General features: G+C 41.9%; 1 protein-coding gene across 2 annotated transcripts; it reads left to right on the plus strand.

The window, feature by feature from the left end:
- The first annotated feature begins 23450 nt into the window (after window positions 1-23450).
- On the plus strand, window positions 23451-42562 carry slc7a5 (solute carrier family 7 member 5). Of its 2 annotated transcripts, none has more exons than XM_048256917.1 (10): window positions 23451-23576; window positions 28872-28997; window positions 36209-36314; window positions 37102-37146; window positions 37400-37523; window positions 38223-38326; window positions 38450-38546; window positions 38984-39133; window positions 39862-40039; window positions 40193-42562. In XM_048256917.1, coding segments are annotated over exons 1-10 (987 nt in total). In that variant the 5' UTR covers window positions 23451-23575; the 3' UTR covers window positions 40249-42562. The 2 variants fall into 2 exon arrangements, with proteins under 2 accessions (XP_048112874.1, XP_048112873.1); XM_048256916.1 differs by lacking the exon at window positions 23451-23576 and adding an exon at window positions 23614-24519.
- The last annotated feature ends 16069 nt before the right edge of the window (window positions 42563-58631 follow it).

The following is a 58631-nucleotide window of genomic DNA, read 5'->3' on the forward strand; positions in this document are numbered from 1 at the left end:
CTCAGATGTGTGGACAGAGCTCACTCCCAATGTACAAGGCCTTGATACAATACTGGCTGGTGCGTCGCCTATCAAAGTTTGACAAAAGTTTAACAATTTTAAAGAAGTTACTAATAGAGATTATTAACAAATGAACATAGAGATCCTTGTTCTTGATGTGAATAATAAATATATATTTCTGCTCTTAGTTGTGTATCTCAGTGCCTCCTCTTTGTGTCTGTGTGTGTGGGGGTTGGCTACAGTAATTCAGCAGTCTCCTTTCCATGAAAAAATAATAACACTTTTATCTTTGTGCTGAGGAAACACTAAGTATAAGTATATATACTTTTTTGATCCTGTGAGGGAAATTTGGTCTCTGCATTTATCCCAATCCGTGAATTAGTGAAACACACTCAGCACGGCGCAGTGAGCTGCCTGCATCAACAGACGCACGTTTAGGGAGCAGTGAGGGGTTAGGTGCCTTGCTCAAGGGCACTTAACCCACCTACTGGTCGGGGTTCGAACCGGCAACCCTCCGGTCACAGGTCCGAAGTGCTAACCAGTAGGCCACGGCTGCACCTAGTCCAGACCTCTTCAAATAAAACTGATGTAAAATAGAAGCTGGACACATATGTTTCCTACTTCTGAAAAACTCTCACCAGACTAAAGCCTGAATGAAGTTGTGCGCTTTAGACCAAGCCAAGACACTGTATACATTCGGCATATGTCAACACGGGGCAAGGATGTTATAGGTAGTTATTTACTTCTATATGACTGAACTGCGTTTCAGGCTGTTAAAATGGATGACTAATTTCCAAACACGTTCCCATTTATTTTCATAGCAGGGAATTGAAGTGACAAAGTGACAAGCCACTGACTTCGATTAATGGAATGCATGGTTGCAGGTTGGCAGGTTGAGTGCTTCCCCATATAAATGCCACCCGATCAACCACAGGAAGTGTGTTGATCAGCTGAAACATTTGGTTGTTTGTCTTATGAGAAAGACTGGGCTCGGTTGGGGCAGTAGGCATAGACAGTATGAATAAGGTCCAAATGTGATGTAAAAGGGAAAAAGATCAATATCTCCATCTGCTCCCAAAGCCATGTTATGTGCAACATTTAGACTCAAAGTGAGGTGTTCAAAGTGTGTGGTTTAGTGACAAAAAAAAGTGAACTCCAAGTAGGTGGTAATAATCCTAAAAATAACCCTATGGGTTTGTTTTGGAAGTGGTTTACCAGTTAAAGCAGAAAGCCTGGTTTGACAAATAAACCACTAAATAAATCACCATCGTAGCACCAATTAATCTCAGATCGCTAGTTCAGGGTTTGTCCAGCCATCTTAAGCTACACTAGAAAGTCTAGGTACAGTATGTGCAACTTGCAGTATACATCACTGAGGTATAGGCTATTGGTACTTAAATGGTGGTCATCAACATTATTTGTTAAATCAGGCTTTCTGCTTCAGACTCAAATTAGCATGGTGATCTAACAAGGTTAAAATACATTTGTGTCATTGTAAGTATTGCATCACTAATCCATTAATTCTGCATTGGAAAACACCCCTGATCATGAAGACATGTTTGTGGACATGTACAGTAGTTTACCTATGCACAGCACCTAGTTTAACTTGTGTGTGTGCATGGGGTGTTGGACTAGGGGGAAGAGGGCCCTTGAAAAGTCTGGAATATATTTTATTTTTCCTGAATATTTTCATTTCTGAATTAAATGACATAATGAATGTAAGATGAAATGTAAAGTTAATTTGTAAAGTGTATTTGCTGAACAACTTGGTTGATTGACTGACTGAATTTTAAAAAATAGTGAAGACTGCAGTGTTTCCCACAGAATTTAATTTCATTTGTGGTGGTTGGTTTGCAGAATTAACTTGAATACAACAGTTTTTAACAATTAGCACAGTGTGATTATGATGCTAACCAGATTTAAGCACAATTTAGTACAACCTGGAAAATCATTGTGTGGTGGTCAATGTTGATATTGTGGTGGGCCGCCACAAATAAGTCAATGTATGGGAAACACTGGACTGTCTAAGGTCACACTCACTTCTTGCTAAAGCGCAAAATGGTTTAATCTGCCTGCAGGACAATAGGTCAAAGTCAAAGTCAAAGTCAGCTTTATTGTCAATTTCTTCCCATGTTCCAGACATACAAAGAGATCGAAATTACGTTTCTCACTATCCCACGGTGAAGACAAGACATATTTTACCAATTTAAGTCCACAGACAAACATAACATTCAAGTAAACAAAAAAGTAAGTAAATAAGTAAATAAGAGGGCACATATAATAATGAAAAAAACTTTGTGTTGTTGTCAAATTGTGGCTAAAGTGCCCTTGAGCAAGGCACCTAACCCCTCACTGCTCCTCGAGGGCAGCCGTTGAAGCAGGCAGCTCACTGCGCCGGGATTAGTGTGTGCTTCACCTCACTGTGTGTTCACTGTGTGCTGAGTGTGTTTCACTAATTCACCGATTGGGTTAAATGCAGAGACCAAATTTCCCTCACGGGATCAAAAAAGTATATATACTTATACTTAAATTGATGAAGATGCTTTATTAAGTTGCTTGTGTGTCTATTTGCAAGTGTTTTGTCGATTTGCATCGTCATAAATTAAAGGTTGTTTGCCCCTGCCGGCCACCGTACTGTACACTGAGTACTGCACACTACAGCGAGTTGCTTTTGATGAGAATGGCCCTTGCTTTGGATAAAAGCATCTGCTAAATGAAGTGATGTACATGTGGTGAGTATTATATATATACTGTACTCTGTACAGATTTTCTTAACAGTGTGAAAAGATTTCAGTGATTTCCACACAAATAGGAAGGCTGTGGTTCTACGATTATTTTCATTTCAATTTGTGCATGCGGTCATAGTCATAGACATAGTCTCTGCATGTAGTCACGTAGCCATAAGTTAGAGGAGTTAGAGGAATAGTCTCTTTCACACACACACATACACACAAAATGGAAGGCTGTGGTTCTATGACTGCTTTCATTTTGTGCATACTGTCACATAGTCTGTTCATAGTTACATAGCTCTGTCAGCTAGTTTCAGGTCCCCTTCCTGTCAAGGGTATGCTTTCTACCATCAGTAAATGTCTTGCTAAGGTAAGTTTTGGTGTCACCTTTACATTACTCAAAGCTGCTAGGCTATAGTTGCTCAGGAGCTACTCTATTGATGTTGTCTATGTGAAGAGATCGGTTACTCTTTACTTGAAGGTATTTGCACAAGAGTGACATGATACAGTCACGAACGTGTCATAAACATTATAAACAAGTCATAAATGTTTATTACATAACGCTTCTGTCATTAAGTGTTTTTTGTCATGATAAGTCAGGGTTAGGGTTACGGTTGGGTTAGGGTTAGGGTTTGTGTGTCATGACATTGTCATGTCAGTCTTATGTAGATACCTTCAAGTGTTACCAAGAGATCAAACTCCCAATAGACTTGCTTAAAATTGCGTTAGGGAAAAAAAACATTTAATACCAGTGTAGGTTTGTGTTGTATTGTAATATGCTATAATCAATTAATATAATATATTCATATATATTTGGGGGCCCTGAATTATTTTCTGTCATAGGGCCCACATTTTCTAACAGCTCCCCGGTGTGTGTGTGTGTGTGTGTGTGTGTGTGTGTTTATTGGTATCATACTTTAGTTTCTATGTATGTGCATGTGTTAACTGTTAAGTATGTGTATTGGTAAGTTTCCTCATTGAAGAAAAATCAACAAAATACAACAAAAATGTTAGCCTGGAAAAATCCAAACTCATTCACAAAGTGGCCAGGCTACAAAAATGTAATAAAATAATAATAATAATAAAAATAACCATAACATGTGAAATAAAAATGTAACACAAACATAACAGATTTATATGGAGAAGGGATGTAACAGAATACAACCTGCCTGGAGCTGAAGTCCAAGTCTAAGATTTAAAAAAAAAAAATCTAGAAGGAGAAATTATTTAGTAAGACTTCCGGATGCACCAAAGAATGATAGGAACACATACACATGTAAAGAACAAGAAAAAGCAGGGACATCTGAAAACAAGTTTTTTTTAATGAAACATGTGTCTAGTGTGTGTTCTTGCTTTGTCCAATGGTGTGTGTGTGTGTGTGGGAAACAGTGGTCAGGGCAACTCAGAATAAAGCGCAAAGGGACGAGGGACAATGCAAACCACAATAGGTCCTGTTTGCTGTTGAGAAGTGCACACACTATGGGAAACACACATTATATGGATCCACACACGTGTACACACACCCAGATGTGAAGCACCATGGGACTACAGTTCCCTTGTCCTCCAAAGGTTTATTTTCTCTTGGGCTTCAAAGAGCATCTTACACCCTACACACAATCATGGGAAATCACAGCATCTCAATACCCCGGTCTACACTCATTCACTGACACAGCCAACGACAACAAACAGGCAGCCAGAATGTGTTTGAAGCGGCCAGAGACAAAACTAAACCAGGCTTCCAAAACATTATAGCCGCCTACGCCCCAACCTCCTTCTCCTGTGTCCCGAAAGCAGAGGGGTGTGTTTGATGGACCTATTACAAACACACACACACACACACACAGTGGCTCCGATCTCTGATGAACAATGGAGAATAAACTTTTCATACACTTTGATTTAGGCCAGTGCTGGAGACACACCACCCTCTGTGATCTGTGTTTGAACACCCTCATCTCAAGGTCACCTTGTAGTGAGTGACACGGTGATCTGTCTTTGAACACCCTCATCTCAAGGTCACCTTGTAGTGAGTGACATGGTGAGTGCTTTTATAAATTAAACTAGAGAGAGAGAGAGAGAGAGAGAATAGCAGACCAATTTCAATTGATAATTATAATGACTGTGTTTAATTAATTCATCGGATAAGGCATGTTTCATATTAAATCTAGTCCTAAATCCAATCCTGTTTACTATAACATTGCTGTTCAACAATGTGCCGTTACATTCCAATTATGTTGATGTCCATGGTTCCTAGCAGATGCTTTTGGCCAGAGCGATTTACAATGACATCGAAAAACATGACTGTAACATTAAAATTAAAGTAAAGTCATGTAGTCTAAATAATAATAGTGATAATAGAAATACCAATATTAGTGATTAACAGAATAAACATATCAATTTACTTTGAGGAATGTGACCAGCTATAAACAGTGAGCTACATATGACAAACAAGCTTTTATGTTTTCCCATCAATGCACATGTTAAAATATTAAAATAAAATAAGCCTCATTTTGTACAAAAAAAATCCTTTCAGTGAATAAACACGTCTTCTATTATTACAATGCTCATGACGCTGATGTTTGGAGGGTTATATAATTTCTTGCAATTCTTTAGGCTATTGAGTAATCTGCCTCATGCCTTTCATGTGAGCAAGTATGAGTCAAGCACCTGTCTGTGCAGCTAGTCCAATTTGCATATTATTTCTGAAAGAGTGAGATGTTTCAGAAACTATTGTCACTGGATTTCATGGTATGCATAGCCAATGCGATGGCCGTCTTTGCCATCAATCCAAAACCTTTGCTGACAATGAGTTAATGATGACTGTTTTGTTTTGTGTGAAATTAGCAATTTTATAAGATCAGAGGAACATCACTGGAGGAACAGAGTTTTTGGATAGGAGAGCAGCACTAAATGTGAGAGACCATCTTGCATTGCACACAAAGCCATGAATTGAGGAATGAGAAAGACCGTACAAGTGCATACAAGCTAGCAAATATCAGGCCGACTCCCACTGCTTTCTCTTGTCTCAATAGCCCGGCCTGCTTGGCAGGTTGCTACACCGACACCAGTGATTGGGATCATGTGTTTTGGACGAGACGGTCGAATCCCTCCCTGCTGATCCCCTCACTCGGAGCTTGTTGTAGTAGTGATGGGAGACATTGTTGTTAGTGTGTTCTCCTGCGGGCTCCAGGCTTGTGAAATGTTTTACAAGTAACTTTTTGACCTGCTGTATCACTTACACATTCAAGGATAGTTGAACTGTATCACTTACACATTCAAGGATAGTTGAGGAGTCTACCATTGGTCCTTAGGCAGGTTCAGTGGAACACATTCATTTTATAGGGATAAAAGGGATAGATCAATTCTAATTGAATTCTGTTCTTCTCCCCATAAAAGGAGTTGCTGGTATGCAACTCAAAATAAGAAGAATGCCAAAAACCAGAATGATATTGTTCAGTTTCCTAGTAAAAAGAAAGAGATACAATTGTGTTTAATGCACTCACTCACACACACACACATGATATGACACATATATGCAGATAATTAAAGTATAAGTATAAGTAAGTATATATACTCTTTTGATCCCGTGAGGGAAATTTGGGCTCTGCATTTATCCCAATCCGTAAATTAGCGAAACACACACAGCACACAGTGAACACACAGTGAGGTGAAGCACACACTAATCCCGGCGCAGTGAGCTGCCTGCATCAACAGCGGTGCTCGGGGAGCAGTGAGGGGTTAGGTGCCTTGCTCAAGGGCACTTCAGCCGCGCCTACTGGTCAGGGTTCGAACCGGCAACCCTCCGGTTACAAGTCCAAAGTGCTAACCAGTAAGCCACGGCTGCCCCCAAATCTAAGTGCTCCGTGAACAGCAGCCGGTCACCGGCCAGTAGCTTTGGGATGAAAGTCTCCTCCCTGCTGCTCTGCTGCTCTTGAAGTTAAATTTAGAGCAGAAGAAAAGCCACTTCTACCAAAAGCCCCCCACCTCCCCCCAAACCATAAACAGGAAGCTGTGGTTTGGGGACATTGTCTGAACCTCCATCCAGATGCATCGAGCCCCTACCCCCACCCCCATCTACTCCATGAGATCGGTGCATACCGTTCCCTGTGTTCACAGCAGTCATCTGTTATATGACTACAGAATGAGGACACAGAGGACAGATACAGCAGCATAGGCACCTCTGTGGCGGAGTGGGGCACCTGAGTTTTCCCTCTGTACCTCATACAGGTTTTTCACTGTTTAAACCGTATCTAACCTAACCTTATATGAGACAGCCCCACCATGCTCCATGGTACTCGCTAGTCTCTCTCCGTCTCCAGCCTGTGTTATCCAACCTCACCATGCTCCATGGTACTCGCTAGTCTCTCTCCGTCTCCAGCCTGTGTTATCCAACCTCACCATGCTCCATGGTACTCGCTAGTCTCTCCCTGTCTCCAATGAGGCAGCCAGCGCCTGTCCCTAAAAACAAGCAGCTTTTCCATTAAAACTTGCAGGTGGACGTCTAGGGCCTTCCCTCAAGCCTGGAGGGGATTAGTGTGTGTGTGTGTGTGTCTGTGTGTGTGTGTGTGTGTGTGTGTGTGTGTGTGTGTGTGTGTGTGTGTGTATGGGCGTGAGGTGAGGGGGAGTGTTCTGCCTGCTTTGCGGAGGAGGGTGGTTCTGCCTGTTTCTCTCTCTGATCAAGTCCGTCTGGATTTCAGGACTTGAACACACGCACACAGACACACAGACACACACACGCACACACACAAACACCATTGTAAGAGGGGAATGTAGGTCAGGCGCACACACATTCACATAGTATCACACAGCTGGGGGCACATAAACATGAACAACACACACCACAGTGAGAGGGGAATGTACATACACACACACACACACACACACATGAACAACACACACCACAGTGAGAGGGGAATGTACATACAGACATACATTCCCTGCAGACAGTTTTATTTTCAATTTTATTATTATTATTACTATTGATATTTGATATTGTATTGATATTATTGTTACAATTACTATTTTGATTAATATTCTGGATCATATTGGCCTATGAGGGTTTATCGCAGTTTGGGAGGGACAGAAATACCATAACAGAGCAAGCAGGGCTCGTCTTCTGCCCACTCAGCTAGATGACATGAACATTGGCTACCTGCATATCATTTCACTGCTTAACAGTACCCTGCAGCAGGGCCGGCTCTAGGCAGGGGACAGGGTGGGCTAAGCCCACCCAAGCATTGTGCCTTGCCCACCCAAACAAAGTCAAGAAGTCAACGTTTTTTTTTTCAGTTGTGCATCTGCTCAGTGTGCAGTCTCAAACCCAGCTTGGATGTAGATGAGTTGGTGTTGAGTGCTTTGGTAGCTAGCTAGTAGCTGTGCAGTAGGCTTATGTATGTGTGTTAGGTAAACCCCCCTCCTGATGCCTTAAAGGAAATTTCACATAGTTCTCTGTTTCCCAAAGTCACTGAGTGCTGTCAGCAGGGATGGATTACTGCACGGGCCTATCGGGGCCAGGCCCAGGGGCCCAAGGGGTCAGGGGGCCCTGAAGCCCAAGCCTTTGCATGGAATCATTGCCTCAATATCAACAAATCAGGATGTAGGCTATGAATCTGATTGAATTTAGTATTGGCCATCCCCAAAATGCACCAGAATACAGGAAATCACATTAAACAAATTAAAAAATGTCTGGGGGAGGACCCCCAAACCCCCCCTCCCACATATACAACAATTAGTGGGGGGCCCTTAATACATCTGAAATACGAAAGTTCATAATCCGCATACGAAAGTTCATAATCCGCCCATGGCTGTCAGCCTGAAATGCCTTGATGTAAGATATGCGCTATATAAATAAAACTGCCTTGCCTTGTCGGTAAGAGAAAAAACCCAACAAATAATTAGTGCTACCTAGCTCGAGTTGCTGCAGCCAACAGAGTGTAGCACTGTAGCTGCCTGGCTAATCTAGCTGTTGACAGGCATTAAAATGTATTTTAAAATAAAATATCAAATACCCTAATTTTAAGTGTATCACAATAAACTACAATGTACATAGCCACACCATGTATCAAAAACAATTACTATATTTTTGTATTTTGAAAGTACAAAAAAAACTCTTTAAAAGGAGCATGATATCACTTTGCAAACCTTCCATATCTATCTATTTCATCTATTCCTTCATCAGTAGACTGAATCTGTTGATTAAGTGGACAGTGTTTGAGAGCAACAGCTTTTCTCTGCGTTTGAGGTATGCCATAACCTGCAAACAGTCAACAGATCAATATGCTGACCTGCCTGTTACATCTCATAGCCTAAATAAGTATCAGAGATGCAATGTTGCAGAGCAACCACATAATCGGTTACATGTGTTATGATTGGATGATTAAAGTTCTCAAGAAAGGTTGGTATGAGGGAATGTATTGTGTGTGTGAACCTACAAGTTATTCATCTTGCACTGGATAATCTTCCTGAATCATATTCTGATCACAACAACTCTGGGCAAATTACAAGTCAGCACCAGTCATTGGCTGCATTCGTGGTTTTGCACTTTTATGATGTCATCACATCACAAAAAGTAGGTTATTGGTTTAAATAAAAATAAATAAATTTAAAAATAAGTAAATTTACCAAAGATATTTGGCAGTATTTTTAAACTACAAAAATAGGCTACACACTTATGTATTTTTTGCACTTAAGCCATTTTCTTCCAACAAAATAAAAAAACAAATTACATAATACTAGCCTATTTTGTATTTGAAATGCTTATTTTAAATACATCTATCGGAAATACTGCCTATCCCTGGCTGTTGGCTGCAGCAACCCAAGCTAGGTAGTAGGCTACTGATTGTTTTGTGTTTGTTTTGTGTTTATGTCCATTTTGGATCCAATTTGACCGCTTTGCTATAGCCTACCCAAAATTTCTACCAGCCCACCCAAATGTAGAAGGCTTGAAACGGTCCTGTCCTGCATGGAGACATATTTCAGGATAATAATGGAGATGTTAGCAAAACTTCAGAGAGATGATACATATAATATCCCTCCTTCATTCATTTTTTTGCGCAACAGCCCACATTCTGCGTTCACTCCAGCGAGACGAGTGAAATAAATGTTTTTTAAAGCTGTCATCGCCATAGGCCATTTGCTACAATATTTACCTCTGTTAGGCCTACAAGAAGTTGCGAATTATGAAGTATTTCCTGATCGGGGAAACTTTTTGTTTCTTTTTCTTTCGTGGCTAATATCATTCAATTGTGCCGCAAATTAACAGACAGAAGCCGAGCGTAATTAAATTCATGGCTCCGTAGACCAGCAATCAGAGGAGGCTCATAGTTTCAGAAACGCTGCAGATCATAAACAGAGAAATCTCTGGGAACAGAATGCAGGCATGATTTTGTTGTCACAGGCGTTGTATTAGCGCTAGTAGGCCCAAAGATTGGTAGGCCTATGGAAAATAAATTAACTCTATAAAGACTGGCGCGGCCACACATAAGAAGTAAGAGATTTGATTTGGGCGATGCCAATGTCAGTATGGAAAATTAATCAGTGGGCTGCTATAGCCCTTTGAGGGCCGGCGCTGTCAAAAAAAAAAAAAAAAAAAATCTATATATATATAGCCTAAATTATAATTACATCAGCGATTCGGCCCAAAAGTGTGTCGGCCCACCGGGAAAATGCCTGGTAGGCCAGATGGCCAGTCCAGCCCTACCCCCTACTGAGGGGCACCTTGACAACCCAGCTTTGGGAAGACCATCACAGCCAGTGAGGCCCAGTACACCACCAGTGTTCAGTGGGATGGGAAGATGTTCCACCTGCAGGAGCAGCTGTCTGGTGTTTGGATCAGTAGGGTAAAACGGCGTCAGTCACCCCCACTGCAACCGCCATAGCCACCTGCCTCCAAAGCCCAAACTGGATACAGATAACAGGACAAACGCCGCTCTGCACTGTTGTGTTTTAATTTGCAGCCAATAAGTTACGGAGCTTCAGGGTCTCTCCCTCTCTTTCTACCCAGAAACAGGAAATGAAGGATGCTGTTTGGGGGGGACTATCATCCGCGCTCCCAGACAGAACGAGACTGCGGGGTCAGCCTGTCTGATGGAGGAGGCACACACTCACACACACACACCTTTTTTTACCTGTCTCCAGACACTCAGACACTCTCTGTCATTCTCTCTATCTCCCTCTCCATCTCTTGTTCCCTCTCTCCATCTCTCTCTCTCACAAACACGAATCACACTCAGCTTTCTCCTTTTTCCTCAGCGGTCACGTGTGAACAAATACACACAGACTACTCTCCTGTCCAAGTGGGGATTAATTCTTCTGAATGTCTCATAACTTTTGCAAACTCATTCACACACACACACACACACACACGCACACATGCATCCACACACACACACACACAATGTGCGGATGGACGGACAAACACACATATGTGCGTGCGCACATACACACACACCTGTTTGACCAGACACACATACACACGTCTGTCCTCAAAAAACCCTCTAAAATTGCAGATACACCATCACCCCACAAACGTGCGCCACATGCTGCTCGAAATTCATGTGTGTTCATCTTAAACACAACAGTTTCCTGTCCCTATTTATTATGAGCAAGTCATTCTCCTTGTAACAACTGAGCAATATTTATTTCCTCCACTTTTCAGGTCAAACTTTGTTCTGCCAATCTGTGAGGCATTACTTCCCTTATATCTTTGCATTGATATCAACGTCTACTTTGTAAAATATGACCATATCGCAGATGAAGGAGACTTTTCATTACAGTTGGGCCTTTTGATTGCTTAATGTGCTTTCATTTTTAAAGCTCCTCTCCAAAGCAACCCTGTGACTTTCCTTGATTGATAGAGGTGTGGATATTTGGACGCACTGTACCATCAGAGAAAAACACTAGTAATTACTGTATGTCATGTCATCTTTTCCTCCTGTGTGGAACTTAATTTCATATTTTATGACATTCATGACATTTTGGTTTAAAACAACACTTTGTAGCAAGTTTTGGGGTATGTTTATTTAAGGTATTACTTTCGGTAAGATAATTTTAAGATAAAAACAAACCACAATGAAATGTGGTCATAGTCTTGCTATCACCAGGCCAGCTCAATCTTTTAAGATTGAACATTGGTCTGGGGAGTCTGCTATGTATTTTCTACTGCACAAGAGGCGTGATCAACCGGCATAGTTCAAATGACTCTACGCAATTGGATAGTCATTCACCAATCTGACCAACCGGGTGACGTTTGCAGAGCAACGCAAAAACTCCAGGCGGGAAACTTGTTAACAAATGTGTTGGTTTGTATCGTAAAAGCACCAATTTCCACTCCTTTACTTCAAAAATTCCAAAACAAAGATAATTTTTCATACTTCAAAACAACATTTGATAAATTAACCTTACATTTTTCAGTAGCCATGTGTGTAGATTTGAACAAAATCTGGTTTGGTTCTTAAAGGGAGTATTTAGCCTACTGCCTTAAAAATCAGATTTTGTTTACCATGCTCGGAGTTTGGTGCTGGGCTGGTGGGTGCCCAAAATCAAAATTCCACTGGAGCTCCAAGTGGACACTGTTTACAGCTCTTCGAGTCGGTAAAATTTAATTTTTGATTTTTATAATTTAGATACACTTATGGGGTGGGGGCTTGCATTTCTTTAGAGATCATCTGCTGCCTTGGTTTGTATAGAAATGAATATTAAGTGACACATGGCCCTTTCCATTAGACTAGTAAATCATTGTACACCCACCCATACAACATGTACGGATGAGTTGCTAAAGGAATGCGAGGTAAAGGTAAAGGGGGCGTGCCTGCGTGAAATGCCGCAAGACAGCTGGGTAATTTACACTTTCAAACTCGGGCGATGGGTTTACGAGTCTAATAGAAAGGGCCAATACACGTAAAAGGGTGGAAATAGGTGACCTTCCATAGCATTTATCAGCGATCTGCAGAAGCAGCAATGGCATCGAGCAATTTTTGCACGTAGTGGAAAAAAAAAACATGAAAGTGAGTGGTATTTACACCCACTCGATTAATTTGTTTGCTAACCTAAAAAAGACATTGAGCATCGTCAAGAGGTTAATTGAATGACGGTCGTGAGAGAGACTTTGCCGTTGCTTCTCTATCGTCATTGTGTTAAACCTGCCAATAGCGCGCCAGGTGGATAAGCCACTTTGTGATTGGTCCTGGCAAAATTGTAACGGAAGCAGCACAGATGTACAGGTTTCCAGCCTGAGCTGCAGGGCGAAAAGAAATCGCCGGCAGATCAGACTGGGTTTACGCAGTCTAGTATTTTCCATCGCCGGCAGATCAGACTGGGTTTACGCAGTCTAATGTGGTCATGCACCATTAAAGCTCCAGTTCTGCTATGGTTTGGTCCAGAAAACCCAGGAGAGATGTAACAAATACTTCACAGTATATATCACCAACAGTTTTTGGCAAAACATGGCAGGTGGTTGTTTCTGTAAAGCTTTTGCAAGCTTTTGATTTTAGATTTAGAGCAGGTGCTGTTCTGTGTCTGAGCTTAAAAATGTTAACAAAATAAAAAAGAAAAGAACATCAAAGTGTTCACATAAATGTGATATAAGTGGCCTGCCACAACTCCTGAGCTCAGCATCAAATGGTCTGACTTCTGAGTGGCACGGATGGAGCTGTCACTAATGCACACACTTAGTAACTAAACTAACTACACTAGTATTAATACTTAGTATTAATATTTCAGGAAAACAATGGCAAAATGAATTATACACATATTTAAATAGTAGTTCTCCATAATAGAGGAAGAGTCCAGGTGCTACAATGGCCTGTCTGCAGTCCAGACCTGTTGCATCATGGAATGACAAACATGATTAAGAATAACCCATACTGTTGAGCAACTGAAATCCTATATTGGGCAGGAATGGGACAACATTTCATTCTCAAAACTCTAGCAAATTGTCTCCTCAGTTCCTAAACATTTACAGAATTTTGTTAAATGAACAGGTGGTAATATACCCCTGTCCCAACTTTTTATGAAACATGTTTTCATTTAATTTCATATTTATTATACAGGAAAGTATTAAAAGTAACAAAGTTACAGTTTAAAACGGGCCTGACTCAGTAACAAAAATGATTTCCAGCAGGTTCCTGTTCTGCAGCACATTGAACAAGTAACAGGGACAGGGCACATCACACATCATATTTACATACAACACAAAGCAAACATACTGTATAAACATCAGACTTGGCACAGACAGTGATAGATAGAGGTCAGTGTTTGCAAATGTATGTATTGAGGAGTAGCAGTTTATAGTTTTTTTTTTAATTGTGTGCTGGATTGTAATTCTCTGATGTGTTGAGGAATGCCATTCCAAACTCTGGTAGCCGTATGTATGAAGGACCTCTGGCCAAAGCCATTGTTGTATGAGGGCACTGGGTGGAGGGCCGTGGAGACTGACCTAGTGACACGCACTTGAGGCATGTTATGTGTTGATAAGAGAGAGATGAGTGTTCGTGAAGTGCTGTGTTGGAGTTGAAAATAAAAAGAATGACTGTAAATAAAATCTTGAAAAGACAGAGCATGTGATTGAGTGAGCGCAGTGCAGTGGTGTGTCCATTTGGGAAGATTACTGTGGATTTTCAAAGCTCGGTAATATAACCGTGCGATGGGTTCAGTAACTTCCTCTGTGGTGAGGGACCATATTGGTAGACAGTATGAGATGGTTGAGAATATGATTGCTTGGTTTTGGAGACAGGTTTTGGAGACAGTAGGTATGATCTGATCTTGTTGTATACATATAGTTTCTGATTTAACTTTTTAGTTAGCTTGGAAGCATGTTCACAGTATGTAAGGTGTGATTCAAGTAGTACTCCCAAATATTTATATGATTTGGCAATGACAAGAGTTTGATTTGAGAATATTACAGGAATAGTGATGGATAGATGCTTTCTGGGTGAGTGGAAATACATGCATTCAATTTTTTTAACATTGATGGTTAAGTGATTGTCATTCAACCACTTATGTAAAAATTGAAGGTCAGATGACAGTTTGGAGTTTATCGTATCAGAGTTGGGGTCAGATAGAAAGAGCACAGTGTCATCAGCATACATTAGGCATTTAGAGTATTTACACACAGCTGGAAGATCTTTTTTTTTATTTTTATTGCAAACACCATTGACATTACAGAAAATGCAACACTACAACGACATGCACAAGAATACTACATCAGACAAACAGATGTACATTACACAAACACATACTGTAACTTAACAAGACATCACATTGACATGGCTTATTAACACAACATAACATTAATAACAGAAAGGCTAAGGATGATTTGCGTCCAGGATGATTATTACAGACAGGCGCGCCTGCAGGTGTACGTCCGTACGCACTGTGCGTACCATCACTCAACAACGAGAGAAAATTTACCTTGTGTGTATATTCACACCATATTGGCCTACCATACCTTTCCAACTATGCACAGTATCCCATTAGTTGCATGCCATCAGGCTATTTACAATTTTCTATTAAGTAAAGTTAGTGAACACTTATCAAAATTAACGCGCACACATGTTTGAGCACGAGAGAATACGCACGCAGGCACTCGGCTTTCTATATGGTTATCAGCACACAATGTTGAGCTAATTCACTAACTCAATACTCATCATGGATATCACAAGTTTAAACAACGAAAACAGAAAGGATGGAGGCAACAAAGCTAGAGGAGCTATTCAAGATGGGCAAGGTTGGCTAAGCAATTGGTGTGCTTGTCAGAACGACTGCATTACAGCTGTTTAAAGCCAGACGTTACAGTAGCTATAACACAACTAAAGGTACCTTTAGCCTGTATAGGGATGTATAAAGTTGCCCAAATAAATAGGTAATTGTAGACGTTGTTGTTGCATTATTGCATGTGGATGTTGTTATGCTATGTATGCACGAACCTAAAGGAAAAATACTGTCCACGCATGAACTTTTTTTTTTTTTTTTGGGGTGATGGGTGTGCGTACCATAGCATTAATTCCTGCAGGCGCCCCTGATTACAGATATGATTATCAGGGATGAAATCGATGACCGGAATGACAAGATGGGGGGGTGCGGATGGTAGCTCTGAGAGTGTGAATGAGGTGGTGTTGGGATGGGGGGGTGGGTGGGGGGTAAGGGGTAGTGAGTGTGTGAGGATGTAAGTGTGTGAGTGTGTGTGTGTGTGCATGTGTAAGAGAGGAGTTATAATTATTCTGTTGTGTAATAATAAAAATAACTGATTGCCTGACTGATTGACAACCTGGGCACCCATTAATGGCCACAGTTCCACCCAGCCCCCGCAGCTATGGCAACGAGCTGAGGGGAGGACCTGCGTGCCACCCATCCCCCCAGGCCCCCAGCATATGCACCGTAAGATCATTACTATATAGAAGAAAGAGTAAAGGCCCCAGAATGCTTCCCTGTGGGACACCCATACCACATCCCAAGGGCTGAGATATTGCATGGTCAATTTTGACAACTTGTGATCTATCAGTTAAATAAGAAGAGATGATGTCTAATACTGAGGGCGATAGGTTAAAAGAGTGAAGTTTGGATAATAAAATCAAGTGGTCTACTGTGTCGAATGCTTTACGAAAATCGATAAAAATGTCTCCAGTAATGTGTCTTCTGTTGAGAGAGAACGAATTTCCTTGTTGCTGGCATCAAATAAAAAAATAAATAAACATATAGTTTCCAAGATATAGTCCAAATTGTAATTTTCAACATTTTATATGTTGTTTATGTCCTTTTTGCAGTTAAATATGGGTTTTCTATAAATGCATGTTTAAGGGTAGATGTGTCGGGCGGTTGTGAGGTAGATGGAACAGCACTCAAAGATTCAAGGTGGAAGATGGGATTTTATTAATTCCCCAAATAAGGCCAACATAAGGCAATGGTAACGTAAGTTAATGTGAATAAAGCACTAAGGAGAAATAAAACACTTCTCAATAAAGAAAGAAAAACAAAAGACTTGACAGTCAAAACAATACAATATACAATAATATTCTAGTAAAAAGATGAGCGCAATGGACTACACAGCTAGTCACTTGGGCTACACACATGAGACGAGCTCTTAAGACTTACGCCTATTCAAATTGCAGCTCTCACTCCCAAGCACCTTCAGCCATGGGTTTAAATAGGGCCTGATTGCACTCCTGTAATTGGATCAAACCAATGCATCATAGCAGCACAGGGGTGTTTCAGGATACCCACAGAAACAAGCGAATACAGCCAATAAATAAGTCTACGCATCTAGACAACATCTACTGAAGATTTAGCATATCTGCTGAACTTTGGCATAACCAAAAAGTATATGAACAGCCTAAATAATCATTAACACTCAGAAATCATAGCATGCACACATTTAAATGTCTCTCATTGTAGGCAGTGCCTCGCTGCCGTGACGGTGGCTACTAGCCCCGTCACAATGCAGATTTTTTGTTCACAATGCACTTTCTGTTTTTATTTGCATTTTACACAATGTCCCAACTTTTTCTGATTTGGGGTTGTAATTTCTGACACTATAGTAATAAAAAGTTGCTCCGTCATACATGTAGTTTCAGGGACATATTTATGACCTTATGTTTGCAGCAACACTATACAACAATTTTAAACTTTTTGAGGTGCATTTTTGTGAGCAACTATCTTTTTCAAATTACTTTTCATGAAATATGTAATGCAAAGCACATAAAAAAACATACTGTATGTGTATTTTCTACTAGATGTCCAAGAACAGAATGCACTGAAAGTAGCAGAAACATTTAAACTCTTGGCAGAGGAACATTGTGCATATTACTCTCATATGCAAGAAAGACTGAAAGTGCTACACACCCAAACACATATTAGCACTTAACTGGAAACAGGGCTAAGGGGCCGTTTATACGAGGACGATTGCGAAGGAAGACGACAAAATATTTTATCATAAGTGCCTTTCGTTTACACGGCGACCCCGCCATCGGGGCTTGAAGACGCAAAATTCTGAAGACTCCTTTCAGAGTGTGTAGAGTTTTGAAGACGACCCGGGTTGCGTCTCCGTCTAAACGGCTAAACCAAAGATCCTTGATTACCTCTCTGGCTAAACTGTCAAATTAGAATGTCTGCGCGTGACGTACCGGGGTTCTTTCACACCACCACCCAGCGGTCTGGAATGCATATCCAATCGAATATCACATACTCTTGCGTCTTCATATAAACAAAGATTTCCCCCTGGGAATGCTCGTCTAAACGCGAATAAAAAACGCCACTTCTGCGTCTTCTCTTTTCATCGTCACCATATAAACGTAGCCTAAAGCTGTCTAATTTGGCAAAATCATATAACATTCAGTTGCAGGGTTTTTCCCAAAGTTCACCTTACCAAGAGCCGTTTCCCACTCATCATTTCATTACGTTGTGAAAGTGTCACTTGTAGTGTTACTTTTTCACTACACAATTAGATCGTTTGATCATAATTGATAACAAACGCCAAAAAAGCGTCCTGAAATGCAAAGCAAACTAGGCTAATAGGTAGGGATGTGACGCTCGAAGCTGACGTTTCGAAACAGTGTCGAGCTTCCGAAACGCAAGTGTTTCGAAAAGTGTTTCGAAGTGTGGTTCAAAACGCCCATGTCACGTGACCATGGCTAAGTGAGGCTTCGTGGTGTTTCAATTTGGTTTGGACAGGTGGCACACTTACCGCGCGAGCCAATTACCCGAGTAAACACCTGTTTGATCTAAATTACAAAGTCCATTCTTGTGATTGATAAGTTAGTGATATAGATTAATTGACAGGCTAGAGATCGACAGTGAGCGATAGTTTAGATAGATAGTCTAGTGACCCTTTGAAATACTGGCAGGAGAGGAGAGTGGTTTATCCAAACCTAAGTGTGATGGCAAAAAAATATTTGTGCATGCCAGCAACAAGTGTGCCTTGTGAAATAATTTTTTCCAAGGCTGGGGAGGTTTATTCAAAAACAAGAAACAGATTAAATGCCAAGACAGCAGAACAACTGTTATTCCTAAATAAAAATGTATGCTGACATACAAAAAATGTATGTTTATTTTTCCCATGTTGAACCTGATTAGTCTAACCTGCTTCATTCATGTATCCTTTATTTCCCTACAACCAGTGTTAGGCAAGTTACTTTAAAATCGTAATGTATTACTTATTACTGTCATTTCAAAGTAATTTGTTACATTATAATATTACTGTCTCTGATGGATTTGGCATTCTAAATGCAGTTTATTACGCTCAATACAGCTTATTGCTCTTCCAATGGAGGGAGATGTGGTATAGCATAATGACTGAGCTAGGCTTAAGGCTAACAGTAGAATGCAATAGGAGCAGTGCTCATGATGAATACAAGGAACATAGTCAGAATTTTGTTAAAAACTGACAAAAGGTCAAAGTCTGGTAAATTGTGATAGAAATACTGTAACTTTAAAGGGAAACTTGGCAGGATCTCCCCCTCTGCTGGAGAAATTGTGCATTATGCTATTTCAAAACTGTGGGAAAAGGTAACGATAAAGCACATGGATTTGTTTACAAGCTAGCAAAACGGTTAGCATAAGTTCGGCAGACAATGTGGATGTTACAAGGTAAGAAACACGATTTAAAACGAAGTTTCTTGTTTCTCACTTCTCTTCCGGGACGGTAGTCTCAATGTTGCAAGGTTGGTTTTCCGCCTGGGGACGCTAGGGGCAGCGGGAAAAGTCACCATTTTCACCGGAACAGGTCATTTAACCATCCAAATGATTTCTCAACGGGTTTATTACGTTGAAATAGTTGCCAAGTTCCCCTTTAAGGCCTAGGCCTCCTCATTAAAATCAACAGAGCCTAAATCAAAGCTTACATAAAGAAATGTCAAGATGGTGGCCTGCTGGCCATTTCGGTGCCCTAAGTGAGTGGCTTTGAGTGAGTGACATTTAATGATAACTCAAACACCTAAAGTAAAATAAAAAGGCTTATAATTTAAGACCATTACTGTGTGTTTTTAAACATTAATTTCTGAAGAAATGCTGTTTTACTTATAAATGGTGCATTGTCACTTTAAGAACATTGATCTTTACGTTCTCATAATGCCCTTTTGCAAGCTCTTGTTTATTTGATAGCACAATATTAACAATAATATGCACAATGTTAAGTTGTTATAAGCAGCCTTCTTTGGAAATGGAAGTGTGCAATGACATGTTGCTTCACATTTCTTTTTGCAATTAAAAGTGAATTATGAGCCTGGTAGCCACCTAGCTATCTGAATGGAATGCGTTTCAGTCGACTCGGCATATTATGTGCTTCATGAAATGCTTGGAAAACGAATTATTGAAGACCCACCAATTCCATTCTAGTACTATGTGGTGGAGATTGAGAGAACCCAAAAAGTATCAAACTTGCATGTAACATGGTGTTAGTGCATTTTGACATTGTAAACGTTATTGAGTGAAACGCCGTTTGCAGTAAAACTACTTTTCATTGGCTATTTGGGTGACCCCTCTGTCCTTTGGTGCCCTACGCAAAGTGCATGATGCGCGTGGTGAGAGCGTGGCACTGCCAGGCTACAAACAACTTTTTTCTGCATTTCCATCCCTTTATTCTCTTTAATTCAAGTTCACAGCACAAAGCTGACATACACTACTAAGAGCATAGTTTGTGTTTTAACAAGAATCAAAAAGATTAGCATGGCTCCACCTTAGATGTTTCATTAAATTACTTGTGCTATTTCGCGAGGCATAGAGAGATCTTTCGGTTTTGCACACAAAGTGCACTTACTTAACTATTATGTTCTTCATATCCTTGTCTCTGACAAGCTGAAAATAATGAGCGTAGGCTTATGTCTATCCAGCAAATAGAATCCGACTTCGAGTCTGCTGCAGCCATCTTCAACTAGTATCAGGAGATAACTTTCTACTATTATGCGCGATTTTTTCTTCTCTGTTGTTCTCGCGGTGGTTTTTGCGAATATGTATCAAAACAAAACACCACTTAATTTCGGGTTAAAATGCATTGTAACGCGTGTTACTGAAGTTTGTGCCGAGTAAAATATTACCCAATTTTTTTTAGTAATGCCTTACAGTACCGCGTTACTGCAAACAGCAATATATTACAGTAATTACATTACTTTTGTAACGCATTACTCCCAACACTGCCTACTACATGTTTCCAAAAAACCCTGGGCCATAAGCATAGTCTACATTTTAAAACCATTGTAGCATTTTCCTCTCCAGTATATTCCAAAAGATAATGTACTATGAAACTGAAATAACAAAACATCTGTAACTGGCAGATATATACTGCCAGTTACTGAAGGCATATACTAGTCTGAACTTTTTAAGCACCAGCAGGGAGTCGAACACCGGCCGCTCCGGCCGAAAACCACTGAACCACGTGGCTGTTGACGTAATCTTGCGTTCCATGTTGGCTATTTATATTCTTCGTCTGAAGCAGTTGTGCTTCACGGTCAAAATGTGATGTTAGCAAAACTGGCCACAAGATGTCACTATGGAGTTACGTGTGTCGGATTGTTTCGAAGCCTCGACACAATTCCGGCGCAATTGCTTCGAACGTTCGTTGTTTCACAAAGCCTCGTTCTGCCCATCCCTACTAATAGGCTAACGCAGCGTTTCTCAAACTGTGGGTCACGACGACATGCCAGGTGGGGCGCGAACTGCCGTGAAAAACAGGAGTTAAAAGGCTGACCAAAAGGCTGTAGCCTACTGTTTCACAGCGAGGCAAGGTGGCTCTCCCGAGGTAAAGTGCTGTCGCGCGTGTTTGAGCTCCGAGTCGCCTCTTCTTGGAGGAAGAGCGCATGTTTGAATCTGCAAGCACGTTCACTAATGAACATTTCTTGACGAAGCTGGCCTATCTTAGCGATATATTTGATATATCTTAGCGATACATTTGAGTTAAATGTCCAGTTACAAGGCAAAGACAAGCACCTACCTCACCTAACAAATAAGAGTACTGCATTCACCAAAATAACTTGAGTATGGGACAGGCGCCTCGATCGCGACAGTATTATGCCTTTGAGATTTCTGAGCGAAATCGCTGAAACGTCTGATTGGGAGGCACTCTTGTGATCCCATGTATTAAACAGTAGGCCTACATCACATCCCTGCAAAGTTTATTTAAAAAATATTTCCCAACCAGCAGTGCTCAGTATGACTGGATTATGGATCCATTTAAAGCAGCATGTTGGTATTTAATTGAATATATTGTACAATGCTGTAAAATGGCCTATGCTTCCTAATATATTGCTGGAAAACAGAAATATGTGTGTTATGTATTTATTTATTATTATATCTGCAGCACCAGCTGATTTTAACTCTGTTGAAGAGGATATATTTAGAGCTTGTCATTATTTCAATAAATTTGACAATTTTAAGCTTGACCTACCACTTTCTTTGAGCGATGAGGAACAGGTGGGGCTCAAGAATGCCCCCTTGATCAAAGTGGGGAATGAAAGAAAAAGTTTGAGAACCACTGATCTAGTTTGTTAACTACCAGTCACGAGTTGGGTCGCGATAGTCTGTCATTTTTAAAAAGTGCGTCCCCAGAAAAAAGGTTTGAGAAACACTGGGCTAACGTTACCTGACTATATCTCTGATGGCTAAAAGAAATAGCAAGCCCAGTTTAAACATAATCAGAAATAGCATTGCTAGCTAGCAAGCTGAGGAAGGCTTGCTAGTCGTATCCACCAATTGCTAACGTTAACAGAAAACAGCAAAGTGTTGAATTGCATTCAATAATCCATATCCATATCCACAATGTAAAATAACTAGCTAGCCAGCATCAATCATGTGCAACGTAACACTTGAACATGAACATGGCTAGTAGGAGCTTATGTTACAAAGTTTATTGATGGTAGTAATTACCTGGCATAAGCACATGCATGCATACACGCAAGGGCTACAAAACGTTTTTTTTATTATGTAAAACATTGTCTTAACTGCAAGTGACGCGCGAGCATTATCCCGCTGTCTCTTCTTTTTCCTTTTTTCCGCCCCCGACTCTTAGTGCCTTTCCGAGGTCATGTCTAAGGTGTCTGCGAAATTTGGGATTGAGGTATAATCGAACAGACCACTGGGAGGTGGGGGAGGGGGGCACCAGAGGGAGACTGGAGCGAGGGCTGCACAGGAGATTCACCTTTATCTCGACTAATTTGGTCTAGGCCTATATTACTTTTGCATATTAACATGCTTTAGACATATTTTATTTGTTATTTATACTAGTAGCCTATTGTGGTGAATTTTCACGACCCAGATTTGTTTGTGCCCCCCCCCCAAGCACTTGGTGCCCTACGCGCAGTGCGTGATCTGCGTGTGCGGAGCACCGGCACTGACTGAAAACATTGCAGAAATCACGAATCACACGGTGACACAACATGCCACCAACCAACACTGCTTACTGCACGGCTTTTGCAACCAGTTAGAGGTGCCAGCTGTTAATTGGCTGTAGGCCTGTAGTGCGTATCTGGCAATTAACTATTTCCTGTTAAAAAGGCTGGCTACATTAAATCTAAAATGTCTGTTCTGTCTAAAATAAGGCCCTACAATAATGATTCACATCAAGCTTGAAATGAACAAACATACTTTTTTTCTGTTTATGCCTAAATGTACAGTGCTCACACTCTCCACATATGCCTTATCTGCCAAGTTCAGGATGCTGCGAGGGAATCTGATGAGCAAATGGAAGCTGGAGACCACTTTAAAACAACAATTTCAGGAAGTAGAACATACAGATGACAGCGCATGTGCTATCTAGCACGGCATTCGAACAGCATGGCAGAATGCCTATGACTTTAAGTGGCATAGATCATCTTGAGAACAGACTCGCATTGAATCGAAACGAAGGGAAACACTACGGCTGCTAACCCAGTTAGTTTTTTAATGCTTTAATTTAATGCTTAAATGAGTTGACTGTACGCTGGAGGAAGGTGAACAACCACACCAACCAGGCGAGGGCACTGTTCACACGCAACGGTCTATGGCGACGGTAGGCTCCATACACAAGCGGAAGGCGAGCCCGTGACGCACCTTTCATTGCCATGATGCTGCTCGTGAGCTCTTTAGACCCAAGAGGAATTGTGATTTTTGACTCAGTTCTGCGCACGCTGCTGTCGTGAATTGTATAGGCTAGTGCCGGTGAGGAGCTTAAGGACCCTCCTTAGAGGGATCGACTCGGAGAATACGGCCATCGTAGCAAAGAGGTAGAAGACACCCATAGGCTTGTGCTGACAGGACAACACAATGTCAGGTTTAAAAAAGAGAAACTCAAACTCATCTAACCGAGATGAAGAGGACAACCAGGTGACGGAAAGGATGCTCGGAGAAAATGGGAACTCAAAACGAACTGCTGACGGCTCTCTCGGGAGCCCAGACAAAGATACGAGCAATGTTGGAGAAGAAACTGTTGTTTTACAAAGAACAATAACTCTGCTCAATGGTATTGCTATTATTGTGGGTACCATCATTGGGTCAGGCATATTTGTCACGCCGACCGGAGTGGTTAAAGAAGCCGGCTCCATTGGGGCATCCTTGATCGTCTGGGCAATTTGCGGAGTGTTCTCCACCATAGGAGCACTTTGCTATGCCGAACTGGGCACCACGATCACCAAATCTGGCGGAGACTATGCTTACATTCTCGAAGTTTATGGCTCTCTGCCGGCTTTTCTTAAATTATGGATCGAGTTACTGATTATTCGCCCGTCCTCTCAGTACATTGTGGCATACGTGTTCGCCACTTACCTCCTGAAACCCATCTTCCCTGTATGTCCGGTACCGGAGGAGGGGGCGAAGATAGTTGCTTGTTTATGCATCTGTAAGTATAAGTTGGATGATGAATTTACATAATTTGATAATTGCGTTACAGGATGCTGAAGTCTACTGTCAGACGTGAAGGCATTGTAAGTTATGGCACCTCGATTTCACGTGTTAACGCTTCCGCGCCACGCTTAATATGAGGAAACGTGTCTAGCTTAGGCTACTCCCAAACTTACACCATCATAATGGTTTAAACGGGGATTTACCTGTCGAGTAGTTATTAAACCAGTAACATAGACACCGATACAATGCTCAATGGGGGGTCATGTGAGGTACCATCTTTGGGAGCCAGAATTGAACAGTAATGCTGGGTTACACCTCTCAGATCGGCCTGGCACCAGTGTTGAAACTAAGCATGCGATTTCATCAGCTTCCTCATCACTCTGCGCAACCAACGCCATATGATTAGTCAAACATAATTGGCGCGCTCGATTGTCGAGTCGAGCCCACATCGGTTTGGAACACAAGTTGTTCACTGGGCTCTATGCACTAGCTTACTTTGAGGGAAGGATTTTCGGTGAACACACGTTTTGGTACAACTGAAGCACGATCTTCAGGTGCCTGTTGAAAACATGTCGACGATCAGGAAACTGGTTTGCCGACTTCAAGCTACTGCACAGAGGCCGTAGAGTTCGGTAGCATTTTGGTGTTACTAGCGCTTATACCGCCTGCTATGCTCCAGTAGCATCGGATCGCTTGTACAGCAGAGGCATTTGACATACTGCTGAGGCTTCTGTTGCCAAGGCCATGTGAAAGCACGCTGGTTAATTGTGAGCGGACGAAACGCGCACAGACTTTTTGGCAATTGCATTTTAGAAGTTGCCTTCAATGATTTTAAAGTGTGTGTGTTCTGCAAGACCTGAATAAATTTGTGTTTATTAGTAGATCTGCCATTGACTGTCTCTTAAATGCCCCTCTGCCGTAGGCTGCTATCTTTGTAGCCACCCATGTGCATGTCTTAAGGCGACCAGGATTAGCGGGTTTACCTTGAGCTCCTGTGGTCAATTAGCCAACCTATCAAAAGTGTGGCCTCAAAACCAGGACATAGTCGCTCTACCTCTGCCATCCCTTGTAAACAGGAGAAATGCAAGAACTGTGTATGTTTGTGAGATAACTTGAATCAGAGGGTCAGAGAGAGAGCAGTGTGTTTGAATGAATGTAATGAGTTATTTGAATGCATGAGAGAGTTAGTGGGTTGTGTTTTAATTTGTGAATGACTGAGACGTGTGTGTGTGTGTGTTAGTTAATGTGTGTGTTTGGAGTAGTGGAGTTGGTGTAATCCTGCACTGAGACTGAGTCTTTGGTTAATCTCCCAAAAAGGACCACATGACCGTTGGAGAAAGAGGGGGAAATGTTGATCAAGAGAGAGGGAGGGTCAGGCATACTGGGGACGCTGTAAAGTGTGTGTGTGTGTTACCCTGCATCACACTCCCTCACACACACACACACAGTCATGTGCAGGGGCCAGTACCTTCCAGCCACTTTGGCGTCACCGTGAGTGTTGCGGCAGTGTGACTGTGTGACTGGCCAGAGGATTTTAATGGCTGCAATGAAGGAATAAGCCACTGAGTGAGCCACCCATTGTGTGCGTGTGTCAGCCCGGCCTAAGGCCTCTGCAGGGGCTCTGTGTGCTGCTGTGACATAGTGCTGTCTGAGGGTGGCCGTGGTGCCATAAACACATAAAGAGGACACATGAGCTAAATGGCTGTGGGATTACAGCAGCTGGTTTGAGGTCACTGAGCGTGCCGCTGGCTCGTTGTGGATGTGGACTCTCTCTTAGGTTCCGTGTGCGCTTCTGGGGACGTCTGTCTTTCTTCAGAAATAATGTCGGGGTGGAAGTGGTTTAGAAGTTGTTTTTCATTTAAACGTCTTTGGCTCTTGGCTTTGCAGACGGTGATGATGATGATGGATGATTGTTTATGGATGCTCTGAATTCTTTGTGGATGCTCTTTGGGTATGTTTTGTGTGTTGCAGTCCTTAGAGCTGCCTCACTAGAGTTTGGGGCAGTGTTTCGATGTGCGGCGATTTGCATCGTGTCCTTCAGGCTGCTGTTCGTGTGGCGTTAGGTATGGGGCGGGGACGGATATTTAGTTGTTATTGGATTTTAGGTACCCTGGGTCCATTCTGGGCACCCTGTATGTATGTGTGTGTGTGTGTAGGACAATCTTGTGGATGTCTTTCTTCTCATATCCAGTTCTTTTGTTCCATTGACCCATTTTCCCCCTCAGAGCGCTGCAGCTATGCTATGGGCGGGGTGTTGTTGGGGTGGGTGGAGAGGGTGGGTGGTGTATGCCTTCCCCAATCCCACGCACCCCATCTCCATCTCCACCCCCCACCCCCCAAACCCAGTGTTGACCCCCTGACTCGGTGAGCGGGTTTATATAAGAGACAGGAGGGCTTGCAGACATACTAATCCCTATCAACTTCTCTCTCCAACACACACTGGGTTTCTGCGTGGGTGAAAGTGTGTGTTTTTGTGTGTTTGTGTGTGTGTCTGTCTGAAAGGGTGAGCACAGCAAGTCTGCTTGTACGAGAGTGTGTGAGTATGTGTGTTTGTGTGTGTGTGTGTGTGTGTGTGTGTGTGTGTGTGTGTGTGTGTGTGTCCGAGAGAGGGAGAGTGAATTAATTTCTGTGTGAGTCTGTGGCTGAGGGGGCCCAACAGTGTGTGTGAGCGAGAGAATGTGGGTGTCTGCACTGTAATGCCATTCTACACAGACTGGCCATTGTTGTGTGTGAGATTGGTGGCCGAGTTAGCCTGCTGGAGCGTGAGACAGATTGAGGGGTTGGCTGCTTTGAAGTGAGTGCTGCTCAGCAAATCACTGAGACACATACACAAACTAAATGTCTACTTAGAACCCCAGAATAGAGTGTGTTTAGGGTCATGTAGACTCAGGGAAAAAAACTGTCTGTCTCATTATTTTATTTGATTTTGAGGAATTGGGACCTGTTGATTTTATGTCGATACCTCCCCTGCCTGTTAAAATGAACCGCAGAGGTGAAGTGTAAAGTTATTTTTGTCATGATGGAAGCCAGGAAATGTCTATAAAGATTCCTATCTTCTGGAATTGGAAAAGATCAACTTGATGCAGACCTCCGAGACACCAAATGAAAGGTCCTCAAACTGAAAAATCTCCTCAGAACAGAAGAGTACACCAAATCCAAGCAGTGTCTCAGGCCAACACGCTTAAATGCTAGTGCCAAAAAACATAACGAGACGCCCAGAAAGCCCAGTGCAAAATTAAAATACCACGGTAAACACCACACCAATCTCCACCACCATGAAGCAACCGAGTGAATCAACATGGCCGAACACCAGCTGAGAGCAGGGGCCCAGAGGAACCAATCGCAGGTGATGAAGAGCTTAAAGACTGCGCCTTTGGAATGCCACAGAATTACTAAGAACATTCCCTGGAAACCTGAATGTGAGATGGTTTCCGAGCAGAGTTTTAAAACACACACATAAGCACACAGAGAATTTGCATATAGAAGACGGAAGTATATATTTTTTCTTCCACATACACTTAAGAATTTTGTGTAAATAGACATACATGCATACATACACATACAGACAGACAGACTCCATAAGCTGTTCAACACACACATTTTTGAGTGTACTTGGGGTGGTACATCTGGTAGCAATAGGAAGTCACTTAGAGGAACACCAACTTTGTTGCACCCCCACTGGCGGGCGTCAATGGCCAGCTAACCAGAACAGCAGGTGGTGAAGATTAATGTGGGTAAAGACAAACTAATTATGTGGAGGTTCACTTCAGGTGATGAAAACAAGCTGATGAAATGGGGGCCAAATTGCTGGCATTTCTGTGGTGCAGGCCCTGTTTCATTTGGCTGTGGTGGTGGCAAGACTAGCATATCAGTCGTGACAATTTTAACCCTGCGGCCAGCACTTTATGGTCACATTCCCTAAGAATGGATGTGTTGGTGTGAGAATCCTAAACCGAAATTCCTCCAATTCTCTTTTAATGCTTTCTTTCTCCTTGTGTGGCCTAAGGTCTAGATAGGAAAATAAGCACATTCTTTCGGTGGATGAATAGTTATTATCATGAGAGATAATCTATTATACTAAGCTACATTTTTCTGATCATGCACATTAAAAAAACCAAAAAGTACGATTTTGGGGGAAAAAGGAAACATGGCTGATTTACAATGAAAAAATGGTTGTGAAAAAACTACAAAGTTTTTTACACCAAAATGAACGTTAATCTTGCGATAAAAAAATTGACGCCGTTAAAATTGGTTTCCGTTAAAGCCGTTAATAACGCGTTTAACTGACAGCACTAGTTTTAATTTAACCTTTTTATCTCGCTTCATTCCCCTCTCTCTTTCTCACAGTGCTGCTAACGGCTGTGAACTGCTACAGTGTGAAGGCCGCTACGCGAGTACAGGACGTCTTCGCTGCAGCAAAGCTCTTTGCTCTCGGACTTATCATCATCATTGGTTTCGTGCAGATTGGCAAAGGTATGACACACACACACGCACACACACACACACACACACACACACACACCCTGGTAGAATGCTACAGTAGCATTTACTCTGGTCGTGCCAACACACACACACACACCCACACCCTGGTAGCATGCTAGAGTAACATTTAGATAGATAGATAGATAGATACTTTATTGATCCCCAAGGGGAAATAAAAAAATAAAAAAACACACACACAGACCCCCATATGTCCGCCAGTCCAGTAGAGTGCTAGGTAGGGGTGTGTCCATTAGTTGGGCCCACTGCAAGGTTCTTCGATTTGATTGGGCTCACTCCCTTCTGGACCATACATGTGTTTGCTGTGTGTGGTTTTGCATTTGCATTGCATGTCACTCAAGACAAAATAAGAGCATTTTTACAAAACGAAGTGTAGCAAAATAATTGTTATTCTGATATATATATATATATATATATATATATAGGGTTGGGTAGTAACGGATTGCATGTAATCTGGATTACGTAATCAGATTACAAAAATCAAGTAACTATAATCAGCCCAGATTACAATAAAAAAAATTGTAATCAGATTACAGTTACATTGTTGGGGATTACCTGATTACATTTTATCATGCAAACAATGCAACTTTTTTATGATAGCCTAGCTATCTTTTAATTTGACAAGCAGTTCATTCGGATGTTCACTTTTTAGACTTTTTGAAGATATAGTTAAGAACAAAATTATTCATACCCTGGCAAATATTGATTTTCTCTTTAACAATATGTTTGTTCTTACTTGCACTTGCCAAAAGGTTGCAAGACAATGTGGTAAAAACATGGAATGAAATGAAATGTTTTTAACATTTTTATGAAAAATTGCGTGTTTAAAATTATTCATACCCTTTTTAAACAATCACTGGAAACATCTTTATTTACCACCACAGCTCTCAAAATGGTTCATATAATACCCACCAAGTAAGTTTTGGATCATTGTGTGGTTTAATGTTCAAATGCTGCCTTTTGGGGCAGTCATGGCCTGCTGGTTAGGGCTTAGGCCTTTGGGCTTGCCGGTTCGGCTTCACTAATTCACGGATTGGGATAAATGCAGAGACCAAATGTCCCTCACGGGATCAAAAGATATACTTACTTACTAACTTACTATTGGGGCAGGTCTCTGTGAGGGCCTGATCTTTTCCTCCTGATCTTAATGTAGCCTCTTGTTTTAGTGTTACCGTTTACTTTGAGAAAGTCACCAGGTCCCCCTGGTTGAAAAACATCCCAAAATAATAATTTTCTCACCCCCACAATTGAAATGGACATGGTGTCATTTGGGTTTAATGCTTCCCTTTTTTATGCCAATCTCAGGCCATGTCCCTGGGTCACAAAAATCCAGCGAAAGCTAAATTCTTTGTCCAGCTGTGCCCTTATAAAGGTTAAGCTGAGTTGTGCATGTTTGGAGAAGAGTGGAGAAAAATAGAATGAGAATTCTTTCATCAATTCTGTGGTGGTGCCTTTTACTTAATGGGCATATTTATTGAAGTAATCCTAAAGTAATCAGATTACGTTATGTTTTTTGTAATCCAATTGATTACGTTACTGATTACAAAAATTGCCATGTAATTTGTAGTCAGTAATGGATTACATTTCAAAGTAATCTGACCCAACCCTATATATATGTATGTATGTATGTATGTATGTATGTATGTATGTATGTATGTATGTATGTATGTATGTATGTATGTATGTATGTATGTATGTATGTATGTATGTATGTATGTATGTATGTATGTATGTATGTATGTATGTATGTATGTATGTATGTATGTATGTCATTGACCATTAATCTATTAATTTGATTAATTGCACAGTCCTACATCAAACAACTACACTGATGTGCTCATCAGCCTGTTACAAAGAATGCATTTCTTTGAATGAGGAAGGTGTCACCAAGTCCAGGTGTGTCGTCTATGACATACTGTGTGTGTGTGTTTTCTTGACTGATAAGCTCCACAGGCCTCTTGTTTTGGAATAAAGCTGAGTCGTTCTAATCAGTAATGTCACCAAAAGCCTCCTTTTGTTACCAGCTCATTGGAGACCAATAAAAAGAAGCATGGACACACACACACACACACACATTCTCACACTCGCTCACTCTCTCCCTCTTACGGGTCTGCCAGAAGCCCAGTCTGTGGGAAACACTGTGGCATTGTTAGTTTTTTCTAAAGGGGTTCACTGAGCCAGTTTTTAACCAACTCAGGGTTCAGACGGACACTGTATGTTCCAATTTTGGAGAAAACCAAGTCATTAACTCCAGATTACAAAAGTGTGTGTGTGCGTGTGTGTGTGTGTGTGTGCATGTGCATGTGTCTGAGATGGGGGAGAGACAAAAAGAGAATATGAGTGCAAAACTAAGAATGAGAATATAAGTGCAAAACTAAGAATGAGAATATGAGTGCAAAACTAAGAATGAGACATGAACATGATCACAAGATATGATGGGACTAATTTCAGGTGTATGTGGGTGTGTGTGTGTGTTGGGGGGGTTGCTTAAAAAAAGATCTGTGCAAGTGTTTGGGTGGAGGGCTTGCACATGCTCAGCGTAAGAGGATAAATAGGTAGCTCCGAGTCTGCTTGTGTAACTGTGTGTGTGTGTACGCGTGCGTGCCTTGAGTCTGAGTCCTACCTAAGTGTGTGTGTGTGTGTGTGTGAAGGCATCCCTGCTGTAGCCTACATGCTGATGTAGAGCGTGTCTTTGTTCTGACCCAGGGTCTCCTTTGACCCGTGCCTGCCAGCCCTGGTGGTGCCCTCTGGGCCACGTGAAGTTGGCATCTGCTGGTGTGGGCACCAGTGGGCGAGGGGAGGGCAGGGTCCTGCAAGATCAAACCACACCCCCTCCGATCTGCTGATGGCTGAACAGAACTGGGGATTGTCCTGTGTGTTTGTGTGTGTCTGTTTGTGTTTGTGCGTGCCTGTGCCTGTGTCTGTGTGCCTGTGACCTGAGCTGTGTGTGTGCAGTGTTTCCCACAGAATTGAATTCTATTTGTGGTGGTAGGTTTGCAGAATTAACTTGAATGCAACAGTTTTTAACAAATTAGCGCAGTGTGGTTATGATGCTAACCAGATTTAAGCACAATTTAGTACAACCTGGAAAATCATTGTGTGGTGGTCAATGTTGATATTGTGGTGGGCCGCCACAAATAAGTCAATGTATGGGAAACACTGGTGTGTGTGAAGGTGGTCAGCGAAAATGTAAAAGGACGGGACCATGTGAGAGATTTGGGGAAAGACAATGAAAGAGAGGGGTGGGGTTGGGGGAGTAATGATTTATTAAACCATTGCTTTATTTTTTGACAGGGAGAGATGGAGAGAGGGGGAGAGATGGAGATAGACAGAGAGATGGAGAGGATGAGATTAGGATGGAGGGTACACAGCATTGGGTTCCTGGCATGCAGAATGATCAACAACAATAATACACACCACACACACACACACACCAAACTCTATGCAGCTCATCATAATGACTGTAGGATTCCACAGAGGGTTAATACAATGCATACTGTATGTGTATGTAGAAAATGGGAACAACAGTGAAATGTGTATATGTGAGAGTAAGCTAAACGATTGAGCGAGCGAGCGAGTGAAAGAGAGACTGTTTGTGTGAGGTGGAGAGAGTGAAGTGTAGAATGGGAAAAAAGAAGAGAGGGAGAGAGTGAGTGGAGAGAGAGAGGGAGGGAGAGAGGAGAGAGAGAGGGAGGAGAGCTTTTGTGAAGTCGGATGCTCACTGGCCTGTTGGGATAAAAGTCTTAAACTCTCAAATTCCGCATTACTGCGCACAATGGTTGGACGAGACCCATCCAGATCGCATTATGAACGCTGAGGCCCGGCCAGACGCCCAGTGACCACTGCTGAGTGGGAACGCTAGTGCCTCTAGGACTTATTAGTTATGCGCATTAATAATCAATCATTCACCTGATCGTCTTACAAAACATCAGACACACACACACAGATGCAACGGTATATTATCGTATATATATCGAACGACACGGCCCCTGCGGTTCAATATGGAGACGTGAACCGCGATAAGTCGGTAGATCTGTCGTTTATGATTTGCAAACGTTTATCGTTGTGCTGTAAACTACACGAACGTTAGACATTCACGAAACACCTGCAGAGAATCAGTGCATGGGCCCTCTCACCTTTGTAACCTATCAATGCTTCCCTGCTAATGTGGCAAAACACCAATAGGCTGAGGCGCTCTGTATGCAAATGAGTTCGACAAACAACAGCCAACTGCTCCAAAGTGAGTGGAATGTCGCTTAACGAGAGACAGAGACACCAAAGGAATATTTATATATATATATATATATATATATATATATATATATATATATATATATATATATATTTCAGTACAAACTGAAGACCGTAAAGTTAAACAAACAAAGTAGGCTAGGCCTACAGTCCACAAGAATTAGGCCTACATTGCTAATGCAGTCAACCGGAGCGGACACTTCTAACATGATGTAGCCCAGCCGGATTCGTTGCTAGTAGCATGCAATGAGAATCCATTTCTCTCACGAAAACTACCCTATAGTTAGGCTAAAAACTAAGCCAAGTCAGTCAGTCACACTACCATTTTTTGTCTATAGGCAAAATATCGTGGACACACTGCACCGTTGCATCCCTAACACACACACACACACACAAACAAACAAACCGACTTTCATGCCAACACCAACTGGCAAAATACAAAGAAGCAACCTCTTGGAATTTTTTTAAATGTAATGTAGACACAAACTAATAATGATACAACATAGAGGTGTTGCGATTTCGGTTTTAAGTCGAAAATTGATCAAAATTTCATCTCGATCTCGAAATCAAATGTAGAGCCACACCCCCAAAGTCATGTCCAGCATGCATGCCAAGAGACCAAAAAGCACACACACACACACACACACACACACACACACACACACACACACAAATGTGTTAAACTGCGGCGTGTTATCTACTCTAACTTCAAGCTGCAGCCAGTTAAAAAAAACACATCAACGGAACTCAAAGCCTCTCCTGCTACTCTGAAAGTAGGCTATTTTGTCGTTCGTTAGCGTCAGTTAACGCTAACTTATTCAACTTAGCAAGTGAAAAGAAGTCCAAAATTAGGCTTACTTTAAGGCATAACATGCACATTGATAAGTGCAATATTCCATGAATACCTTGTGTCTCTGAAGTGTGCTGAAACAATCAAATTATCGTTCTGTGTTGTTTCATTTTATGTTCACGTCTATGTTAAATGTCTGTTCGCGGTAGGCAGAGTTTCAAAGTAAAAGTCCCCCAAAACAAGGAAATTAGGCAAAAAACCTGCATTAATACTAATAATTGATCGTGACTCTGTTACTGCAGTGCATACACCCTTCAACACACTCCAGTTTGAGTGTCTACACACACACACACCAGTTTGGGTGTGTGCCCCATGACCTACCCCCCCCCACACACACACACTCTTTAGTGAGTTTGCTCTGCTATGCAGTGTGTACAGGAGCTGGGTGTGTGGGTATGTATATCGTACGTGTCTTCTGTAGCCAGTTTGTCACACCCCCCTATATCCTACTACCAAGATAAGCGCCAACCACTACACTGCCAGACAACCTACTTACCACACACGTGTACACACACGCACACACACACACACACACTTGTGCTCTCTCGCTCCCCTTTTTATTATATTGTATTATGTCACAATGGTGATGGTGAATGGTCAATATATGTTAGTATGGTAGTAAGGTGCTCAGGAGTTGTGTCCATGACTGTGTGTGTGTGTGTGTGTGTGTGTGTGTATGTGTGATTAGGGGGGTTTTGTTATACTTTTACTGCTGTTTTCTTTGTGCAGGTCACACTAGGGTGTGTCAGCTGATAAGCTCAACAGAAACGCAGACGCAGCCAGTGAAGAAGGAGAGATGAAGGGAGAGTGGAGGGGAGGGAAACAAAGAGGAAGAGGGGAATGATAAAGTGGATAGAGAAGTAAAGAAAAAGAGGGGAAAGATAAAGAGAATGGAACAAGTGATTGAGAGAATTAGACCAGTAGCAAAGCTGGGTAACAGGATCAGAAAAGGAGAGAGAGAGATCTGCAGTTAAGTCACCTCATTTGTTCTTTGATGGCCTGTTTATTTTTAATGCACCTGTAAGTCATGCATACACACAACACAACACAACACAATGCACACACACACACACACACACACACACACACACACACACAAACACACACACAAACACAAACCTGCTGTCTGGGAGCAACAGACTGCGACCTCATGCCAGTAGTGAGTTAATCTCTAATTTCCTTATGGGCGCATGTCAGGACTGGAAACACGCCTACACACTACATACACAGAAACCCTGGAGCTTAGAGAGTCCTGCAAGAACATAACAACCCCACACACACACACACACACATACACATACACACACACACAAATTTACCCTCAACAGGGAATGAACAGCTCCATAGCTCATTCTCTTCACATTTCCTACACAAGCCAACTCAACTATCACACACACACACACACACACACAAATTCACCATTCTCCCTCAACAGGGAACGAACAGCTCTATACCTCATTCTCTTCACATTTCTCACACAACCCAACTCAATATTTTCTGTTCCCAACCCTAGAAGAAAGTGAAGTCAAGTGTGTGTGTGTTTGTGTAAGGGTATAGTGTGTAAAGTGATACCCTTCCTCATCATTAATTTACAGCCTTTCTGGCTGCCTCTTTAGCCTCAGCTGTACGCGGTGCTAGTTAACACAAACACAAACACACACACATACACACACACACAAACAAACACACATCACACTTACACATGTAGAAGCATAGCCTGTGTGTGTGTGTGTGTATGTGTGTGGCCAGCGAGTGGGATTTCTGGATTGTTAATGCCCTGCTGTAGAGCCGAGAAAGTCCTCCTAAAAGTCCTCCTCTGTGTCCGCCTCACTCACCTCTCCCTCCAACTTCCCCCTTTATATCTGTCTCTAGTTCTCTCTCTCTCTCTATCCCCCCCTTCATATCTGTCTCTAGTTCTCTCTCTCTCTCTCTCTCTCTCTCTCTCTCTCTCTCTCTCTCTCTCTCTCGCATTCTCTTTCTTTCTCTCTCTTTCTCTATCCTCCCTCCTTTCTCTGTACGTATGTGGTCTGTTTTAAGTCAGTAGAACTGAAGATGTGTGATAAACATGCTGGCTGTTGTCTAGGTGATGTGACGGGACTGCTTCCAGAGAACTCGTTCAAGGGGACAAAGACGGACGTGGGGAACATGGGGCTCGCACTGTACAGTGGACTCTTTGCCTATGGGGGCTGGTAAGACACAGACACAGACAAGGGATATTGGTAAAGTTAGGCTGGCAGTGGTTGAACCGGTATAACAACAGCAACAATAATAATGTTGACCTCATAACCACACACACACACACACACACACACAGGCATATTAAGCTGAAGATGAACGGTGCATGAGGAGCTCTGTTCTCATTAACAATGGGGTCTTAATGATTGAGACGGCTACTTACCACAGCAATCACATCAACTGCCCGTCACAGTAAGAGTATCTCATCAACAAGACAAGCTTGTTTACGAAGCCCATTCTGTCTGAGCCTTCAGACTCCAGCAGGACTCAGTGTCACCTTTTAAGCCTCTCTGGATTGCTATCTCTTTCTTTCTTTCTCTTTCTCTCTGTATCTCTCCCTGTATCTCTCTCTCTTTCTTTGTCTCTCTCTCTCTGCCAGTGTACTACAGTGTAGTTTGGTCAACAGAGCAGGAGGAGGACGAGTACTGACGTATGCAAAGTCATCTGAGTTTGCAACTTTGCAACAACGAAAAAAAAAATCTGTTTGCAAATATTCACATACATTTGCCGTTGTTCGCCAACTTCACTGGTCACAGTAGCCTGTGAAAAGAAGCCATGTTGGGTTTCCTTGTCATCATTTTCAGTCAAATGAAAACGGGATAGATGTTTTTTTTTTTCTTCAAATCGTCACTGTCTTATCTCACAGAGTTCCAAAGTAATGAGTAAAGGGATTAGAAATTAACGTTAAAAAGAAGATTTGAAAAACATCTCTAATATCATGGTCTGTCTATGCTCTTTCAGGAACTACCTGAATTTTGTCACAGAGGAAATGATTGAACCATACAAGTGAGTCAATTTATTTTATGTTGGTGTACTGTGGACATTTGTTTTTGGTATAGGTGTATTTTTAACTAATTTATCTTTTGTCTATATATGCGTATGATTATACAAAACCTTGAAGTATATACAGATAGATAAAACATGTTTGCATGAACAGATGTTTATGAATGTATCATGAATTAATAAATTCTGCAAGTGAGCTTGAGCTTGTGCTTTTGTCTGCATGATTATAGTCAATGTCAATGTGTGTGTGTGATAGGAACCTGCCCCGGGCCATCATCATCTCTTTGCCCATTGTGACCATCGTTTATGTGCTAACCAACCTGGCCTACTTTACTACACTCTCACCAGAGCAAATGCTCAACTCTGAGGCTGTGGCAGTGGTATGAGACACACACACACACACACACACACACACACACACACACACACACACACACACATACTGCTTATAATTATACAATAGAATATGTATACTGTATTGTATTAGAGTGTACTCTAATAGAGTATCTATATGTTTGTATAATTATATAGATACTCTATTAAATTTGCATAAAACACACACCCACACATTCAAGAATCTCCATAGAGTGCTGCTGTTCACTGGATTCTTGACTAGTATAATCATTCTATGTTTTTTTATGTGTTTTTTAATTATTACTTTTTAAACACTTTTAACATGTTGACATTCTTTAATTTTTAAACTATTCTTTGACTAATCTATTCTATGTAAACTATTCTTTTAAACTATTCTTTGACCTTCTATGCGTTTATTAGCTATTCCTGTTTGTTTGTGTTTATGTAAAGCATATTGAATGACCTCTATGTATGAAATGCGCAATATACATAAAGTTGACTTGACTTGACACACACACACACACACACTGTAAATGGACAAACGCATACTTGTGTACAGTAAAACGAGTTTACATGCACTGTGTATGTGTGTCAACTGTTAACTTAAGCCGCCAAATCAAATGATCCTAGGTGTGCTAATTATGTTTAACTGTGCTCATATACCCATCAGTGGAAATGATACATGATGAAACCTAACATTTGTGTGTGTGTGTGTGTGTGTGTAGGATTTTGGGAACTACCACTTGGGACCAATGGCATGGATCATTCCCGTATTTGTCGGCCTTTCTTGCTTCGGCTCAGTTAACGGGTCTCTCTTTACTTCATCAAGGTAATGGTGTGCGTGCGTGCGTGCGTGCGTGTGCGTGCGTGCGTGCCCACGTGTGCATGCATGTGTGAATGTGGGCGCATTGTGATGGCCTTAACTGAATGCAGCGGTCTCTCTCTCTTTCAGGTTGTTTTTCGTCGGCTCTCGGGAGGGTCACCTGCCCAGCCTGCTCTCCATGATCCATCCCAGCCTGCTCACACCCCTGCCCTCACTCATCTTCACTGTACGCAACACACACACACACACAAACACACACACACACTCCATGATCAACCCCAGCATGCCTCCACCACTGCACTACCTTATTTTCACTGTATGCAACACACACACACACAGACACACACACACATACACACAGAAAATTATGATTTTACACACACATACAAATGTATTGCCATCAGCTACTGATGCAAACCAAACACACACACACACACACACACATACACAGAAGTACACGTACGCAACCCACACACACAAACAACCATAATTCACATCACACACAAAAAAACACAATCCAGTCCAAACCACCATATAATCCTGAGAATTACCATCAGTTCACACTCTCTCTTTCTCTCCCCCTCCTCTCTCCCTCTCTCTTTCTCCCTCTCCTACCTCTCTCTCTCTTTCTCTTTCTCCCTCTCTTTCTCTCCCTCCCTGCAGTGTCTGATGACTCTGCTCTATGCCTTCTCCAATGACATCTTTTCCGTGATCAACTTCTTCAGCTTCTTTAACTGGCTGTGCATTGCCTTGGCCATCATCGGCATGATGTGGCTGCGCTACAAGAAGCCCGAGCTGGAGCGGCCAATCAAGGTGAGCCTTGACCAAACCACAGCGTCTTGAGCGGTCGGTTCTCATTGGTTAGATTGGACAATGGCAATGTAATCAACAGAATTCTCATTTGATTTGTCACCTGGAACTGAAGTTAAATAAAACTGCTATGTAGAGTATATGACCAGTTGTGACTTGTATGTGACATGTGCATTAATCACACAAAGAGAAGAGAATGTTTGTTATGTGATGAATGCATTTTGTCCTTGAAAGAAATACATTTAATAAACTACACTAAAAGTTTAGAATTATTTAGTGCTAAAGGGAAAAAAACAGACTAAATAAAAACATGGCCTATATTGTCAGGAAGTAAACCTGTTATGAATAATGACTAACTTGTTGAATGTTGATAAATGATTTTTTTGTTTAGTAGCATTTCGTAGTGTGTCTAATTTAGGTAATTGCATTCATACTACATAAGTTAAAGGTGTGATTGTAAGCTGCCTCTCCCCACCTCACTGCTAGTTCACACACTAGATTTGGAAAACCCTCTCCAACAATGTTAGATGACATGTTATCATCAACGTAACATGCAAACAAGCGTTCGAAAACCGATCATGCAAGTCGGTGTCATAAGGAATGTTTCCTTCTTTTTTTGTGAGTGCCCAGTGTCGCCCCCTTGCAAGATGGCCCGTGCTGCCCAAATCTAAATCTGCCTGGTCACTCATCACTCCCCTGCCACCCGTCCTCTATCTCTCCGTGTCTGTCAGGTCAACCTGGCGCTGCCCGTCCTATTTGTGCTGGCGTGTCTCTTCCTGATTGTTGTATCCATCTGGAAAACACCTAAGGAGTGTGCCATCGGCTTTGGCATCATCGCTACGGGCGTGCCAGTCTATTACATCGGAGTGCACTGGCAACAGAAGCCCAAGTGGATGTTGAATGCTATCTGTAAGTCTCACACACACACACACACACACACACACAGAGATCCACATTGCAAGGTTTTGAAGTGCTTTGAGCCTAGCTATATATGTGTGTATGAGCAGATGGTGTACTCTCATGATTCTTGTGAATTTGTGAACAATCTCTCTCTCTCTCTAGTTTCCAGCACTGCTCTGTGTCAGAAGCTGATGGAAGTGGTGCCCCAGGAGTCTTGAATAAGAGCGGATCCCATAACACCTTGCAACATTTCAACACTCTCCCCTGCACACACACACACACACACACACACACACATGACTTGAAACATTTTTAGTCAGGATGGCAGTCATTTATCATTTATTGTACCTTTTAGAGATCACACTCCCATGGTATAATAATTCTTGTTTTTAATCAGGTAACATTTCAGACATTCAGTTTGAGCATTTGATCAAGTGAGTGTTTGAGCAACCTTGTGTGACCGCAGGCACTGTAGTGTGCGTGTGTGGTGTGCATGCGAGCGTGTGTGTGTGCATGTGCATGCGCATGCGCATGTGAGCGCGTGTGTGCGTGTGTGTGTGCGTGTGTGCATGTCTGTGCGTGTGTGTGTGCACATGCAAGCATGTATGTGTGTGTGTAGTCCCTCCGCTGGGCTACCACATTCTCCTCTGGTCTCAGCTGCTAAAAGACATGCCAGTCTCTGTAATTACATTCTTAACAGCCTCCTGAAAACACACACACACGCGCCCATACAGAAACACTCCATTTGTAGCTGTTCAGGTCTTAAGGGAGATGGACCAATGTGCTGTGCCTTTCTTTGTTGTTTTTATAGGGTCAAGTGTGTTTCTGTATTTGGATTAGATATTCCTTTGGCCATACAGTAGATATGTTTGTTTCTACTATTGTTATCGTTATCGTTATTGTTGGTATTTGGAAGTTGCGCTTGTGTATTGCTAGCAATCGAATCGAATCGAACACTAACACTACAGTGAGAGTAGCTATAAAATACTGTGCTAATACATTGCAGTTCAGTACTAATCGTCATACAGAAGTACAGTCTTGACTCAGCTGTCTGTAATGCTGTTCAACTGGTCCATTCAGTAAAGTACTAACTCGGCCTACTCTAGTGGTCCCAGTACTGACCAACTTCACTGGGTAAAGTACTTATCTGACCCAGTGTTAGTATTAGTACCAAGTCAGGTTGCTAAGAATAGTATTAAGTCAGGCGAATACAAGACTGGCACACACTACATTGAGACAGGACCAAACTGTCCCGCGGAGTACGAGTGGCTAGCTCCATGGAACATACCCTCTCCTCTATATCCATTACATGAGAGATGCCCTCTCTCTATCTCTTATCTCTCTCTCTCTCTCTCTCTCTCTCTCTCTCTCTCTCTCTCTCTCTCTCTCTCTCTCTATCTCTTATCTCTCTCTCTCTCTCTCTCTCTCTCTCTCTCTCTCTCTCTCTCTCTCTCTCTCTCTCTCTCTCTCTCTCACACACACTAAGAAATTAATTGCAGTACTCCCAGTGAATACATTACCTACTGGCACAGTTCAGTATCATAATTTTCTGCCACTGGAAGTCGGCACCACATTTTTTTTTTAAAAGTGCTAACTCAACTTGCTCCGCTTGAGTTCAGTTCAGTACAGACCAGAGGCAGAGGTCATTGGTGCAGACCAGACCCACTTCACAAATCTGCTTCTCATAGAGAACAGTATGGCCTTCATCAATTGCTGGAACCGCTCCGACCCATGTAGCGGTTTGTGATCATGGCACTGACTTGAAGTGGCGAGTAATCGCAGAGTACACACTGGAACAGCAAAAACTGACTGTCATCAGTACCTCATTAATGATCTGCCACACTAGCTCTCTCTTTTTCTCTCTGTGTGTGTGCGTGTATGTGTGTGTCCGTGTGCGTGAGTGCAGTGCCACATTCAAGTTACACCCGTCATGTGTGTGAGAGACAAAGGTGTGTTGAGGAGCCCTTCTGTTGGACCAAAATCAGCTGTTTTTTCTATAGGAATTCCTATAAATGGTTGTTTGTGGGATTAGACACTGATATACTGTATGTTGTATGTCATGCGTGATTGTTTGCATGTGGGTATGTGTGTTGGGTTGTGTAGGAAAGGAGAAGGGTCAATGTGGTGTGTCTATGTCGATGAAGAATGGTGAATTTGTGTGTGTGTGTGTGTGTGTGTGTGTATGTATGTGTGTGTGCGTCATTGTGAAACCTAGAAGCCGTTATTTCATTAGCTACTCGCCTCAGAGCTTTCTTTTTTTATGTTCTTCTCTTTTTTTCTTTCCATCATGTTTTTTTTTTTTTTTTTTTTTTCTTAGGTGTTGCTCTGTTTTGTTCATCGACCTCTTCTCACGGTGTTGAGCTCGTAGAGCAGCAGTTTGACTAACCCTGTGGGTCGTGCCCCGACCCTCAACCGTTCTGTAGAGGGACTTATTTATTTGTAGAGATTATACTATAGTGCTCTTATTTGTATTTGTATGGGGCATTTGTAAAAACCGCTTTAGAAATTAAAAAAAAAAAATGTCAGTCAGCAGCCTTTGCGTTGTCTCTTTTTTGTCTGTATTTGTGTGTGTGTGTGTGTGTGTGTGTGTGTGTGTGTGTGAGGGAGAAAGCGAGAGAGAACGAAAAAGATAAAGAAAATGTGTGAACATAAACCAATGCAAAATTAACCAAAATAAATTTCCATTAAGTGTACTTATAGAAGAGAAAACACTAAAGCCTTCAATTTAACATTATTGCTTCGCATGCAAGTCCTGCTGATTTGACGATATCGGACCAGGAAGCCATGACATTTTCCTCCTACAGATACAGGTCTTGTTATAACCTCTCTGTACACTTTCAAAGTTTGCAATACTTTGGTTTGTCTGTAGAATCCCTCGCCACACTACCACAGAAGAGCATTGTTAGTGGTATAAAATACCAACGTGGCACCTTGCCGGGTTAGCATCTCTGTAAGCCCATTCAGTGACCATGCAAAATAAACGGTCTTGCTCAAAATGCCACTAATTAAGGTAATTTTGCTTTCAATCAAAAGTTAAAAGTTGTTAACTACTGTAAATAGACCCTAGGTTGTGTACTCCGGAGTTACACTTTAAGACATAATACGTGTGTGTGTGTGTGAGAGAGAGAGGACTTACTGCTGATCAGCTGGTAAAGTGCAACTGCGGGGGGAAAACCTCAAGAGTCATATGAGCTATACTTTAGATAGATCAGCGAAACCCTGGAAGCACACACACACACACACTTATATTACTCATACAACAACAAATTAAATACCCATCCACACGCATTCCAAACATTTTGATATACCCAACACACCCTAATGTACTCAAACTTTGGACACTCATCGACTTACACCAAACAACACACGCTCTGGGTCCCATAGTGTCAACTCTGGCACGCTTTTCAGTTGCTGGGAACTGGCACTAGTCTTCATCACTCACACCATCAGTCATAGCAGTCTATTCACTTTTTAGTAGGTCTACTGACGGGTATATACTCATTTCACACATACACAAACATACATACACACATCAAAGGGCCAGCACCCATTCCATCAGTTTGATGACTTACTTCATTCGACATACTATTGAATTTCTTCATGCTATGTGTGCTGAGTGTGTTTCACTAATTCACAGATTGGGATAAATGCAGAGACCAAATTTCCCTCACAGGATATACAAAAGAGTATATATACTTATACATATATATATTGTGAAAGAGTGTTTAACAGGAGCTTTTGACACGCCGATGACAGCTAGGCTGAAATGCGTTTGTGTTAGCGGACATGATCCAATAAAAAGCATTGAGAGACTAAATGTGTTTCATGTGATCATGTTTGTGTCTGTGAGTGTGTGTTTGTGGTTGTAGGCCTATGTCTGTGAGTGTGCATCTGTAAGTATGTGTCTGTGGTTGTGTGTGTCAGATGTTCACATACTGCTCCTCAGATGGAACCACATGCTTAGGTCAGTTAACTGACTATTTTTAGGATAAGTGTCCATCTGCCCCTCCAACTCCCCAAAGAAAAGAAATAGGATGATCACACACATACACACACACAGACAGACACAGAGACATTAGCGTGCCTAAGATCTCTGGGTGCCTCCGCACCATCCTGAGACTAATCACGCGCCATACTTTAGTTTCCTCTTGAAATGCAGAGATGTGGCAGCTCCATGCCACATGTCATTCACAAGCCCAAAAAGACGGCACAGAGCAGGCACTGGCACCAGACCATGGACACACAGCAGGGTGGAGTGTGTGTGTGTGTGTACGTGTGTGGGTGGGGGGTGGTGATGGACGGATGATTCTGGGAAACATTACAGTACAGTTCAAATAAGTAGAGAGAAATCTGAGAAGGGGAGTGGCGATTATGGCATTGTGTCCATTGAAGGTAGACCATGGGCCTGTGCCCACCCACCCATACACACTTTTAAAGAAGTTTAAAGATGCCCTGCCACACGTATTTCATTACTTTGTGGTAATGTCTGAAGTTCTTCCATGGACTCTGTAACATTTTTTGTGGAAAACATGCCTTGGTTATCTTGTTTCAAGCCATTCTAGTGTGGTATTGAAAGCCTGCATGAAGACTCAGCTCGATTTGCGCCAGTTCTCATTAATATTCAACGAGCTAAGCTGCTTGACTCTGATTGGCTAACAGCTAGTAGGTTTTCATCCCATAACATGACAGCCATTATCAACTAATTTTAGCTTCATGGCATGAACTTAGCTTGGCTAGCGAGTGCTAGCATTGTCCAAATGTGCATAAATAAAACCTGCTAGGCTAGCGAGTTCATTAAACCTGTATAACATAGCACTTCCTTGAGTTGACAATTACGTTTTACTTACAGGCACTGGTCATAGACTGCGATGGTAGCCTGCTCCAGGCTTCAACAGCAACCATTTTGCAAAGCCTGTGGCATTGTTCCAAAAAATAAACTGAAGCCATTTGATCCTCAAGTCTGGGTTCTTGGGCAAAATGCATTGTTGAAGTTCTATTTGTGCATAGCGCACAAGTCCGTTGACATTCAGCCATCTTTGCATAGGCCTACGAAAACTGTCACAGAGCTAAACGAATTTTGTGGGCAAGGTCTCCAATGGGCGAGCTCATGAATAGTAATGAGCTCATCAATTCCACGTCAATCTGAAGAGCTTTTGCAATTGGCCTAATTTCTCTGCTTATTTATTTTCAGTGGCTAGAGCTGACAGAGGAGTTAGCTGTTTATTTTCACATTCACAACATAGCAAAAACACATATTGACCTAACATGTTTAAAAAAATACAAGTAAAAACGGTTTTGTGTGGCAGGGCACCTTTAAAATAATTGAATATAACAAATGTATGATCATTGTTATATAACACACACTCTCTCTCTCACACACACACACACACACACACACACACACACACACACATACATACATACACACACAAACACACACACACACACACACACATACACATACATACACACACACACACACACACACAAAGCTTGCCAAAAGCTGGTGGTGGTGGCAGCGCGTGTGTTGAGGATGTGACGACATAAGGGTACACCATGAATTAGCTGTGGCATCCAACTAAGGACACACTGCAGGGGGGTACCATAAAAGGGGTACAGGGGTGAGGGGTGGGCTGGGAGAGAGGAGAGGACAGTGTGTGTGTGTGTGTGTGTGTGGTGGGTGGGGTGGGGGTTATACATCTAATCTCCATTGCTCAAACACATTTCCCATCAAGGTGAAATGAGATGAGAGGGATATCAGGTCTGTCTGTGTGTGTGTGTGTTTGATAAGTGACATTGTGTGTGTTTGAGTGTTTGCTGAACTGACTGTGGGAAGCTGCAGGTGTGTGTCTGAGAGCTGTGCTTTACTGAGTAAACACACAAGTGGCCAAAACACACTAAGGTCAAATTCACAGCCACACACAAACACGCAGACACACACATGCACACACACACACACACACACACTGTTATTATGACCGCCGCTAGCGAAGCTTCCTGAATTTTTGGTCAACGATACCCGGGACACCGAACCACCGGGGCACATGAAATTTGGTGGGTATGTAGCCCCACTAGACTTTTACGGAAAAAATTTTGAAACCCAAAAAATGCAGTTTTTCCTAAATAACTACCTGAACCGTGGCACCAAGGATGAAGAATTTTTTATGGTATGTTGGTCTCAAGGGCCCACATCAACATAGCCCATAATCACTCATTTGTGATTTGCACCCCGGTAAAAATGAAAATGCAATATCATTCTGCTTTAATCGCCCCTCTCTTCAGTTAAGATGTTCAGAACTGCACCAAATTTTATGTGTATGATTAATCTGACATTCTCTGGGGGTATGCCAAGTTTCATAGAATTTCATCCATGGGGGGGTCTAAAAAAATTAAGTTATGTGTACATTTAGTGACTGTACACTCATTGGCCTGTAGATGGTGGTGCACACATATACACACACACACACACACACAGGTACGCACATACCATCAGTATCGGCAATTACAACGGCCGATACATAATTACAAATTCAGTAGGATTAAAGGAAAACCAAAAATATTCATCATAATAATTTGGCTGCATTTCCAGTATTGGCGTCACGTAGTCGTTTGTCCACCAGATGGCGCATCGTTGCAGTGAGACATAATTTTGTTGGAAGTTAATCTAAAGTGGGTTGGAAAGACACTACACTTCCTACAAGGACAAGACTGTAGTTTAGCGCAGAGAACGTCTAATAAGGGTAGGATGATTTCTGCATGACATGACATGTAATTCCCATTTCTTCTTGATGCCGAAATAAATCTGAGAATGTTTATCGGACATGCTTGGTTTTTACTGCAGGTAGGCTACGTTAATCTTAAGTTATATCAATAGCCTAGAGTAGGTAAAATAATGTTACCGTTAGCATTGGTTGAGTGATGGAGGCCAATTTGATTATTGAACATTTTCAAAGGTGATTCAAGTAGGGAAGAGCATGGCTCAAAGTAAAGTAACTAGGACTGAAACTACATAAATTCGTCAAAGTGAATAATTTGTGTCAACTCGCCGCAATGTAGATTTATTAACGCACCGGTGATACGAGTGATCTACATCTCCATTTAAACAAATTTTTTTAGAGCGCACGTTGAGAGATGTATCCAGGGCAGGGCTGTACCTACACATATTTGTTGCACGTGCGAGAAAAATCATTATTTGCGATGGATGATTTAGTACCAACGTTACACCGGTCCAATACAGTTTTGCCTATGGCTATGGAAGCATATGGGTAGCTTTATTCAAATGAGAATGCAATCTGCAATATGCAATTCAAAAAGACATTACATTATGCAATTGACAATTCATTATGCAATTTAATATTGCAATTTGCAATAATATCCAACAAATTGTATTTTAATCTGCAAAGTGACAATGAAATCCTAAAATCAATTCCAATAATTTTGGTTAAAAAATAAAAATTGCATTGCACTTTGGTCACGCTCTTTATGTTGCAAAATTCAAATGGCCATTCAATCTGCCAAACGCATTGCAATCTGTCAAGTCACTCGTCAAGGTGGGAACTAGGCTACGTCACTTCCGTGTTAATGTCTTCTTATCCAGTTAGCGTTTGCAATGGAGGAGTTTGCAGTCTCTGGCCGACAGACCCGGCTGTAGAGTACAGTGACAGAGGGGGCATTTGCGATTTTCAAGGGGGCACATTTTTTTTTAATGGGGGGGTGGGAGGTGTTGGTGGCGCAAACATATCATGTCACAGTTGATGAATAATGTTAACCGTGACCGCGAGTAGGCCTAGTGTCTGCGAGACCCAGCTGTGTTCTTACATTATTAAGGCTCTTATGTTGCTGCTGATAACTTTGCCAACCAGCGGCATCTTTAGTAGCACCCCCTCCCCCCAGCAATCAGTAGCCTACAAATAAGCATCGTATACAGCGAGATAGATTTGGCCAAACGTGGGCCCGGAGCGACCGCACCCCCCGGTCCGCTTATGAGGCTAGCCAGACCACGGAGGGGAGTCTCCGTTGTGTGTGTGTGTGTGTGTGAGGGAGAGAGAGAGCAGGGCAAGGAAAGGCTGTGTGAGTTTTAGCCTAACTAACGACAATGGACGACAGAGTGGGTGATCTAGCCCTACTTGTCCTGTGAACTCCAAAGAGCTCCGCGATCTCCCTAATAGGAGAGGTAACCCTCTATTCCCTCCAGTGGTATCCACAGAAGGTCTCCTCACCGGCTAGCGCCCATTAGCTGTAAGGCCTCAGAAATCTTTGAACGGACCAGGTTGACATCAAATCGGACAAGTAGGGCTAGATAGCCCACTCTGTCGTCCACTCTGTCGGTAATCTGTCTGTTGAGTCAGACTCGTTGACACGGTGGTGTTCTACATAATCAGCCAGAGACCTTAGTGCAGCTGCAAACTCCTCCATTGCAAGCGCTAACTGGGTAAGAGCGTAACACGGAAGTGGCGTAGCCTAGTTCCGCCTTGACGAAAGTGACTTGACAGATTGCAATGCGTTTGGCAGATTGAATGGCCATTTGAATTTTGCAACACAAAGAGCGTGACTAAAGTGCAATGCAATCACGGGGGGCGCTATTTCTTTTCCATTTGAATAAAATGCCTCAAAACGATGGCAAAACGTTTTGCCCAAAATAATCAAAATCTTTTCAGGCTGGCATTGACAGTTTTGCCAAATATGTTTTAAAATGCAATCTTACATTGCACTTTAAATATTAAATTGCAAAACGAATTGACAGTTAAATGATGAAACTGAATATTGAAAATTAAAATGCAAAATGAATTGCCATTTGAATTTTGAGACTGAAGTACCATGGCAAAATGGAATGCAATTCAATCCTATTTTTTAACCAAAATTATTGGAATTGATTTTAGGATTTCATTGTCACTTTGCAGATTAAAATACAATTTGTTGGATATTATTGCAAATTGCAATATTAAATTGCATAATGAATTGTCAATTGCATAATGTAATGTCTTTTTGAATTGCATATTGCAGATTGCATTCTCATTTGAATAAAGCTACTCATATGCTTCCATATATGGCTATACCGTGAGACTGAGACGTTTTTTGTTTGTTCGAAGTGCGTGTTTAGGGTGTGAGAGGGGAGTCGATGTGCTTTGATTCCAGCTTGGTAGTAGTAGTCTATGCGATTAAAAAACACGTTTTCTATCGGGCGTTTTCTATCGGGTGAACTCAGCCTGATCTGCCGGCGATTCCTTTTCGATTTCTTAAAAGATTGAGCTTGGTCTGGCGAAAGCCAGACTAACCATGGACCTCATATATCGCATATTATTTGCACAAACAATAACGGACAGTAGCTCTTCAACTTGGCCCGTTAAAATGTGAATGAACAGTCTAGCAACGCATTTCATGAAGGCCCTTTTGGACATGTCATTTGCACTGGGTAAAACGGCATTTTGTATGTATAACATCATTGACAGGATGTATATATGTAGATGTAAGTACTTAACTGGTACACTTTATTTTAATGGGTTTATTCCACTGTATCAAAAGAGTAATAAATGTGTACCAACACAGTTGATACATGTACTACAGTATGTAGGGTAATGGCAGACATGTTCCAAGACACCAATGACACAACATACATGTAATATGTAATTGTAAGTACTTAACTGGTACACTTCATTTTAATGGGTTTATGCCACTGTATCAAAGAGCAATAAGTGTGTACCAACACAGTTGATATATGTACTATGTAGTGAATTAGTAGACCTGTTCCAAGACATCGAAGACATAACATACATGTCATATGTACATGTAAGTAATAAGTAACAAGGTTGTAGCAGCATAGCTGTTACATGTACTGAAGACAATGAGGCCTTGACTGGAGCTAAGAATGGTTTGTATATCAAATCTATCATGACCAGATTTACCCCATCCAGCAGGTCTCAGGTCAGCTCTTTGCCTCTGATGAAAATTTAGGCAAATTGGCAAAGTTTTGTAAAAGCACTCAGTATTACAATGTAACAACTATATGTAGGTACCCACAAATACATAATGCAAGTACAATGATAGTACCTGATAGTACATGTTGTTACACAGGTTGTACCACTGTACCAAATTAGGTAGGTACACTGTAACAGCGACACATTAAAATAAAGTGTTACCTAAAGCTGAATATCATATGAACTAGATGACTAAACTTATGCATATGTAGAAGAAGAAACATTCACAAAAATCCATGACATGACCTCTCTCCTTGATAGCTGTTGAAAACTGCATGGAACTGACAGGAATTGTTTTGTTTAATAATAAATAAATAAATACATTATGCTGCTACCTTCTGCTTTTCCCAAATAGCCTACAATGTAGCCTACAGGTGTAAGTGACCTTTCATCAGTCCAGTTGCAATGGATGGACTGTGATGAACTGCCCTACTTGTGATTGTTTAGGTATTTTAAAGGTTTTATAACAATGCTACACATTTTTTGGCAAGTGCTACAAATCTATTCACCTTTGCAGCCAGTAGGCTACTTTGTGTAATGCCCCAAAACACACATTCAATCAAGCATACACAAAAGTTTCAAAAGTGGGGGATGGAGTAGAAGATGAGACAAATTCATTAATATGATTTATTTTCACTGAATGGATGTACAGGACTGAGCGGCGGTCATATTTTGTACATCTAGTTTACAGATCTCCGGCTCTCGTTATGCTTGTCAGGAAGTTCCTCTCCAATCTGGAACCCATGTGGAGGAAGGCTGTAGTTGTGGCGTTTTACATGGGGAGAGCGGATGATACAAAGGTACAGAGGGACATTGAGCAGCTGGTGGAGAGTGTAGCCTGGGCTACATGATAACAAGAACTAAGTGATGGAGCAGGTATAATCTAACCTGACCTGTTACTGTTGGTTTACAATGACTGCTGCAGGTTTTGGCCTCTGAGTGATTGCCAATGAGGCCTAAATGCGCCCACTTTCAGCGATCCACGTCACTTAGTTGAAAAGATATGCATATTTAAGAGTAATGCAAGGATTATGTATTTAATTAGGTGTGCCTGACCGATTTAAGGGTCGCTTGGGCCAAATATGCCAGGGCCGATTTTTTGTCCCAGTCTGTCCCTGGTGAGCAACCTACAAGTTACTCATCTTGCACTGGATCATCTTCCTGAATCTGAATATTCATTGTTTTGCACCTTTATGTCACCAAAAGTAGGCTATTGGTTTTACCAAAATATTTGGCAGTATCAATATTTTGATACAAAATACAAAGCCATTTTCTTCAACAAAATAAAATACAAATGATAGAATACTATTTTGTATTTGAAATACTTATTTTAAATCATCATCACATCATCAACCGTTTTTTATTCAAGGAGAAATTGACTGAGCATCAAGCTCTTTTACAGCAATGCCCTGAGTTTACATGTATCAGATTATTACCGAAAGAGAGGAAGGGGTGTGTGTATGTGTGTTTGTGTGTGTGTGTGTGTGGGGGGTTAGAATAATTTTTTTTAAATTATTTATTTTATATTTATACCAATATTGATATATATAACTTGTTATACCTAGCTTTGTCAACAATGACTATTAATTTATGCAAATAAAAACCCCATTTGATTTGATTTGATTTGAGAGAGAGGGAGAGAGAAAGAGAGTGAGAGAGAGGAAGAGACACTGAGCTACTGTGAATGAGATGGGTCACCTCATCCGATACCGTTGAACCCTAAAAGGCAGGGACTGCTCTCTCACAGGCAATTCGCAAAACTGACATCACCATGGAAACCAATCCGCCAATCTGCTGCGAGCGTGGCCACCAAGCCTGTCTGGTGGAGCAGCATCCAACACAACTCTGAATCAGCACCAACTGGTTTACTAGAACTGAGGGGGCAGCCGTGGCCGACTGGTTAGCGCTTCGGACTTGGAACCGGAGGGTTGCTGGTTCGAACCCCGACCAGTAGGCACGGCTGAAGTGCCCTTTAGCAAGGCATCTAAACCCTCACTGCTCCCCGAGCGCCGCTGTTGTTGCAGGCAGCTCACTGTGCCAGGATTAGTGTGTGCTTCACCTCACTGTGTGTTCACTGTGTGCTGGGTGTGTTTTACTAATTTACGGATTGGGATAAATGCAGAGACCGAATTTCCCTCACGGGATCAAAAGAGTATATATACTTATACTTATACCTATACCTCTCAGTCACAGAGATGAGCCGTATGGAACAAACTAAAGTATGTTAGACTGGTGATCAGGAGTGGGTTCCGCTTCATCTTTCTTTCAGTGCTATGATGAACATTCAAAAGCATTCATTAAATTTTACCTCCTTAGATTTGGTAGTAGCAAAGTAACAAATTACACAAAAGAGATGTCTTTAAAAATGCATTATTTCTTATTTTTCTTAAAAGTTTAAATTTTTGTTTGCTGTATTTGATTACTTATTTTGGTACACCAGTCATAACATTATGACCTCCTGCCTAATATTGTCTAGGTCCCCCTTTAGCGGCAAAAATGGCCCTGCCCCGTCAAGACATGGACTCCCGCTTGACCTCTGAAGGTGTGTTTTGGTATCTGGCACCAAGACGTTAGCAGCAGATCCTTTAAGTCCTCTAAGTTGAGAGGTAGGGCCTCCATGGATCCAACTTGTTTGTCCAGCACATTCCACAGATGCATGCTCAATTAGATTGAGATCTTGGGGGATTTGGATGCAGTTTCCATAAAAGCGTGTACATGGTCTGCAACAATGCTTAGGTAGGTGGTTGTGTCAAAGGAACATCCACATAAATGGCAGGACCCAGGGTTTCCCAACAGAACATTGCCCAAAGCATGGATCCAACTTGTTTGTCCAGCACATCCCACAGATGCATGCTCAATTAGATTGAGATCTTGGGGGATTTGGATGCTGTTTCCATAAAAGCGTGTACATGGTCTGCAACAATGCTTAGGTAGGTGGTTGTGTCAAAGGAACATCCACATAAATGGCAGGACCCAGGGTTTCCCAACAGAACATTGCCCAAAGCATCACACAGCCTTTGCCGGCCTGCCTTCCTCCTATAGTGCCATGTGCTACCCAGGTTAGCGACACACATGCACCCAAGTCAACACCACCCTGAACCATTTTTGCTTTGTGGCAGGGCAAATTATCCTGCAGAAAGAGACCACTGCCTTCAGGGAATACTGGCCATCCACATGATGTAAAAGAAAACGTAATTCATCAGACGAGGCCGTCTTCTTTCATTGCTCCGTGGTCCAGTTCTGATGTGTTCATTGTTGGCGCTTTCAGCAGTGGACAGGGGGCTGGAATGGGCATCCTGACTGGCCTGTGGCTACGCAGCCAAAGCAAAGATTGTTAAGGCGGAGCAAGATAGTTCATGTCTATGGGCGCGAAATGGGGATCGAATCCTGTCTGCATAAAGAGGCGTGTCGATGACGTATTGGCGGCGTAAGTTGCAACCGACCAACAGCAGCGGCATAAATAACCGGCGCACACCTGATATAAGGTTGATTTTCTCCAGACTGGATTGCTCAAAAATGCTAAAAATGTACCTAAAATGTTCAGAAGGGTTTGAGGATCATGAAAATGTGCCCGTAATTCACATTCCTAACTCTATAGAACCAAGACCTTAGCATATGTGGTGAAATTCTGAGCTATGCCCATAGACTTCAATGGAGCAGTCGCTGCCTCTGCTCTGCATAAAGGGGGATTTTGACCCCCCCCTCGTGCGATCCAGGGTCCCGGAAGTGGCTCCTGATGAAATATCTTGCTCCGCCTTAACAATCTTTGGCCAAAGTCCTTTTAGGCAAGTCCCTCCACTCGGCGGCCATATTGCAACGCTTTTTGGGCACTTATCGGGCATCTATTTCGGCAGAAATGTGCGTGTGCAAGGCTTCACGACACCAACCTTGCTCCAGTGGCGAGATCACAACACAAGATTGGCACGATGTCTTCACAACACACCAGATTATTGGCTCAATGTATTCACAACACACAGCATGATTGGCTCAATGCATTCACATGTCGATGTTTTGCCGCAGAAGGGGTGGGAGAGGTGTAGACAACTGCCATTTTGGCGTTACAAACTACCCCCATGCATTTCTAAGGGTTTTTTGAGTGCTGTGTCTCCTCATTAGAAAGTCTCTGATGCAGCCCCATACACAACAAAACTGTGATGCACTACAGTATGTGTTCTGGCAACTTTCTACTAGAACCAGCATTAACTTTATTTTAGAAATTTGAGCTACAGTAGCTCATCTGTTGAATTTGACCACACGGGTCGACCTTCGCTCCCCACATGAATCAGTGAGCCTTGACCGCCCATAACCCTGTTGCTTGTTCACCGCTTCTCCTTCTTTGGACCACTTTTGATAGGTACTGACCACTGCAGACCGGGAACACCCCTCAAGAGCTGTAGTGTTGGAGTTGGTCTGACCTAATTGTCCAGCCATCACAATTGGGGCTTTGTCAAAGTCGCTCCTACGCTTGCCCATTTCTCCTGCTTCTAACACATCACTAACACATCACATCACACTTCTGCTTCTTTGAGGACAAAATGTTCACTTGCTGCCCAATATATTAGTGTTGTCACGATACCAAAATTATGACTTCGATACGATACCTGCCATAAATACCTACATACTTACAGCACACTGCCCCCACCTACCCACCTACACACTACACACACACACACACAGTCACTGCTCCACTCCCCTCCCGCCCACACACACATCTTCACTGTCATCACTCACATACATTACATACAGTACTCTTTGCAATAGTAAGTCCCTGCCCCTACATACACAGCAATATTATTTCATCAGGAGCTTCTCAACACACATCCCACAACCCCTGGCGGTTGGGTTAGCCCCTCGAGCCGTGGATCTGCCAAGGTTTCCTTCCTTGGTAGGGAGTTTTCCTTGCCCCTCTGTTGCCTTGGGTGCTCCTTTGTTGGTGCCCCCACCCAATCCAATCCTCCCCCCCCTTTTTTATGCAGCCCTTGCCACTTAATCTACTAAGCCCCTCTTCTACTGCACTTTTGCCCCATTGTGCACAAATATTGACACTAGACATGTTCACTGCATTTTCTTCTTCCAGTAACTATATGCATGTGACAATAAACTTCCTTGTATCCTTGTATCCTTGTATAAATATCAATGATGTTCGATACTGAAACGATACAGTGAACCTAAGATATCTGGAAAAGAAAGGACTCATACCTCCCTCCAGTGAATTGGGTCATTTGTGTTGAATTCAGTGCACTTTGTAGTGTGCAGGTCAATTCCTTGGTTCTAAAATTCTAAACTTCCTACATAATAAATTATTTTTTATAGTCAGTAAAATAGTAGGCCTTACTTTGTGTGATTAAGTCCTTTATTGTTCGTTATAGTTCATTTTACATTGTGTTTTGGCAATAAAAGTAGCTTTAAATAGCCAAAATAGGCTAGGATCAAGGTCAGTGTTGAAATTACTGCATGCAAATCACTGAATGCTATGCAGAGGGGCCTAATCTTTAGGCCATCTGATGTGTTATAGCCTCCACCCTAGGCCTTCCCGTGTTCATGGGATTTCTTTGACAGATTTCTTTGACAGTTGCAAAGGGAAAAATGTGAGGGATAGTCTTCTTTGCCCAGTGTACAAGGCACGACGCTCCAACCACTCAGGTCTTCGTCAGATAGGCTTACACCATTACCTGTTGCAATATATCTGTGTGCATTCCTAACATTCACGTCTATATTTCTTTGATAACATTGCTACCACGTAACAAGCCGTTATTAGGACTCAACACGCTTTGGTGGTAATATGCTGTGGGCTTTAATAGCTTATTTGGGTAGCCTATCTAACATCTGGGCAATAATTATTGAACAAATTGCAGTCTACATGCCATGACAAATATTACCAGTAGTACTGACCTAACATGAAATAGATTGCTTTACAAGTTATGGTAATGATATTTGTGAACATTGGCGCTTCCATCCGTTAGCACCTATGATTAGGCTACAGCCTCGTTTATGTCTAGATCAAAAATTCATTGATGAAGGAAGGTTCGCTTTATCCCAGAGAACCATACTGTTCACTTAGGCCAGACTAAAGCAGAAGAGAATAACTTGGCACTAACCGTAGTCGTGTTTTCTATAGCATATTCTGTTAACCTGTCATTCTTTGAACTCTTTAATGCTGGGATATGTCTGCAAGATGTTTAGCCATGCGTAGCCTAGGCTACTGCTTATAAATGACTTTGAAACATATTTTACAAACGGGCCTCTGTGTACCTGATGGCTTGCCTTCACTATTCCCCTGATGGCTTGCCTTCACTATTCCCGATGTATCCCATATAGTTCAGATTTCACTTCACCCTTTGTTTTATCCACAAGGCAGAGTAGGCCTACTGTGGGCAAGAACTATGTTGACGTTATTTGCGCGCCTCTCACTCACTCAGAGATGCGTGCTTGACACGCCCACTTGCCTAAATGCGTGCAAGGAGCAATGAGAGAAGCAGTTTACACAGACGCAGAACTTTATTATTTTAATAAAGTATCGATTCTAAAAACGTCGGAAATCGTATCGTTTTTTGCGTGAAGGCATCGTGATACCTTTTTAGAATCGATACACCGTGCCAAACACTACAATATATCCCACCCACTGACAGCTGGCATGATAATGAGATAATCAGTGTTATTCACCACACCTATCAGTGGTGATAATGTTATTAGATGTTATTAGGGGTCTAAAGTATCTGTTCAGCATAGACTTAATTAATATTAAGTCTTAATTATTATTAAGTCTTAATTATGAATTATGATTTGCATATTTATGGTATTTGTTTATTTTCATTATTGATCATTAATATTGTGTTGACATTATTGCTATTATTGCTACCTTAATGTAGTCTTACCAACTTTTAAAAACTGTTTACTGTTTTTTTAACTATTGTATAGTACTATTTTTTTAACTATTGTATTGTTTTATTTTGTAAGTCGCTTTGGACAAAAGTGTCTGCTAAATTCAATAACCATATTATGGCTCATTGGTGTATTATTTCACATTTTGTGTTCTCTGTATCTTGCATACATACACAGCCAATTTAATAAGGGAGTCAGAACATTTTGCTCAGCTGTCTGCGTTAATGTCCATGTTTCTCCCTGTGTATATTAGTGGCAGCTTTGGTCTTTTAGCTCCATGTTGACAGAACATTCATTTCTGATGAATGATATAGCATAATAAGACTGTTTGCTTTTATCACATTCAATATTATCAATAAACAGCCAAAGTAATTTCCCTCCTTTTATTTCTGTCCCTGCATCTCAGGCACGATCTCATTACACACACACACACACACACACACACAGTGATGCATTCTGGTCTGACTCATCCAGGTTAGAAGCAAACACACAATATCCAAGAACGCAACAAAGCACAATTTCACAGATGCACTATGAGACAATGGCACAGAAATAGGAAAGATCAGTTAATCTTAGACTTATAGCGACTCACTGTCAATTGTCCGACTGTAATGTTACAGATCCTAACCCTGTAAAACCCATGTCAAAATACAGCTTCATCATTATCCAGAGCAAATTTGATTTGATTTGGGGGCCCCCTACCACCTTATTGCCATCAGTAATATAGAATATTGTCAACACCCCCCCCCCCAATATAATAATATATATATATTATATGATTCAAAACAATCGCACTTATTTCAGAAATGTCTTCATCTTCATGTCAGTCAGTGAGTGAATTACTGTGAACTGACCTCCACTTCCTGTTAAAGCATACCTGTGACTGCATGAACTGAGCTCCACTTCACTCTTAAAATGAATGTGTTGAAAACAACACAACTTGCGTTGCTTTTAACACATCTCTGTGGCTAGATAGGGACAACACAGTTTGTGTTGTCTCCAAGACATTCGTTTTAAGAGTGATACTGTTAAAGCACACCTGTGACTGTATGGCTGTGGAATAACATGGCATGAGGGACTGAGACAGCGCTCTCACACCTGTGTGTGCTTCTTAGCTTGTCCTATTTGCACATCGTGTGGCTGATGCCGGATCTGCATCGTTGACTGGGTCATGCAGCTCTGGTCTATACTCAACCAGATGGACTGGTATTAGGGAGTGGGGACTTTGAACAAAACCAAATGTTAGTGTGTTGTCCCTCTCTCCCGTCCTTGCACACAGAGACAGTTTTACATTAACACACACAAACACACACACACACACACACACAGGTTACTCACTTACAGTATCCCTCCACTAACTCTCCTAAATCATCTGGCTTGAAACAGCAGCAGCTCAGTGGTTAGGGCCTCTGTGGCTATAGGGGCCCTTAAAGGCAGTTTGTGTTTATGTGTCTGGTCTGTGTGTGTGTGTGTGTGTGTGTGTGTGTGTGTGTGTGCTTGTGTGTGCTTGGGAGGGGAGGGGTGGGTCTCATTCCACAGTCCACGGTGTGTGGCCCCCTAAAGTCAAAGCAACTGAGGGTGCTGTTTGCAGTTTGTCATGTGATTATACTCCACACACACACGCACACATACCACCCCTAGCATTTCTCTCTCTCACTCACACACACACACAAACACACACACACAATACACTCCTTACTTATCTCACACACAGACTTGCAGAAGGTCAGGAGTGGGGAGACGGG

The sequence above is a fragment of the Alosa alosa genome, chromosome 11, assembly GCF_017589495.1.
Source record: "Alosa alosa isolate M-15738 ecotype Scorff River chromosome 11, AALO_Geno_1.1, whole genome shotgun sequence".
NCBI classification, from domain to species: domain Eukaryota; kingdom Metazoa; phylum Chordata; class Actinopteri; order Clupeiformes; family Clupeidae; genus Alosa; species Alosa alosa.

Bases quoted from the DNA above. Each gene is read 5' to 3' on its own strand.
- slc7a5 (XM_048256916.1), top strand. From the start codon at position 23,949: ATGTCAGGTTTAAAAAAGAGAAACTCAAACTCATCTAACCGAGATGAA. The intron at 24,520-28,871 runs GTAAGTATAAGT...TCTTTCTCACAG, and splicing joins AGTTGCTTGTTTATGCATCT to TGCTGCTAACGGCTGTGAAC. The intron at 39,134-39,861 runs GTGAGCCTTGAC...CGTGTCTGTCAG, and splicing joins AGCTGGAGCGGCCAATCAAG to GTCAACCTGGCGCTGCCCGT.